The 72,089-nt window shown below is 37.0% G+C and overlaps 1 protein-coding gene across 6 annotated transcripts; it reads left to right on the top strand.

Moving 5' to 3' along the window:
• The first annotated feature begins 12,118 nt into the window (after positions 1-12,118).
• fgd (faciogenital dysplasia) lies at positions 12,119-70,004 on the top strand. 6 transcript variants are annotated; one of them, XM_055167975.2, is made up of 19 exons: positions 12,119-12,143; positions 32,404-32,565; positions 33,208-33,352; positions 35,575-36,211; positions 47,086-47,181; positions 48,588-48,724; positions 48,985-49,141; positions 49,230-49,368; positions 53,314-53,372; positions 53,744-53,890; positions 58,014-58,106; positions 58,405-58,484; positions 59,706-59,736; positions 61,090-61,197; positions 66,901-66,957; positions 67,034-67,135; positions 67,966-68,094; positions 68,462-68,561; positions 69,132-70,004. In XM_055167975.2, exons 4-18 carry the CDS (start codon positions 35,615-35,617, stop codon positions 68,522-68,524), a joined length of 1,995 nt encoding a protein of 664 aa, XP_055023950.2. In that variant the 5' UTR covers positions 12,119-12,143; positions 32,404-32,565; positions 33,208-33,352; positions 35,575-35,614; the 3' UTR covers positions 68,525-68,561; positions 69,132-70,004. The 6 variants fall into 6 exon arrangements, with proteins under 6 accessions (XP_055023950.2, XP_055023952.2, XP_055023947.2 ...); XM_055167977.2 differs by lacking the exon at positions 12,119-12,143 and adding an exon at positions 20,094-20,316 and having other exon boundaries at positions 33,208-33,363; XM_055167972.2 differs by lacking the exon at positions 12,119-12,143 and adding an exon at positions 20,095-20,316.
• Positions 70,005-72,089: the final 2,085 nt, after the last annotated feature.

Here is a 72,089-nt window from a genome sequence, read left to right as displayed (position 1 = left end):
ATAACTGTTAAACTGGCAAATGGAGGTTTAAAAAAATATTTAATAAAAGGGTTCCAATAATTGCGGCCAATGTGTATTAGAGAAAAACATTTTTCATAATTATTTTCCACCCATTTTAAAGGACAAGTTCTGTATTTTACACTTAAAGCCCTGTTTTCAGATGTTTATGATGAAATAGAACAGTTTTGACTGAAATTTGGACATATGATGCTGGCCCGAGAATTTTCGGGTGTTTATTTTATCACCTCCCACCTCTACTCAACTCACCGAGTGGTCAGGGGTGTTCACTGATATGCTCACACAAAAATCGCTGCAAAAGATGCTTTCCAACAGCTGTTTTACCATTCGTTGTAAACTTCCAAATGCCTCACAACCGTATATTCTTCCGTTGAGAGCTTGATTAATAGACACTCCAGCCCAGTTGGTGGCGATAAGCCACCTTTGCCAATTGCAAGAATAAAAACAACGTTCCTGGCGCGGAGTAATACCGTACCTCACAGCACATCTAATACAAGTCAATGGAGTTGGACAAAAACTACGACAAAACCTGATGGAAAGCATCTTTTGCAGCGATTTTTGTGTGAGCATATCAGTGAACACCCATGACCAATCGGTGAGTTTCATGTCTTTGTAAACGAAAGTTTTATGCATTTTAGAAAGGATTGTTCCAGTGCACTTATCCACCCATTGTAGTGGGAGGTGATACAATGTCCAAATTTCAGTCAAAACCATTCTATTTCATCATAAACAATCTGAAAACAGGGTTTTACGTGTAAAATACCGAACTTGTTCTTTAAATTCTTATTATCCACTGAAAGTTAACATTTTGGTGATTTTTTTAAATAAAAGATCAAAAGGACTAACAATCCAGATGAATTTTCACAGCCTTATTTGGCCATATTTACCAAGGGTGCCAATATTCTTGGGCAGGACTATAGTTGTTCTAAAGTAATATTATTTTACTTAATTAGCAACTTATTAAAGGGGACAGAGAATGAAAAATCATTTTTACCTTGTCTTTGTTGAATAATGGTAGTCTACCCGCATTCACAAACATACAAAAAGTTCTAGACATTCTAAACATCTCAGTCTCATAGAAATTCCTCTTTTATAAATGTCAGCCAGAAAACAGCCCAATCTGAAAAACTGATGCTTATGACATCACAGGCATCTCCCTGCCCCTTCACTTTAAAATAATTGGCTACATTTTTAAAGTGGCAGCAAAGTCAGCCAATCAGTAATGAGATTGCAAGTTAAGCCAGTAGGGGGAGACAAATAGGTCCAAAACCACTTGTTTAAATTCCCCCACCCTAATAGAGCTATTTGGGGGAGGTTTTTAGGAAGCTTCTAAGGCATTACAGACCCAAACAAAAACATTTTTGTCTACATGTCACATCATAGAACAAGGATAAATACCCGTTCAATCATTCTATGTCACCTTTAAGTCCAGGGAACTGTAAAGGTTTTTGTCTTGTGTTCTGTTTATTTTTGTTATCAGGACTTTTATTTTGATATCCTGTTCTGTTTTCAGTCTTTTATTTTGTAATCTGGTCATGTCATGCTTCACATTCCACTTTCTGTTTATTTGTATAAAGCCACTTCCTACTCATCATGTCTGGGCGAAGTATTGTTTGTATGTATGTTAGTCTCTGCTGCATTACCGAGCATTTATCCTGCTTTCCTGTTCTGTATCTGTTCCTGTTTTGACCTGTTGCCTGTTAATTAGGATTTTGATTGTTTGCTGCCTGCCTTGACCTCTTGCCTGTATTTTGGATTACGCTATTGGATTTCACATTGGATTTGATTGCCTGGCAATTTGGGCTTTACTTTATAATAAGCTTGTTTTTCATATGGATTGTACTCTCCCTTGCTTTGTGTTAACAGCCCACGTTACAACCGTTACAGGAACGTCTCGATTATGAATGTAACCCTCGTTGGGAATGGAGACGTCACGTTGTGACCGATGTATTGGGAACGCACTTTGCAGAACCAATCTGCTTTGAGAAAGTATAAAACGGCAATGAACATTGGCACACAGTATTTGCATCTGCTGGTGCCGCCAGCTATGTGCGTATTAACGAGAGGCAGGTGCAATTCCAAATCAGTTATTTTCACTGAGAAAGCCAAGCATCTAGTGCCCGGCCAACTTCAGCAGTGGTACATCAGGCCGTGGCGACGGGATGTGACGTCTCCTTCCCTTCCTTCAGTGAACGAGGGTTACATACGTAAGTGAGACGTTCCCTTTCAGTCGGTCACCACGACATCACGCTGTGACAGAGGTATTGGATATCCCTTACAAAGTGCCACGAGTGCTGCCCCTTTCAGTGCCCTGCATAAACCTTCTGCCTCTAGATCTTAAGTGGCAGAACCTGGGTTTAATGAAGAGAGGTCAGTCACAACTTGTTCCTTAACCCACTATAGTAATTTAGGCAAACTGGGAAGCAAACCCACCTGGGCGGTATCAGAGAAAACCCCTAGGTTTCACTAGGTGCCATAATAATATGGAATAACCACAGAGGTTTTCACATATTAAGGTCTCTGAGGCAGTATCATGACACACATACACAGAAAAGCAGAGCGGCCTCTGCTAAGGGAAAATGTGGGCTAGTAGTATTATTCCCACGAAATATACACATATGGGAAGCCCGCGTAGGGGACGCTCATACGGATACCAGGCCTTAACACAGGTTACAATAAATACAGCTGATGAAAAGGCTGACAGCCATTGCTCCACAACATCTGACTGCCAAGGGTGGTGGAGGAATACCAAATTCTACTTTTCGTATAAAGAAATTAAAGCACTAAGTTAGTGCCATACAGTGCTGCAGACCAACACATGAGCCGATTCTCAGTGTTTCACTGGTTTGAGAAGGGAACATGAGAGAAAACTGGTCCGACACAAACACTATAGAATCTAGCAAACGTGTTGGGTGTTGTCCAAACTGCAGCTCTACAAATGAAAGGAACAGCGAGCCAATGCCCAAGAGGATGCTACACTTTTTGTGGAGTGTGATCTCAAGTTAAATGGGCACATAATACCCTGCATCTGATAAGCAAGGGCGATGGTGTCTACTATCCAGTGAGACAGTGAGCTAAGATTTAATCTCCTCGCTCCTCTCAGAAACCTAATGACCAGGTTGTGCTGTCCCACTGACCTGCCATTTATTGGGTCATGGTGAGGGGAAATAGCAGCAATGTATACTTTAATCAGTTAAAAAATAGAACAGGTGGCAGTGGGTCATTTCTAGGGAGGCAAACAGATCTATCTAATATTATATATATTAGGGGTGGGAATCGCTTGGACCCTCATGAATCGATTCAGAATCGATTCTTAGGGTCCCGATTCGATTCAGAATCGATTCTTGACGTACTAATTTGCATATCTGTGACGTCATTACGTCACATTTGCTCTCAAAGCCAGGTTAATGTTTGCGCTTTTGCTACTAGTCTCTGAACTGTCATATACTGTACTTTAATGCAACTAAGAGATAAATAATGTACATATATGTCCTGTTTCTGTTGTAAGACATTAAAACTAGTAATTAAACGTGACATATTAATTCTATATCAGGGAGCTACACTGCGACCAAAATGGTCGCATATGCGACCTTTTGAACTGTCGTTGCGACCCTAATTTTTAATGGGTCGCAAATGTGCTACCTAATGTTTTAGACAATATGCTATGATTTACTATGAGCATTTATTAAAACAGAAATGTGGATTTTAGGAATACGTTTTATAACGTGCTCTGAGCCATCAACACGTTGGCTTCATTTTGTGTGAAAGCACGTCGTGTCTCTCCCTATCAGTGTGCGTTTGCGTGCTCAGCTGTTTCTCAATGAATAGGTGCAACGCAAGCGCAGTGTCTTCCATGTTTCTGAACTTGAGCAGAGGTCTTTCTTCACAAGCCCATTGCACTGAACGAGCAAAGCAATGTAAAGTCTGTCACCGGGACAGCAAGTAGACTTTTAAATCTGAAAAAATGAGGGGATTAAGCTTTTTAAATCGGCAAGAGAGAAATAGAAAGATAGAGCAGAAGCAGTAAAAAGTGCCTATCTAATAGAAATTATTACCATTATAACATCAGTAATAACATCAGTCACATTTATAATCTATAGACCTGCGCTGTCTATTAATATACTATAGGCTACATAGTATTGTATTATATTGAGTTTGATAAAAGGGGTCTAATTGCTTCATATATCAGTGCAAAAACAGTAAGTGTTTTCGTGGTGCTTTGACAAACAGTGTCAGCTTTGTTAATGGCAAAGAAAGTTTGGGGTGGTTAGATTGATGAAATATAATGTGAAATGAATATTAATTTTCAATAAATCAAAGTATTGTGTTGTGTCACACATTATTAGTTCCTCGTCACATGCATAGTAGACCATTATTTGTCAGTGGGTAATAATTGCCCTTTTCACCGGCTACCACCACCAAGTAAATTTCAGATCTGTGGGAAGGAAACACTGCAACGTTTAAGAAAACAAGAAGGCATGTGGTTTAAAAGATGGCAAGTAAAATAAAAAGCATATCTGTATGCAATACAGTTTCATTATTGTTCATTATTATCCAGAGCGCCTTAATATAACTTGAAAAAAATATGTGCGACCAAATCATATTTTGCGCCAGTAACTGAAAAGGTTGGTAGCGCAAGTGCCACCAGTGGAAAAGGTTAGTGTAGTTCCCTGTATATGTTAACCGGAATTAACTTCCACGAACTGACTAACGTTAAGCGTCTAATCATCATCATTATACACAGTGATTGGCAGTATAACTGTATTTATATAATGCAGCGCACCCAGCGACTGAATAACAAACTATGTGCATATTACAGAAGTATATTCATGTTATATCTAAACAGTCAGCGGATGGTTTAGGGCAGGGGTGTCCAATACGTTGATCGCAAAGGCAATGCCGGTAGATCGCACAAAACTGCTGCTCCACGCGTGAAATTGTCATTATGGTCTTTTAGAGTAATTGTGAAACACACAGGTCTTTTTGAGTTGCTGCGCCTTATGTCTCAAATGTGTTTTGCCAGGCCATTGCAGCTCAGTCGTTTTTAACTTCCACAATTAACAAGGATGCGCATTCTTGTCTCACGTAGGAGTTGATCCACGCGCACGGTGTCTGTGTGTGAGCGAGCAAACGAGAGAGGGAGAGAGGCAGCGTAGTGCTGATTTGTATGCTTCTGATACTGTTGTAATTTTTTAGTTTGTTTCACTAAACCGCATCTCCGCTATTTTAAGGAGTAATCGACATGTACTCAAGGATTTTTTAAAAAACTCCTCAAAAAGAATAGAGATATATGCAGTATAGTCATACAAGCATTTAAAGTGTTCTTTCTCTTCTGCTCTTGTAAGCTCCGCTTGGTGCTCGTGCAGTGCGCGCTCTCTCAAGTTGTCTGTGTGTAGCACCGCTCCCCCACTTGAGTTCCGCCTTTTGTTTCTGATAACGTCACGTTATTATTTTGTAAAATAACATATAAGAATCGATTCTTGCCATTTGTGAATCGATTCAGAATCGGCCCACGTCCGAATCGCGATTCATCTAAGAATCGATTTTTTTGTCCCACCCCTAATATATATATATATATATATATATATATATATATATATATATATATATATATATATATAATAGCGTTATTACATTATGCATTTTCGGTCGCCATTGAGACTAAAGGATGCAGAATCATTATCGTGTTTTGGTGATTGTTATTGGCGTTTTAATCAGACTAGGCTACTTATCCGGTCAGGCAAGTAAAATTCTCTTTCACTTGGCCTTTTAAAAAATCCACTGGTCCCTGATTAGCAGACAAGCATTGATGTCGGGCCCTGCAACGTGTGTTTTTAGACTCCTCCGTTGTATTGCGTATGTCAGTTCTTCGTAGTTTTTGTCCATTTAATGCATAATTAATGATATTATGCATTGCATAATATCATTAATGATATTATGCATTGATCTCATTTATGCCCCCCCTGAAAAATGAAATGCCCATCCGTGAATTTGTGTCTGGCGCCGGGTCTGTGTGCCAGTGCAGCTGGGGTGCCGTTCAAACACCTGAGACTGCACGCCCGTTGTACCTGGCCCCCCACCCCATGGTGGAGGCATCTGTGGATACGACAGCACCCCTGGCGACCTGTTTCAGAGGTACACCAGCCCCGGAGAAACCAGGGGTCTGACCACGGAGTGAAAGTGCGATGGCACACTGGTATGATGGTCAAGCCTCTGAAAGGAGAGGGACATGAATGGTAAGACTTTGTACTGATATGCCTGGCCCTTGAACGCAAAGCAGAGAAACGGCCCGTGTCAAGGAAAAATCCACCAAACCAATCTTGGGGAAGGATGCATTGAAAAATACTTTTCTGCATCTGCATCTTGAACGGCATTTTGTCAAGTGCACAGTTTTAACAAGCACAAATCCATGATTGGTAACCCACTGCCTTTCTTGGGAACTATGAAGTAGGGGCTGTAAAACCCCAACCTCATCTCGGCTAGAGGGACCGCTCTATCGGGTCCTTCACCAGTAGGACCACAATCTCTGCACGTAGTACATAATGCGTCTGCATCATTCACCGAAAGTGGGTGCCCTGTGGCCACAAAACCGCCCGGGTTTCTCTGGAGCCTGGAGAATGAAGAGAAAATGCTCTTTTTGTAGGTTTGTGGGTGCTGGCTGAAAAGTCTGTAACTTGAACCATTTTTCCCTGACATTGAGGTTCATAATTCTACACTTGACTGGATAAGGAACCCTTTGTGGCTACCTGCACCCAGGCCGCTCCTGTTACTTTCCAAGAAAGACTTATTGATTTGTCCTCAGATAGGGGGTTGAAAATAATGTTTTCAGAAACATCACTGACACAGTTTTGGGGCAATGTTGATAAAGAGTGACCTGATGTTGGAAAGCATGCTCTGTATGAACTGCTACCTTTTGAATCAACTTATTTGTGTGAGGTCACAATTTCAGTCATGGCACACATGAAGACAAAACAGAGACACCGACTCAGCTTGAAGAGGAACATAATTACTGCTGCTGCTACTCTTCACCCCAGGATGCTAAAGCTTATGTGTGCAAACAAGTGCAAATTTGACATTAACCCTCAATTGGTCCTTGGGGTCTATATGACCCCAATCAACATTTCATTAGTTAAAAAAGTATTTCCCCTCTCTCCTACATTATCTATCTATACATACACAAAAAACTGGGCTTGATTCGGTTGTTCTGAAGGGTGAATATGACCCCATATCACAGTTCTGGATGTGCACGTTTGTTCCCACTGATGTTTCTTTTGTGTCCCAGCAACTTATTTTAAGGACTACAAAACAATAAATTGTATTACGTTTTGGTATTGCTTCACCAGATCCTTGCATATGAGACAGCAGGTGTGCCAATCAGGTTTCACAAGGCCTTTTCATGTGTGTATTGTCAAGAAAATAATGCATTATAACTTACCATTAAACTTAGTTGAGATAATGGTTTTATGTGTACTCAGAAGATGTGATTCACTTGTCACAGGTTGGAGCGGACCACAGGGGTCGTAAGTCACGCCCCTTCCTAGTTTCCACCTCGAGGAGGTCCCAAGACCACCCCAATGACCAGACACACAGAGCGCGTAAGTATAATTAAAACAAACTTTATTAAATTACTTAAAAATATGGGGAAGGGGAAGGCTAAAATCAATCCTCCAACTGGGAAGGCACAGTCTGGAGTCTCTCCGACTCTGTCGCAGGTAAGTCTTAGGTGGGTCCTTCCTTTCCTTATCTCCTGACTACGCGGCGACAATCAGCTTATTCACTAGGCTCCTTTGTGTTCTGCTCACAGGGGACTTGTCCGGAGCTCTCTCCCTTTCCTGAGCACAAGGAGGACAGAGGGTGAATATTTAAGAGTTGGAATGTCGTATCAGTTCCTGTGTGCGTGCTTGTTCAACTCCAAGATGGTCCAACGGGGCTCCGTCCGTCCAGGTGGGTATATGAGGGGTTGCTGTTGTGGGTGTTCCACCGATCCCTGGATCGCGGCAAAGGTAAGCGATACGGGAAGGAGACCGCTAGATCTGTGATGGAACAACAGGTAAGTATGCAGCACAATGGGTGTGAGGGACCGACACAGGGTTTCCTTCGGCTTGCACTTCAGGCGGGCGTACAACACAATATGCTGGCTCTTAGCTGTTAGCATAAAGTAAGTACATCACAGGGGACTGGGACTTGACCTCAACTTTAAGCGGCGTACTACACACTATGCTGGCTCTTAGCTGTTTGCATAAGGTAGGTACTTCACAAGTGACTGGGGCTTTACTTTCACTTTAGGCAGACGTACAACATAGTATGCCGGCTTTTAGCTGTTAGCAGTAGGTAAGTACATTATCGGTGCCTGGGGCTTTACTTTCACTTTAGGCGGACGTACAACACAGTAGGCTGGCTTTTAGCTGTTAGCATAAGGTAAGTACATTACAGGTGACTGGGGCTTTACTTTCACTTTAGGCGGGCGTACAACACAGTATGCTGGCTTTTAGCTATTAGCATAAGGTAAGTACATTACAGGTGACTGGGGCTTGACTTGGCAACTTTTTAACAGCAGGTAAGTACTTCACATAACAAAACTATCCTGGGCGGTGGACTTATGGTGAGTATACTGAGGAACAGTAAGTAGATGAAATTCACAGACCTTAGGAGGTAAAGGACGTCCTGGCGTTGACCTGCTTTGAGGCTTTAACGGAAGGCTGTTAAAGATGGGGGCTGCTGCGCTTGGGCGAACACAGCCTCCGCTGGTGTCAACACACCGATAGATTCAGGTAAGAGGTTTCACCTTGAGTCTACTGCACTGGGTCAAGAGGGTCTGGCTGCAGACCATGGACGAGTGAAGCTCCACTCTCAAACAGGAAATACGTCACCTCCACTAGCGGGCAAGCGGAAATACGTCACCTCCAATTGAATTTATGAGATGAAGATGGCGTCGCCGGGAGCTCTTAGTTCGAACTTTAATTCAGGTAATTTACCATATTACACTGGGAAACTGACGTTATTGTAACATGAAATGTAAGCAGCGTGTAATCAAACACAGAAGAATTAATAAACAATTTATATATTTATTTTTTTCTGACGAACAACATTTATGTCTCGCGAATGTTAACGGTAGCTGATCATGACAACATATTCGTAACCTAAACTAAATGTTTTGATGGCTTATTGTGTTAAAAAAAGTAATAATTAAAGTACACTATCGTTTTGTGTGTGTTGCGTTTGTAGTATAACGTAAAAAGTATTACGAGGAGTCTGTTTTTACATTTAATTTCTCACTCCTTTATAGGTAACGTTATGTGAAAAGCATGATGCAGATATTTGAAGGTACCTACACTCCCAGCAAAAATGACGATGTTGCAGTGGCTACTGACATTTTGCAGGCATGTGTTCATAATCACTTTAATGTTGATGAAAATTGCTTGTAATGTCTCTATAATAAATCATGTTTCATATCTGCAGTTGCCAGATGATATTCTCCAGAGGATCCTCATCTGTGTTGTTCTAGAAGACGGCTTTTCAGCAGGAGGAACACTTCAGCTGGCCTTATAGTGAGTTCAATAAGTGTGGTTGCTCCATCTTGTTTTTTGTGGGTTTAACAATTAGGTTATGTTAATCACACTTCCTTTCATTTCCATAACATGACATTTGACTGTTAAAGATGTGTTAATTCATTGTCTGAATTGTGTGACTTAATGTGCTGTTATGATTGTGTTTTGATACTAAACAAGTGTAGTGAATTGAAATAGACTGTCAGACACCGGAGAATGTACAGAAAACTGTAAATAATCTCTAGGTGCAGCCGCCTACAGTGCAGCAAGTTTTCAAAGACTATGGGGGTGGTCGAACCAATCAAATTGTCAGGGCGGGCTTTATACGATGATGGACAGATAATCAACAGTAACGTAATGAACCACGTCACCAAAGAGCGCGTGTGTTGAATGGCTGCCGCTGTAGAGTTCAGATGTGTGGATTCTGACATTGAGTCTGTTCTAAAAGATATCGACAGAGCATTGATTTTAAAAGAGGAACAGAGAAACGCGAGCAGGGCATTTGTTGATGTTTTTGCCGTCCTTCCTATTCGGCAAAAGTTGGTCGCAACTGAAATGGCTAACGTTATCACGGCGATGCAACTCAGCGTGCACGACGAGATGGATATAATTAGCGGCCGTTGCCAGCTTCTTTTCGGAAGCCCGGAATCATGGTTGCTGAATAAGTGGAGGGACATGCTAGGCTCCAATATTTTCAAGCCAACGTAATGGGTATTGTCGTGGATGAAGTTCACCTAACGTACAAATGGTAAGAGATAGTCTTACTCTATGACTTAGTAAATACTTCATGTTGTGATATAAACGAAATGTTGTAAACATAATAGGTGTTGATGTACATTCGCTAACTCAGTATAATCACAATGTTGTGTCATTGTAGCATTGTGTCAATAACTAGCAGTTCGGTCAGGCTGCAAATACGTTATTTCAACATACATCACACACTCGTTGCTCTGATTGGTCGTAGGTCTATCCAATTGAGTGCAGAGGCATTTTTCGGTTGAGACACGCCTCATAATTATAGCTCAATGGAGCGGTATCAGACTCAAATTCTGACTAGAATTGAATATGGCAACGTCAGGCTATCTCTTCCCCATTTTTGGGGGTATAATTGCTCCTGAGTTATGCCTTATAATTTCATAGAATTCCTACAGGATATTGTCTCCCAAAACCAGTGTCCTTTTTTGTCACAACCAAAATGCATGTTTCCCTCTTTTAAAATAGAAAATTTGAGTATAGACTGTTAGCGGTTGTCTGGACTCTTAATATTAGATGTTTAGAAAAAGGTTGTTAAATTCATTGGTAATGACTGCATTCTATTGAGTTTTCACTGCAAATGTCACATCCATAACTCTGGGATGACTCATGTTGTTATTTAGCTTTAAATGCAAAATTATGATTTAGTTCTAAATTATATTTGTTTATAGTTTTCGTTTTAATATAAATGTATTTAATGTTTCATTTGAATAAAGAGGACATTCTTGTGGAGTTGTAGCAGCAGACAGTCTGCTTGTCCTCTAGCTGCTATCATGACTGCAGCAGAAAGGATGCTGCATGGAAGCAGATAGCAGAGGAATAGTAAACCCAAGGTGAAAAACAAGTCATTGGCTTAATTTTGGGTGATTTGGGGAATTTTGTCAAGGCTTATTCTTTATGTCTAATGTAACCTATCGCTGGGCTAACTATGGTAGCAATGTGGATTATTATTTTTTATTCAAAGGATGGCACACACATCTATCGCTGTATGTTTGTTTAACATTTAAGCTAAACAATATCTTGGTTGGCGACTTTTCACCTATAAAACAGAACACAAACACACACACACACACACACACACATTCTGGTTTCCATGTTTTGTGGGGACATTCCATAGACGTGATGCATTTTATACTGTACAAACTGTATATTCTATTCCCCTAACCTACCCCATTCCCTAACCCCAACCATCACAGAAACCCTTCTGCTACTTCACATTTTCAAGATACATCATTCTGTTTGATTTATAAGCTTGTTTCCTCATGGGGACATCAAAATGTCCCCACGAGGTCACAAAAATACTGGTATTCCTATCTTTGTGGGGACAATTGGTCAACAAGGTGATAATTACCAGGTACACACACACACACACACACACACACACACACACACACACACACACACACACACACACACACACACACACACACACACACACACACACACACACACACAGATGTACAGTATAGAAGAATGTTTATTAGATCAGCCACAATCCTTTTACAAAACTCCCACTTCCTTTCATATTACAATTCTTGGTTTTGTTTTTGGCCACCATCAGTTCCTTATTCCACTTTCTCAAACATTACACCACAAAACCACCATCATTGTTTCTTGTATTTTCCCAGAGCATGTTTTTGAAGGAAATACTATGTACTATGTAGTAGGAAGTACTATGTACTCTGTCAGTCTGGTTTAGAGATGAACATGGACTAAACCCTTATATATTTACAACAACCATTATGCTGGATCTCAACACTGTATGGAAAGCTGTTGATCACTCGATTCTTTTAGGCCATCCCCAGCATGTTGTTGCAATTGAAGGTAATGCATTAACCTTTGATTTATATGATATGTCTATGATAGAACCTTTTCTGTGAATATTGTAATTGTAATTCCTCATCCTTCACCATAAATATTGTCTTCCTCAAGGATCTATTTTGGGTCCCATTCTGTTTTTAATATATATTTAGGGACTATTTGCCACAATTATTATTGCCATTTTTATTATCATAGTTATCTTCTTTTGAAAAAATCTCCTTGAAAAATTACCTGATGGATTGTATGGAAGATGTTAAAAGTTCACTGTCGAATAACTTTCTCTTTCTAGCTTAATGAAATAAAAAGATCTGTGAAAGATCAAAGATTTAGTCTAGCAAAAGTAAATTTTTTGGCACAACCAGAAAAAATGTACAGGAAAGTACAAAAGTGGTCACTGGGGCATTACCTTTTTAAAAGGTACTCTTATGTAGCTAAAAGTTGCCTATTGGTGCCTCAAAGGTATAACTTAAAAGTACATACTGGTACCTCAAAGGTACAGGGCCCGGTTACCCGATAACGCTCACTCTTAGCGCGCTAAGAAGACTCAAAAGATACATCTTACCAAAGTTGTTTAAGTTCCTAAGTGTGTTCCCCGAAGTGTCCCTTAGGAAGCTTCTTAACACCCTGCCCCTAAGTTTAACGTAACAATGGCGCTGTCCCAAGTGAAGGTGCTGAATTATTAAAGTAATGCTTACCATTAATGTTTTCAATAAAAAGCAACCTAGTTAGAGAATATGGTCTGAAAAGATCTAGCAGCTCCATAATGAGTTGTCTTGGGAGGCAAATTTTTTATTTAGCCACGGCAGGCAAAATGTCAAAAGATTTAAGGGTTGCCGAATAAATAAATTGGCATGGACTAAACAGTTACACGGCCGGTGTTGTGTGGAAGTCTGTACCCCCTATGTTTCCCTTTGTAGTGTTTTTATAGCGTTTTTATCACATTATACGTTTATTCTTTATATACATTGAAAGTTTTAATGGCTGCTGAGATGTACTGTATGTGTGTGCATTTATGTACTGTATCTTTATTGTTCTTAATGGTAAGTCAATTATTTTAACAGTATAAATCATATTATATATATATATATTTATTATGTAACATAACTTTTTTAAACAAACTGTATAATGTAATAATATGTTAAAATACATACCCTAATATAAAACTGTCAAATGTATGAAATATTTAATAAATTGTATTATAGAATACATGATATTATTGCTTTAATCTTTCTAAATAAATTATAAATGTAACGTGATGAAAACGCTAAAAGAAACATAGAGGGAACAGACTTCAAAGGGGAACAAACACAACACCAGCGTCGTCTTTGATTCATTAGTTCTGATACCAAATGAAGTCAACTGCATAAATAGTCCTGTATCCAATGCAAACATATTTTATTATAAGTCTTAAAATGTCCATAACATAAAATCATTGGCAGCATACCATAGTTTGACTTGTACTGCGCTGCGCTGATTTCTAAAGACTGCGGCGATAGCGTTTTGCGCTAAGAGAGAGCTTACAAATGATCCAGACCAACCTTATGAAACTGTGACTTACAGACAGTGGTGGACAGTAACGAAGTAAATGTAATTTGTTACTGTACTTAAGTAGTTTTTTCGCGTATCTGTACTTTACTCAAGTACTTTTATTTTGGGAGACTTTTACTTTTACTTTACTACATTTTAAAGTCAAATATCTTACTTTTTACTCCACTACATTTTAAAAAATCGGTCGTTCCTTTTTATTTATCAGTGGATAAAAAACGCAACTGGGCAAACTAAAGCTGCACAAAAAAACTAAGATGCACACGTGATGCGTCAAACCACCAATCAGGTTACAGCATGCGCTTAGTTTCGAACTTGTTTTGGATGCCGCGCTGTTTCACGTAAGCTACGCGAGTCACGCGAGTGCAGCAGCCAGCCAATGCATCGTTTGGAGAATGAAACTGCATTCAAAAACAACGGAGGAGATAATTGACCCGTCACAACAACAATGGCCTTATTTACGCGCGTTTTTTTAAGTCCTTGAATAAAAGAACGAGTCCTTCGTGTCTTCTCTGCCTCCCTTGAAACTGTGCTATTTCGTTTTAAAAGAATACTCTTTTAAATCTAAGGAAACGCGTAGAGGTAAGCCATTTTTATTCTGGTTATATTTTGAAATGAGCAATCTTAACAGTAGCTTGCAGAAAACTGTTAATTGTGTTGCTAAAATATATACGACGTTATCATGAATGAACTTTAAGCTATGCAGACTAAAGCTATTTTTAGCCGTATAGTTAGCTGTTTCACTTAAGTTCATTGTATTTGAAGCTCAGTGTTCTGTTATTTTAAAATGACAATTAATCACTATCAACACTGTTGTAAAATATAAATGACATTTTGACTAGCCATGCAGTATATGATGCTTAAACAGGCAGGTGGATTGGAGTGCTCCCTATTAACTGAGATTGTTATTAATATTTTCATATAATAGTTTTGCTTCCAAAATATATAAATACATTTAATTATGCATTACAATATACATATGACATGCTTAAGCACATGAAACGTTTCTGAAATTATATTCTGTAAGGCTTGTTTTATTTGTCAAACAAAGGGAGACTGATTTCTAGATAACGTTATGTATTTAATGTTTTGAAAACTATCGTGAACCTGTGCTTAAGTCAAGTTTTTATTACACTTAAACTGTTAAATTATTTAACAAATAAATATTGAAATGAGACTTACTGCTCTCAAATCCTGTTATTTCATTTGATGCTAAAGGAAATTTTTTGTTTTTAAGGTTTTAGGCTTATGATAATTTTAATAGACATCAGTGTCTGATTTATTAATGTCCTTCTATTAATTGATTGGTTAGCCAAGAGAGTTATTTCACATAATTTGAGTTTTGTGACAAAAATGATACGGCCATAATAAATCACAGTACTTTTGTACTTAAGTACATTTTGAGGCAGATACTTTTGTACTTTTACTCAAGTAAAAATTTTAAGCAAGTACTTCTACTTTCACTTGAGTAATATTTTACCCTGGGTATCTTTACTTTTACTCAAGTACACGATTTGTGTAATTCGTCCACCACTGCTTACAGAAGATATACTTATCGTACGAACGTTTTGGGAATCGTGCCATAGAGTTAAGAGAGTGGTTAAGGAATAGGTTAAGAACTACTTAGCAATAAGAACGTTTTGGGGAACCGGGCCCATATCTGTAGCAAAATGGTATAGATGGGTTCAGGGCATCAATTTTTTTTAGGGGGCACAGTGTGCACAGCTCACAGAAATTTGTGCATACACAGACATCAAACGAAATATTATAGAGCTTTCAGTCTTGTCCATGGCACTTACATTTCTAACAATCAGGGCTGCGTTCCCTGAAACCTTCTTAGCTCTACGTCGTTCTTAAGTTGTAACTTAAGCTGTACCTTATCGTTAATACGTGTTTCTCGAAACGTTCTTAGTTACGTATACCTTCTGTAAGTCATTTGTTCGGAAGGTTGGTCTGAAGCACTCTTAGCTTTACCTTATCCCACTTGACTCCGTTAGGGGCCATCACTGTGATAAAAGTTTACATTGCAGTCTATAAAACTAAATATTTGTAAAAAAAAAAAAAAAAAAAAGTTGCAATACACTCCGTGTTCAATTAGGCAAATATTTTTATATTTAAAGAATAAAACACTCACACAATTAGACATCATTACACTGATGGTTGTTAGATTTTTTTTATTTTCTTTCCCAAAGGAACATCAGCTTCGAACTATTAAATGCTACAGACTTAAAAAAACTAAAAATATTGTGGGTGGAGCAGTTGGTACAAATATGGCAGCTATACAGCGAATCTCACTATTTCATTTGTGCATTTCATATCCGTTAAATCTTTAGTCTACCGGCTAGTATTTTAGCTGCAAATAAATAAATCTGGTAAAAAAATCGAATACCACAGGAGCCTTTTTTTCTTTTTAGATTTAAGAGTATTCCTGGTCCGAAAATAAAACAAGTTATTTAAAAATTTCCTGTGTGACGCTGTAGCCATCACACCCAGATACTATGCACAGCTACTTCATGCACTTTTGAGGCTTTTGATCCGTAAGTCCATATCAATCTGAAATCACAGTTGGTTTGAGTCGTTTAAAACATGCATTTGAAAAAGCAACACTCATCAAACATAATCACTAAACATATTCTTTATAATCATGAAAATACCTGAAAAGGTTTGAAGAACAGCAATATAAATATATCCTTAAGAGATTTCCTGGAGCTGCGTGTGTCTGGTTCTTCGTCTGCAGCGCATATTAAGTTTCTGCCCGAGAGCGCCCCCTGGCTTATGGATGTGGCATCATTTCACCGTAATTCATTGAGACATTGAGAAGCATAGTAAGCATTATTTCTTGTGTTTATGTTTAAAAAAATTATTTTTAGTTTAAATGCAAAATACACTTATTTTTTCCCTAAACTATTTGTGTTGATTTGTTATATAAACAAATGATTTACATAAAGTTTTTCCGGACCTATGTAAATGATGAGAATTCAGATTTGGACCTTTGAATGTAAACTTTGAGAACCCCTGGTTTATACAATTGTCACTTATTTAAGTAGATTTTTAATGCACTTGCGAAACTGTGATATCAGTTCTTGCCTTTCTGTTTTAATAACATAAAAATGGATCGGTTGGCTAAACCAAATAGAAGTCAAAATAAAAGATCAAGCATCAACTGAAAGCAGCTAAAATCCACAGATCTATTAGTTTTGTAATTTATTAGTTTTTGTTCATGTGTAAAATCCCTGTAATTTCAGTGATTTTGGACATTAAGGGGAACATTTTTTTCCAGTATTTTATTGTTACCATAGTTACAACCATAGACTTCATATACCCACCACTTCAGTTTTAGTATGTTTAATTGCATTTTTTTCACACGTGCAGTTTGTTGTTCATATTAATCTGCAACTCATTTCACATTTACTTTTTCAAATAAAATAAAATTCATATAATAATTTCTGAACATAGCATTGCATTTGTTTTTTAAAAATTAGTTTTTGACTTGAAACAGTTGCATATTAAACTTAAATTTAGCTTATCCTTCCTATTTTGTTGTTTTTTGGGGGAGTGTTAAAGTGAGATTCTGTTAGGTGGTCCTCAGAAAAAAATTGGAAGATAAAGTGGTCCTTGGGCTGAAAAAGTTTGAGAAACACTGTTTTATAACTTTGAGGCAACTGCATTCAAAATAAACTGCTCCACTTGATTACTGCTTGTATAGTTGTAAGGTCAACAAATTTTTCACATTAAAACTAATCAAAGCATAAATCTAAAGCAATCATAATATATATTCATATATTATATGATATATATTTGTATATGTTATATTTGAGGTAGACAGACAGGCTCCAGACATGCCTCCATATGCTTTATCCGCATTGTAACTGCGTTGCTTTCGCATCCAGTGTCCAAGCACAATAAACGCGTGAACTAATGAACACCAACAGTTTGTTTTTATATATTTTAAGTATAATATGCACAGCCAAGCCAGGTGACTTGCATGACCCACTTTATTCCCCTGTGCAATGCACTTATTGGGAACCCTTGATATAAATTATCCTTTAAAGTGAAGGCATGCATTGGAGCAGTTTATGCATGATACGTTTGGAAATGAAGTTGCGGGTTTTGCACAGGTTTGATATAAAATAAAATATACAAGGTTGAATTGAATTGTTTGCAATTTGAAATATTTTTACAAGATATTCCTAATAAATTTAACTTGAACTATTTCTGAAATGTTTCTTTAAAAAAGAACGCTATCTCATAACACAGCGAAACCGCGAAACCTATTACATGAAGTGAATAATTGATTGTTGAGCAATCGATATCAACCTATTCAGCACTATCGCCATGGACAGCACCGTCGTACGTAAGAAAGTATACCTTAAGAAACCCGCTAATGTACAGTTCGGGAAACACGCCTAGAAAAGGTATTCCTGTTGTTAAGGTTTAACTTAAGAGTCTTCGTAGCGCGCTAAGAGACAACGTTATTGGGAAACGCAGCCCTGAACACCCCTGCTTTCATGCAAAAACCTCCAAAATAAAAGTGTTGACTAACTTTTATATCAAATACTATTCAATCGGAATAATGACATATTGGTATCATATTCTAAAACGGCATGTTTTGTTTATTTACATTTTGTTTAATGACTTGTTTAAATGTTAAACAACTGCATTATCCTATAAAATTAAGTAATTTTAAATTTTAAGTAATTATATAAATGAAAATGACATAAGCTATAGCCACATGGTTGATTTTAATGTTCAATAATGATTTAAAAAATTTGTGTAAACGTGTGATTCCGCACCCCCGTGAACTCTGGTGAACTTTGGCGTTGTACCAAGAAGATGAATCTAGAAATCTCTACTAATATAACGTTGAGACGGTCACATTTTAAACCATAAATTTTTTACACAAAGGAGGTTAACTGCACATTACCTTACTGGGGTTTGGAAATGTTGTGAGCGTTTCTTACATGTTTTAATTCCTCAGTTAGCAAAATGCAGCAGCAACAGCAACAGCAAAGTGCCCGTGAGCGCGCTCAGACGCGAATGACGTCTGCGACTGCGATGTCTGCAGCGCCTGCCGCCAGAATAAAGTAACACGACCAAAACGGCGAAAATCTCCTAAAAGTGACAAGGATGCAGCACAGAATTGATAATATTGTGCATATTAAACAGATTAAAAGACAAATAACAAATTAATAGACGCCTCTTTTATTTTGAGGTTGCATGCAAAATCCATTTGGCTCAAAAAAAAAAAAAAAACAAGGGGGCAGGTGCCCCCTCAGTTTGAATGGGCATGACGCCTCTGGATGGGTTGCTCTGCAAAGTCATCACTGCTTTGCGCGCGCAACCGAGAGGAAGAAAGAAGAGACGTGCCTTGTGTTGTAGGCTAGTAGCGGTGTCTGTAAGTCAAAATGCCAAGGAGTTGTTGCGTGGAAAATAGTACCAACATAGCCAGTGCTGGGTGCCTGATGTTAACATACCAGTAGATGCGACTATTACATTACTAGCCTAACATTATAATTCATACATGTATCACAGTAACACTGCAAAAATAAAGACCGAAAAACAGATCCAACTCAAATCAAGTTTTATTTATATACAATCAATAAAGAAAGCTTCAATAGTTAAGGTTTTTGCAGTAGCGGACCAGATCACCAATCGGGCTTTCTGCCTCCTGGATGCGCGCGCACCCTGTAATGTCTGTAAACTGGCAACCCGTCTATAAGGACCTTTTTAAAAGGTACCGTCCTAGTGACAAGTTTTGAGAGTACATACAGCTTTTTCTTATTTTAAGCAAAAACAATAACATTTCATCTTGTATTATCCAAAATCAAGAAACAAATACTTATTTTGTGTGTGTGTGTGTGTGTTTCAGGGGAAAAATGTAAGTATGTTGTCATAATTGAGTTGGAAAATGCTGAGTAAGAAAATATCGACAACTCACTTTAACTACCAAACTACCTATCAGAAAACGAACACAACTAAAATATCGAAATTATGTTAAATTAAATTTTAAAGTTTAATTTGTTTATGTATTTATAAGATTAATGGTTTTTAAAGATCATGATAAACAATAATTCAGTGTGTGCATATATAATTTTTATAACAAATAAAACCTTAAATAAAACACATTATTATTATTATTATTATTATTATCTTCTGCTAATCAGTCAGAGGAACACAGTTGCCGATACTCTCTATCAGTAGTTATTTATTATACGTTTGCTATCACTGTCGCTATTTATCTTCTCACACTCCTCTGTCCTAATTTTCCCCTTTCATTTGTTCTCTCTTCCTCTACCTCCCTTTATTTCCCTCCTCTCCCGCTGTCATCGGTTTCCATGGAGACGTCTCCATGGCATTATTGTCACTCTTCTGTGTGTGTTGGGGGGTGGTTATATTGTTCATTTCCATGAAAAGACTGAGGAGGGGATTTCAGGAGGAGATTGGAGGACTGGAGGAGGGGTGTTGGAGTGTCAGCGGATGAGAGCCGTTGCCAGATATCATGTTGCTAGTTTTGCCTTGGACTTATCAGACGTGTTTTATTATGTGGATGGGGCTGTGCGTGTATGAACGTGTTGTTCTTTAACTGTTGAAAAAAGAAAAGCTGAAGTATGTTGTACGGAGAGCGCAGCTGGTGAGTTTTATTGATTTCTAAGGTTGGTGTATAAATGCTATGTGATTTTGATGGGCAGCATGTCATATTATGTTCATAGTATCTGCTGTACTTTGTATATTGCTTTACAAACAGTGGTGGTGTGTCTCTGATGAATGTAATGTTTCATTACTCAAGCCTGTTGAAATATGCATGCTCACCTTCACTCTAAAAGTGCTGTTTTTTACCCATGGTTTGGTCACAAAGGGACAAACCCAACTGTTGGGTTCAATTAACCCAGAAATTGTTTATATTTGACCCAACCTTAAATTGAATTTTGGGTTGAAACAACTTAGCATAGGTAAACTTACAATCTGTTGGGTTTGTCCCTTTCTGACTCAACTATGGGTAGAAAATAACCCAGCATTCATTTTTTAGTGTTTCGTGTTTTAATGAGTAATACTGATTTTGAGTATTTCTGACCCATTTTCATGAGTTACTTTGTAAGTGTCTTTCTATGTGGTTTATTCTATATTAAACTAATGGGATGATAACTGTTTTTTTTTTTTAATTAAATAGAATTAAGTTAATCATTCTTTGAGATCTTTGATCTTAACAAACCTCTAACCCTATTAAACTATTTAATATTAAACTGAAGCATGAAATTTGTCCAACATTGTTTGTGTTCCACGTGAAGAAAGTTTGAAATTATATAGCTTTTTGAAGATTGGTATGCTGTTACCTTTCTCTGTAAGCAGACTTATTTTCGCAGATGATAAAGCAGTTGGACAAACATCCCATAGGCTGACACCTGAAGACATATACCTACAGTATATTTTAAGATATCTATAGATCAGAACATCATCAAGAGTGGGCTTTTATAGTTTGGTCTGTAAGCAACCATCTATCAACAACAAATCAGTACACCCTTTTTTGAACCTTATAATATCTTAGCAACCACATTGCCACGCCCTGGCAACCAACCACAACATGCTAGAATTTTACAGGCATGTTTTGCAGCTTGATGCATCCACCACATTTCTTCTGAAAACGTAAACATTTCTTACAGCACATTCGTGTGTTCAGTTCTAATGAGTAATGAGTTATCGTCACCTTTAAAATGACATTACGTTTTTTATTTTTTTCTGTTCAGAGGAAACACAGGTTCAGTTTAAGAAGAACTTACCTTTTGGAAAAAAAAAATTCTCAATGTTCTTCAACATAGTATACTCTATATGAGAATTCACTTTTATATGTCACATCCACGGTGGAAAGAGAGTGAAACGTGAATAATTGTTGACAGAATTCTTGAAACTATTACAGTTTAACAATTAATTTCAGAATTCTCAACATCAACATGAATTATCTGGCCAAACACGGCCCGACAATTTTCTTCTCATATATATGTATTATCATGACCAGGAGACGGGAATTCAAATCATCCTCTAATGTTCACGCTTTTTAACAATACAAACAACTGAAACAATAAACTTTTACCCAGCCAGCGTCTACCCCTCCTGTAGTAGTGACGGTGAATTCACCTGCTGCAAGTTCACTTTTTCTCCAACTCCATCTTCTTCTCCAGACAACAGGCATGCACACAGCGGTGTCAGGTCTGCCCTCGCCCCTCTCCGTGATGCGTGATGCACGTTGCACGCAGCCAGACTTTCTTTACAGTGAACAGCAGTGATGATTAATAAAAAAATATTTCACTGAGCGGAAAAGATTAAGGTCCGACCAGACCCAAGTCATTTGCTTATATTTTTGACCCGACCCGATCCGACTGTCATACAGATTTCTACGAAAGCAAGTGTGTACATAACCAGTTGAAGTGTTTGATTTCTATCTGTCTGAAAGCACACCAGACACATTCTCAATTACTGCGTGTCTTTTACAATATAATGTAAAGTAATTTTAATCTAGTCATTTTAATACAACTTTTTATTCAATGCTATAAGATGATGCAGGCATTTAGCAATGATGTGGGCCTGCTGCAGCTCTGTGATTGATTCAATCAAATTCCCCCGAGAGTAGTCCTGCTGATCCTACATCATCTAATGCCCCACAAGGATAAGATCGTTACTCATATATTTGAGTTAATGTATGAATTTAGCTATTTAAAACAGAATAAACTCAAGTTTCAGCCCATATAAGACCAGAGATTTGCCAGTTGCCAAAGATTCTGACAGCAAAGATGGCATTATTTCTTGCTCATTACCCAAATAAGCATAATATTGAGGCACTGACCATTAATTTATTTGTACAAAAGATTTTTTGCATGAATGCAGAGATGTTGTCCAACTTACTGTAAAACATTTGCTATAGTTATGCAGCAGTTTGCCAGTAACTTAGGCTACTGTAGATTTATACAGTATTTATCTAATTTATTGGCAACTGTTTTTCTTCAAAGAAAAATGAAGTTTTTGTCTTTACAGAATAAAATTATAAAAAACAGCATCATGCAAAGCATTCTGGGAACCAGAAATCTAAGAAACTCTTTACATACCGGTAATGCTGTACTTTTTATAGCTTTGTTCTGTAAAGATAAAATCTTGTTAATGTTTAATGTTTATTTATCTTTAAACAAACTGTTGCCAGTAAATAACAACCAGCTTGCCAGTACAACCCAATATCACAAAATTACGTACCTATAGGCCCGGATGGACCAACGTGAAAATGTCACGTTTTGCCGTGTTTGAGCGTGAAGCATGTCACGCTTTTCTGTTTGTGTCACTGACCGCGTTTACATGCACCCTAATAATGCGATTATAATGGGATTTTGTCAATACTGCGATTATACTTTACCTCATGTAAACGCAATAATTCGATAAAAATAATGCGATTAAGCTCATAATAAAAGAGGTGGTGTACGCCGTTTATAATCGCAGTATGCGTCCATGTAAACGCTTTAATCGCATTTATACCGCACTAACTGAAGTGCGCGTGTGTTTTAATCACGCACCTTAACCACAAATTCGTTTTAAACTGGACATAGGAAGTTTTACATTAACTCCGCAAACACGACTCGCTGTCAGCAGTCTGCCTTCATTCAGAAACAGCTCAAATAACACGACAGCAGTGTATAAAAGCTTTAAGGGACATTATAACGATAATTATAATGATAAATATATTAGTGACCACATCATAATGATAACTTCATGCTAATTCGCTCAACGAGCGCGGCATTACCTAATATTGAATATTTCTTGTAATAAAAACTTTTTTGAAATTGTTTACATGTCACTGAATGTATGCTGTTCTTGCATTTACACAGCGGGAAACCAGCAGATGTCCTCAACTCGCTGCGTTTCGCGTAACTGAACAATGAATGTAGTAGGTTAATATCTTACCTTTTGGCGTAGTCAGTGTGGTAGAAAAATTTCACAGCAACAACTGCATCAGCTCTGGATACCTGAGGTAATTTTATGTTATAACCTCAGCAATGAATGAGCTTTCTACTGCACTTTAAGTGCGCGTGCACTTCAAGTTCAAATAGATTTGATTGGCTGTCAATGGTTTATCGTTCATCATGTGCCAAAATCGCTATCGTTATAGTTGTTGTGTGAGCTCTGCTATTATAAAATGATTTTTAAAACTATATTTTTATATCACGTGAACGCCCTTTACAGGCACTGTCATATTTATATCTTCATCACGGCACCGGATAATGAAATACATCCATAACAACGTGTTTGTCATTTAACGTAAGTAAATTAAAACAGTGGACCATATATGTGAGTTCATCATTTGTGCTCTGCATTGGGCTATGTGTGAATAATCCGAAAATAAAAACTGCATGTAAACCGGAGTGAAGAGGTTAGCTCCAGTCATGTAAACATCTTACTGCGATTAAGACCTTACTCGCATTATTGGAAATAATTGCATTATTGGTGTGCATGTAAACGTGGTCACTGTCACGTATTGGTTACTCAACTTTTTTGTCCTAATTTCTTACCATTGTCGCTTCGGTTTAGGGTTAGATTTACATAAAATGACATCCCTACCCAAACCCAACTCTAACCCCAACGTCAGGTGACAATTTTTTTAAAGTTTAGAAAATATAAAAGTATAAGTCTTGTATCTTATTTTTATAAACCAATACTTTAAGTGACAAATAACGCAAGCACCAAATCTAACCCTAAACCGAAGCAACAATGTTTTGAAAATATGACAAAAAGTTGAGTAACCATTACGTGACAGTGACACAAACAGAAAAGCGTGACATGCTCATGCTGAAACACGGCAAAATGTGACATTTTCACGTTGGTCCATACGTGCCTATAGGTACGTAATTTTGTGATATAGGGTTGGCCAGTAATACTGTAATTTCTACAGTCATTTTTTAACAGTGTATGTAATTATGATCTGCAGTTTTATGCTTTGACAGCTGGAGGGCAAAAAAATGTAAGTAATTTTAATGAATTTCCAGCCAAGTGGTTGGGTTACTTTTCAGTTTCTTTGTTGCAAATCTTAAGTGTAACACAAGGTGTCAACGAGAAATATTCTACTATTCTACCAGTACTATTAGTACTGGTTCTATATAGTACACATGGTAAATGTACACTGCTTGTTTTTATGAGTACCACCAAACCTGGCGATACCTATATACACACACCAGCATTGTACATTTAACACTAGTGATTTTTCTGTGTATGTACAAGTTAAATCTTTTTGGTTGTTTTATTTAACACGGACGGAGACATATTATATGACGTCATGTCTGCACTGTTGGATATAATTTCATTCAAACATGGCATTTTAAAGATTTTTAAATTTTATGTAAGATTCTTGGGTGTTTTGCAGTAAAGCCCAGTGGGCAAATCTTTATTTTAACACACTTTAGGTGCAGTCAGGAAATACCTCAACACACACACACACACACACACACACACACACACACACACACACACACACTTGCTGTAGTAGAGAGACAGAAGGCTGACAGATGGGAGGTGCTGGTGTTACATCTCTCATCATTTCATTGCTGAACCATTTCCTATTCTGGTCACCTGGGTTGTGTGTGTGCAACTGATGGATTCTGATTAAGAAACACACACACACACACACACACACAGTTATGGCATGCCTCATGTAGAATGCCTAGAAATATTGCTGGGAGATTGTGTTGTTATCAGCTTAATTCTTTATTTAATTTTCTATAAGGCGATTATACTCTGATATACATACAGTAATGATTGGAAGATTTGACAACAGAGAGGATAAAAAGTGGGTGATATTTTACACACTGAAGAAGAAGAGCTGAAACGTGTATTTTCTCAATATGTAATAAATAAAAGCAATAAAAAAAAGTTAGGATCTAGTAAAAATAGGATTTTTGATTGTGAATCATTATCAAAGTCTTTAGGATTACTTTCATGTGGGTCTGTGTTTGATTAGGATTAGAGCTGAACTCTGCAGGACAGAAGACCCTCCAGAGCAGGGGTCTCCAACCTTTTTATGAGCAAGGGCTACCACAATGGATAAAACAATCTGGAGGGATACTTTTTGATATAGTCTACTTAAAACTTTTTTGTTTTACTTGTTTATTTTATTTTATTTGACTTGTTTATATGTTTTAGTATTGTTTAAAATTTTAACATACGTAAACCAAGCCAAGCTAATATAAAAAAATATGTAATGAATAAATATTACAGTTGAGACTATTAATAGAATGTGCTTTGGCGGGCACCTCACAGACTCTGTGGGGGCTACCTGGTGCCCGCGGGCACCACGTTGGTGACCCCTGCTCCAGAGTAACCCACCCCAGTTATAAAAGACAGAAAATAATGGACAATTTCTTCCCTTTCAACCCCTTTTTAAGATGCGTTTCCATTAAAGATTTGTGCAAAACATCCAGCGTTATTTTCTTAATGTCGGCAAAAAAAGCTACAGCTTTTTCATTAATCAATTACTAATACTTAACTTTGTCATTACAAAAACCATGGCGAACAGTGTGTTTGACTTCATACATTTTGATGTCATAGGTTTGTCGGTTCTTGTGACGCCACAATAAGTCAAACACACCTCTTCTGTTTGGTACTTCAACCGAACATACTGTACCATATTTAAAGAATAACCATGTGACTTTTACACCTGTCAAGCAACCTATTAATGTGGAAAACGGTTTCCATTGCAATGTCACCTGACTCCTGAAAAACACTCATTGCAAGTGTCATAGTGGACTGATTGTGGATTTAAAAAACAACAACATGGTAAATCCATTCTAATGCACATAGGGTCTTAAGGAATTCAATGCATAGAAATAGTTTGTTTAGCTGGAACGATTGAACAATTTAATGATACAATCTTGAGCATATAAATGGCTTAATTTTATAATGGGTGTTGTTAGTAATAAAGGTAAACAGAGTACTCTTATACTCATTTAAAAAGGTGGCTAAATAATGACATTCCCCTTGGGAACTTTAGGAATGCAGCATTTCAACAACTCAAAATGGTTCACCAAAAAATATAAGATCATTTATTGTCATCATTTACTCAATGTCATGTTCTTGTAAACCTATATGAGTTTCTTTATTCTGTTGAACACAAAAGGAGATATTTTGAGCAATTATAGCTAAACAGTTGACGCTACACCCTGACTTCCATAGTAGGATAAACAAATACTATGGAAGTCAATGGGTACTGTCAACTGTGTGCTTACCATCATTTATCAAAATAACTCCTTTTGTGTTCAACAGAATAAAGAAACTCATACAGGCTTACAGCAACATGATGGTGAGTAAATTATTACAGAATTTACATTTTTGTATGGACTATCCCTTTAACAACTTTAAGAATCAGTTAATCATTTTTATTAAACATCAATAATGCTTTTTGTTAATTAACTTAATTAACTTCTTAAATCTAATTAATTTCCAAAAGCCTTTTTTAAATCACTCATGATCATATGAGCTTATGTTTAGAGCGGCATGTCTGGATGTTTTATTTCTCTTAAACTGTAGTGTTGGATTGCATTTGCGTGAGTTGATTGTGAGTTTACCTCTGAGTATCTAGCAAATGTGAGCATCTCTTTTATCATATACCACTTCGAAGCGTATGCTGCAGGCATGTTTTCTTGACCTAAAGGGTGATGCACATTCACATGACACGGCAAAATTTTTTTTAACCTATACTGGGTTGTTTTAACCCATTGTTGGGTCAAACTCTAGTTCGTTTTTCATTGCTTGAACACAGTTTTCAAAACTCTACACACTTATCCCATGACTTTAACCACAACCTGCACAACACTTTGTTCAAATGCTAACACACTGCTGCCAAAACTGTGAAGCACACATTCAAAACAGAATTGATTGCAGCATTGTGTCTTTCAAACACTGCTGATTGCAATTTCATATAAATATAAATTCCAATAAATTACTCCAGACTATTGAAGCAAACTGCTAATTTTCATTTACCTTAAAGAATGATGATGTTCTAAAAAAATTAATAAATCATGTGATAAATCAATAAATAAATCATTCTTTGAAGAAAACATTACTTTGTGTGACGTCACTGAAATTGTTAAAACTGTAAAGATAAAAAGTTCGTATTTTGTGTTTTGGTGTTTGATGTTAGTGTTTTTCCTCTCAGTGTGTTGTGAGTGACAGTGTGTGTTATCTCAGTGAGGGTTGTGTTTAGTGTTTGGCTGCACTAAAGTCATGTGTTTAGAGTTGTGTTGCTTGAAGTGAGTTTTGCAGGTGATATGTACAGTTTAGCTCAGGTGACTTTTGGTATTGCAGGTTGTAGTTAGAGTTTTGCACATGTAGCTCCAGCTGTGCTCACTGTCGTTTAGCAATCGAAACAAACTGTAATAAAAGTTGAACTGAATATGACAAAACAAATTTTGTCTTTAGACGTTTCATCGGATACATGCGCATTATCGCGGTTAAATGTCTGGAAGAAACATAACTTCTGGTCTCTGTTTTGTTTAATTTATTTAGCTTGTTATAAGAAATTAACTACTCTAAAAGGACTCTGTTGTTATTGATTATTTGCGTAAGTTTACCGGAAGTTACGTATGTTCCACGAAAGTCGTTTATTTATGTTGTTATTGCTGAAACAGTCTACAGTCTGAGTTAGTCACACTTTATCAACGTACCTAACACACATATACACACATAATTGCAAGTAAAGTGGGTTTGACAAGGAGCAGGTGCAGTCAGTGCCAGGTCCATATTATTCTCACCTGTGACAGGTGTGTGTGTGTGTTGTTGTGTGTGTGTGTGTGTGTGTGTGTGTGTGTGTGTGTGTGTGTGTGTGTGTGATTATATATACTGTACAAGAGGTAACAGGGAGGGTGCTAAAAACACTCATACACATACCCAAGCTTTTTCAGTCAGTTAAGAAGAAAGACACAAATGAACAGCACAACAAAAACACTTGATGTAAGGTCAGCAGTTATATTGGTGTTCTGCTTTTCAATCGCTGTATTGTAAACCAGTTGTTTGCTAACCCAGAGGCAAAAACAAACCTGCCTACTCTTTAAAAGTCCTCCTGGAGTTATGTAAGTATAACTTTGTCTTCATTGTTTCTTGTAAAATTACTAGCAGGAAATAAAAGTAGATGAAAAGTATATTTTTTAATCAAACAAGTTCATATTGAGATTTTTTGAATTTAGGTGTCTTGGCAAATCGAAGCACCATTTCAGACATTTCTATATTTTGTTTCAAAAGATATGTTTTGGCAATCTAGAAGAGACACATAGAATTTTGAGAAGTAGATTTGCTCTCCATTTAATCTTATTACTGTTCAGGAGAAACTACGGAGATAAAATATATTACACGAGATTGTTCAGTCTTAGTTCAGCATTGCAAAATGCTTAAATACTGTATTTTTAGCAGTTAAAACAATCTTTATACTTAAAAAGCTAATTTTATGATAATGACGTTTTCAGGATTTTTGTTTTCGATTACCAATAGTTTTTCTACCCTATTTACTATATATATATATATATATATATATATATATATATATATATATATATATATATATATATATATATATATATATATATATATATATATATATATATATATATATATAAGACTGTTCAGACGCTTCTCAAAATATTTGAGAATTACAAATAATTCATAGCAGTTCAGTGATCTGTATTGTGAAGGACCGCTCATATTTCAGGTTGAGACATAGTTGTCTATTTATTGGTTGTCTAGTCGATGGCTGTTTTCTCTCTGTTTGTGATGAATAAATTGTAATTCAATAGAGGAATAGAGGGTTTTATGCTGTAAGTAAGATGATTAATACTTGCTGTATTGTCAATTTATGTGTTTTGCTTTTGTTTTGTTTTTGTTTTGTGATGTGTCGATATGTCGAAACAAACAAACAATAAATAAATAAATATGAATGCTAAGTCCTTCTTGGATTTTCTGCTGTTAAAGTGAAAGAATGCGTATAATATAATAAAGTATTAGATTAAGTAGGATTAAATTAACTAGACTGAAAACACATAAGATTTTATCACCTTATATATTGGTTAATTGCAGATGTTTCAATGGCTGATACAGTATAAATGCCAATGTATTAATTAAGCAATATCGCTCGAGTAGGAGTGTGATATAGCTCTATATCATCACGGCTGTGATTAGGCCAGAGGCAATCACAGCCGTGATGATATAGAGCTATATCACACGACTCTGAGAGCGATATTGCTTTTATACAACAGTTCGACGGCACACGTTTGAAAAACGAAAACTAGAAAACAACAACTGAGTTATTTTAAAAGCCTCTTTGTTTGAGAACTACTTTTTTCGCCACGGATTTGAGGGCGGCCAGAATGACAGGTAACACTTTCGGCTGCTTTGAATCTCATAATAACTCAATGGACGGAATAGCCGTTTCTTTATATTAACGTTTCTTGGTCACAAAGTGTAGTTTTAAGATTAGTTCCGTCAAGAATATATATGTATTATATTTAAATCTGCAGTCGATTAGTAAAGATAGCGCCTGTTTGAACGTTTGCTTAGTGAGATTCGGTACGTATGAGAACCAAAGCATGAGCGGACGTCAGTGTTCACTCCCCCCGCTGACCACCGCCCTCTCTGGGCTACATCTCTGACAAGGATTCCCTGGCTCTGATATTCGCCGTGTTTGATGGTCAAAATGAGATCAAATCAGCAGTATTTGGTGTCATGATCAAACTATTACTTGTTTTCTTATTCATATTTAGTGTCTTTCCAGAAAAAAATAGTGTTTACATTCCTCTTTCCAAGTGTTAATCGTCCACACAATGTGACAAGACATTACTCCCATTAACTTTAACGTAACATCCAAGAGCGCTGATCTTTGACGGAATAATAACTACCGATTGGGATTTACATACTGATTTACGAGCTAGTGAACTAATCAGACACACGGAGAGTGATTAAAAACAGTGCGTTTGTGTGTGTCCGTGTGTGCATGCAGTTTTTCCATTCAGAGATGAGCCTGTTTAAAGGACCTCCATTCACTAGGTGGCGGAATGATACGAAAGGTGAAGCAGTTACTGTGCCGTTATCAGTACAATATCGCATAGCTCTTAGCCAATCAGATTTGAGAACCAGAAAGAACTGTTGTATATTATTATATATTAAACAAATATAAAACATGCTGATACTGTATACAGAGGTGGAAAGTAACGAATTTAATTTACTCACGTTACTGTAATTGAGTAGTTTTTTGTGTACTTTTTACTTTTTTGAGTAGTTTTTAAAATCTGTACTTTTACTTTTACTTAAGTATGTTTTGTTTAAAGTATTGTACTTCGCTACATTTTAAATCATATCCGTTACTGAGTAAAAAATATTTTAAAAAAGCAAGGTGATAAAGACACGCAACGGATGATTGATGGGCGGGGGAACGCATAAAAAGAACCATGGAGACGGACGAGACAGGCGCGCGCTAATGCAAAGAGAAAGAGAGAGAGAGAGAGAGAGAGAAAGAGAGAGAATAAAGGTCTGACATCAGGTACCCAGGTCAGGGAAGCTAAGAGACAATAAACGTGTCAAAAGTATATAGCCATGGCACTCATCACATTATACGCTCATTTAAACTAGATATATAGTTTAATAAAATAATGTATGTTACCAGCAATACGTCAATTACAACCTTACTATAGTGATTGTATTTAGCTGCTGACCACCTTCAAAAGTGCATAACTCACACGTAAAATCATTAAACAATTCCATAAATGTTTCTTAGTTTAAAAAAGCTTTTTATTTTATTAACTTTTTGTTATTGCACTTTAATTGTAAAGATGTTCATACAATTAAAAACAACTAGTTTGAGATTTATATTCCCTTGTCGTTTTTGAACTATACTAGAATCCTCCACCTCTCCCCGCTGTAAAAAAAAACTAGAGTAACTTTTACTCTGTCTCTGAGTAAAGTTAAAATGATTTACTTTTTACTTTTACTTGAGTTGATTTTTAGACCAGTAACTTTACTTTTACTTAAGTCAAATATTATTAAAGTAACTTTACTTTTACTTGAGTACAATATTTTATTACTCTTTCCACCTCTGACTGTATATGAAGTAGCCTACTTTGTTTTATGACCAAAGAACAATGTTGATTTTTAAGTGTAATATTGGTTACAGCCAAGTAGGTATGGTAATAAATAAGGAAAAGCCAAACAACATTCTAGTTATGTAAAGCTTTTCCTCACATATTCAACATCTGATGCTATAGTTCAAAAGATGCATTTGTACCTATGTGCAAATTTGTGAATGTCAAGTTAAAACTAACAACAAGAAAAGAAGCTCTCTCTATAAAGATAAAAGAGTAAGAAATTGTGAAGACGTACAGTATGTGAGATAGATTACTGGTGTCTGTCATGACACGTTTGCTGAGGAAATCAATAAACAGTGGTTATTGAAACCTTGTTCCTGCACCAGCCAACTTAGAAAGCCTCTCTTCCAATAAGATTTGAGGTGAGATAAATAGAGCACACTGTATGTGTGTGTGTTTTATTTGTAAGATTTAAAAACACACATTGTAAATTCTCAGCTGACGACATAGTTGGTAGATTTAAGTGACACAAATGTGAGTCCAAACTCAGCTGTGTGGGTACAGCTATATCAAGACGAAAAATGTAATTGAGATTTGTAATTCTGGGGTTTTGTTTATTTTTTCTATAGATTCATCTACACCTGTACTGCAGTACTCTCGTAAACCCATAGACCAGCAGAGAAAAGGAAAACCATACCTTCACCCAAAACCATGTCCCAAGCAACTCACAGAGAGGCCCCGCCCTCTCCCTTCAACCACGCCCAAGAAGCTCACTGCACAGAAACCCCACAGTATTAATTCTTCCATTATAAATGATGCTTGCATAAACATGTTCACAAAGTTCATGAATGAAACATTTTTGTCCTGATGGTTCACGTTTTGTGCTTTCTGCATTCATGTATGCTTGTGATGAGCGTGCACTAGATATTTGTGTGGGTTTTATATGGGGAAGGCAGACAGAGGAAGGAAGTGCAAAGAGCTCAGACTATCTTTCTTCTGAATTTAGACATTAAATTGCATCATAAACATCATATCTTTTATTTAGTTATAATATATTTATGCAACTGTTTCCAACATGTGCTCTTCAAACGAAATCTTCTTTGAGGCATATTAACTGCTCACTTACATATTTAATTTATTTTTTGTCTTTGTTGTATGTGTGTAGCTGTGTGTGTCTGTGTATTTGTAACACTTGTCTGGGTAACCGCAACACATCTATACTTCCTGTTCTCACATCAGGAAGCTGTCAGTTGCACGGACAGCTAAACTGTCTCCATCTTAATTATATGCTTTGCTAGTTTGCTTTGCGCCAGTGGATTTGGATTTATCCTTATGGAAGCTGCATCTTTTGGGTGTGAATGAATGACATGGGATCTGACCTTTGTGATGGTGATGAAGATTGTGTGATTGTTTTCTGTTTGTCTCTGTATCAGTGCCCCCTAAGCCTCAGCATTTGCTGCCGTGGGGTCACATCTCCCCAGCACCCTTTCGTCCTGTGCCAAGCCCTCCTCCAAAATCCAGAGGCCCATCTGCAGGACTAAAAGAAGAGCGGCTGTTCGACAACCTCCACAACTCCGGGTAAAGTTAAAGTGTGTGCGTTAAAACAACAACAAGCTATAATTGTGATGCCGTTTTTTGTTCTGGGTAAAGTCTGCATGACAGAAAAAGTATTTGACAAAATATTTGAATTATAGTGTGCCTTTTTAAACTGTGCTATTTGCAATAATAAACTAAAATAGGGTTAGGAGTTTCTTAAACAGGTCTGGCTTGGGATACGCTTTTTACTTCGGCAACTTCATACGTTTACATTGATGCGTTTGGTAGATGCTTTTATCCAGAGCAACTTACAGTGCATTACAAGGTACACCTCCACAGCAATGTGGCAGAAACAACTTTAGCAACCACATAGCAATATCAATGGAACTGCCCAGACAGCTCTGACAAACTGAAAGTGATGCACTAAAACCCATTAGCAACTATAGCAATATGCTAAAAGATGGAACACCCTAGCAACTACATAGCAACATGCTACAAGTCAACATCCTAGCAACCTAAGAGGCTGTTTACACTTGACATTAACATGCGTTTTCATCGATCAGATCACAAGTGGACGTCGTTAATGCCAGGTGTAAACAGTCAAAACGTTTTGAACGTGTCCACTTTCAACCACATTCAGAGCTAGTCGAAACCCCTTTCGATCGGATTGCTTTTGTAGTGTAAACGCACATGTGGTTGAATGTGTTCGAACAGTCACACGCGACCGCCTTCTTTCCGCCCATTTATCTAATCTGAGGTACTGAAAACAATGTTTTACATCTTTTCTGACTTCTGGAGCAAACATACGGCTTACAGCGCTATTTTTAGCCTTTCATTAATAAAACTAAAGCGACTGATCTCCGCAGTTTAATTTTGCAAGCGTGTGAAAGTTGTGCGATCCTATTTCATCAATTGCGCTGAAAATTCAGGGAAAGCTCTAACATATACATGTAAAAACACTGTGCAGCATGTTTAATTGCTACACAAGCAGCGGACTCCGACATAATATTAGTTCACGTCCATATAAACTCGTCAATACTCCCGCTCGCGTTTAAATGACAGCGGAGAATCTCGCCCACCGTCTTGACAGACCACCACTCAAAGTATTCAGGACAGAAGCGGTCGGAAGTGGACAAAAGAGACGGATTTAAATACCAGGTGTAAACGTGATGTGTCTCTCTCGTCCACTCTCGATCCGATCGATGAAAACACATCTTAATACCAAGTGTAAACAGCCCCATATAGCAACTTGCTACAACGCATCAAACTCAAAACACACTAGCGTAGCGACCTTCTGTACTCAAAAAAATGCTGGATTATTTTTAACTCATCGGGTCAAATACAAACATATTCTTGGTTAATTTAACCCAACGGCTAAAAAACATTTTTTAGAATGCAGTGATCCTATCATCCACAACACCCTAACATCAAATTTTTATGGGTAAATTATGTTTTGTTCAGAAAATTACTTTCTTTAACTCTTTCGCCGCCAGCATTTTTTTAAAAAGTTGCCAGCCAGCGCCAGCGTCATGATTATCACAAAAGTTTAATGCCTTCCAGAAAATGTTCTTCTTTAAATATATAAACATACAAATGAAAGAACAGACCCTCTGCTTTCAAACAAAACAAAACAAAAAAAACGTTTCATCCTACCTTCAGTCGTTCTTTTGTAATCAGCTTTTGAATATGAGTAGGTTTCTGCAAAAACACCACATTTTGAGCAAAAAGCAGAGATAATTCAATTTTTCATAGAGATCCCATTGAGAGCGATCTTTAAAACAGACATGGACATGCAGCCGCTTGCCTTAGGGCAATACGTCCAGGTTTAAAAAGTTGCGGAAGGGCACCACCTGGTGGATAATAGCTGTATTCCGGAAAGACGGAAATACTCGTCATTGGCAGGGAAGCGTTTTCTCTTGATTAACTAGATATCTCGTCAATGGCGGCGAACTGTAGTCTACCACATTTGTAAAACACTGAGGGGCAGTTTCCCGGGTAGGGTTTAGATTAAACCAGGACTAGGCCTTAGTTATATTATGACATTGAAGTAGTTTGTTTACAAACATCTCTTTAAAAACATGACTGGTTTTCATCATGAGACAAAACAATTGCACTTTTAATATTTTAAGATATATAAGTGCAAGCTGTTTTTAGTTAGGGCAGCTCAAACAAGCATTTCAGTCTTGGACTAAACTTAAGCCCTGTCTGAAAAACCCCCCATGAGAGTTCTAGTAAGATACTAAAGTTTGCCTTATTTTCTTAAGGTTTCCGATTCTGGGTCTCCAGTGAAGGAAAAACCTCAGCATGGAGTCTTCGTCAACTCAACGGGACCTCAACGATCAGCCTCAGGTTACAGAGTCAAATGCAATAAATGATTCTGCGGATGTATGCTCTATGGATGGTCTTCCATTTAAACCCTCGGAAATCTCAGAAGGTTTGGAATTAAGCAGATTGGACTCTTTTGAGATTGACTCTTCCAATAATGAAGAAATGAAAGATAAACTTCTAAAAGAGCACACAAATCTCTGCAGTAGTGGTTTAGAGAACAAACATAGTGACTTACATGGTGATCAAAATAATGGGAGGAATAACCATAAAGATATGAATCAGAAGGGCCCTTTACCAGAGGGCCCCTGTGACTCTCAGGGACATGAAGGGATGGAGTCAAATGGAAAGGTACCAAATCGTGACAGCGGCATCGATAGCCCCTCTTGTGGGACAGAAGGAGAGGTATTTCCAAATGAGGACCCTATTGAGGAAGAGGACAGGAATGATAGCATCGCAACAGTAACAGAGAGTATGTCGTGCATCAGCGTTAGCAACAAACACGACTCATCACAGGATGAAGATAGTGACTTGGATGAAGGGAGCTGTGAAGATCCCGAGAGCCTGGACCTGAAAGTAAGACTATGTGTAGATTAACACACTTTTGCCAATACAATATTGAAATTATGAATCTATAGCTCTGTTACAAAACCTTACTTATTCATTTAGCTGACGCTTTTATCCAAAGCGAATTACAATTGCTATATATGTCAGAGGTCGCACGCCTCTGGAGCAACTATGGGTTAAGTGTCTGGCTCAGGGACACAATGGTGTGTCACAGTGGATTCAAACCCTGGTCTCTCACACCAAAGGTGTGTGTCTTATCCACTGCGCCATCACCACCCCAATTCCTAAACTCAACTGGCTATCGATTCCTATAGAGTTTCACAATAGCATGTTTCTAATTAGGGATGTTAACAATTATTCGATCTTCGATTCATTGTGCGCAAAGCACATACACAGCTGGTGAAAAAACTAACCAAGCGCGAAGAAGTTAAACTAGCCATGATCACAATGATGCCAAACACACACTTGGGCTTTTTGTCCTCATTCAAGACGAGGCTGGCTGCTAACGTAACAAAATTGCATCCGCAGAGGATCTGAGAGGGTCCGATGCCAAAAATCTAAACACAGGTAGGATACTGAAAGCAAAGACCCTCTTCAGGGAAGCCTGCAAGATTAGCATAGCAGCGCAGCTAACGCTGCTTTACACAGGGAAGGCGTCTAGAAGCCGTTTTTAATAAACAGATTAAAATGAAAAACTTAAATTCTGGCAAGAAACTGTTAAATGTAAACTGTTACTGACTGTCATTACACTCTGAACGCCCGCAACATACAGTATATCATTGATCATCATCATGACTGGCTGAGGCGCTACACGCTAAACACTGTTGCGGGTTTTCTAACGGAAGGTTGAAGTCTTCATAACATAAGCATCTTTGCTGAAAGTACGCCGCAGGTCTAAAGCTGAGGTAACGACTGGAAAAGTGCCCTTTCGTGTGCTTCTTGGATATAATTACAACAAGCGGTGTATCGACGACTCAGAAAGCGAGGTGAACAACTAGAAAAATAACACTTGATGATAATGAAACTTTTATTTTGTCATGGATGCATGCGACTGTGCGGAGTGCCCGTTATGAGGCGGAGTTTACTGTGTCTATTAGTCATTATATTTCGTTACGAGATTAAATTGATGATTTTTATCAAAACAGCAACTACATTGACTCATTTTACAATCCCACTAGCATATTATTTAGACAAAATAAAATCTTTTATTTCGCGTGAGGAACCTGGCGTTTTTATGCACACTTTTATGTCATTGGCTATATGCCACTGCTGTAATGGCTTATTGCACTATTACTGTTAACGATTATTCGATTGATTGATCGTTAATTTAAATGATCATCAAATATGGGAAAATGCATAATTTGACATCCCTATTTCTAATACACAGTTTAAGCCCTGACTTTTGCCCTGACATGCCCCAGGACAGGTCAGTTCCAGTTCTCGTGAATCAGTGCAAGTCTGCAAATTCTGGGCATGTCCAGTTGGCAGGGTTAACACTAAACACCTTTAACCACATTGTGTGGTACTCAATGTTGGGTGTGACTAGTTACTTAGTAATTAGTTACTGTAATTTAATTACTTAAGTAAAAAGTAAGTGATTACTCTTATTTTTCCTGTAATTTAATTACAGTTACTTCTGACGCAATTGAATTTAATACAGTGTATGGACTGTCAATCAATTATATATAATACAATAGTGGATTTAACTTTCAAATTTAAAGTCCAAGGTTAAACCGCACGCTTTTATCTATCCTTATCACTTTAAATGCTTTGGTGAGTAAATAAGAATAATTGTAACACTCTAGTGTAGTTTACAATTCTCACCATTAACTGGCTGGTTATTAGCATTAAAATTAGATATTGACTGTTTATTGATTCTTAAAAAGCCATATTGAGGCAAAAGTAGTTAATAGAATCTGAGTGTGACCAGAATAATATATACTTTTATTTGATTTATTTCAAGTCTATCTTTGTATCATTTACTAAATAGGATTTAGAAAGTAATTAGTAATAAGTATTTAAATACTAGTAATTTGTACAGTAATCTAACAAAATGATTGAAGATGTAATTAGTAACAAGTGATTCATTACTTTTTTTTTTGAGTAACTTACCCACTTACACACTGGCGGTACTGCGTGATACTCAACGACACCACAAACCTGAAGTCATGTGCTAAGCAGCCAATTGAAATCACGCATGAGGGGTCATGAAACACAAGAATAATTGGACATAGCAAAGGGGCAATATTTTCCTATGAGTACTCATACAACACGCATACATATGGTCAAAGTTGGCTCAATATACAAAGTTCCCTCAGCAAGATAGAAAACTGGACAGCTATCAGTGCATTCGCTTCCTGCCAATCATGGGAATCAAACCGTCAGCCTCTGGGTTACAAGCCTGACTCTTTAATGGCTATGCCACACTGTTTGGATGATGCAATGTTGTAAATCTCTTGTAAACCTTTATTTCTTTGGGCTACTTAAAACCATAAGCATGTCTTGACAGTTTATATGGTATATACACACCACACACATATAGGCTTCATGTATAAAATACAATGTAGAAAGTGCTAAATTTAATAAGTTTCATATAACGTATGCGCATGGGAAAAAGTACATACATCGCTCTTTGTGATGTGAAATCTATAAGTCGCAAGTAATCTTAAAATCATCCAACCACATACAGATAAGCGCCCCATCGGCCTTCGGAAATTGGCCGACCCAAAGCCAATGTAACAGAGACGTTGATTGACTGAAGATATTCGCATGTGCCTGTCCGATACTTCTTAGATGTTGTTGGTACAGAGGGCAACGTTTCGGATATGGGCCGACATAGGTCAAATTTACGTGCTATGTGCAGGTATGCGGTTACAAACACCGTAACAGTTGGGTGGTGTGTGTGATGCAAACTTAAAAATGTACCTATTTCATGTGGTGCTGATTAAGTTTGAATTCGTACAAAACAACCAATTATCTAAAATAAACAAGTGCGTACCGATCCGGGGCGAAAGCCGATCATACAAAAATGTACAGATAAGATTCCCAGTACATAAAAATAAGTATATTTTCCCATTAGGTTGTGTTCGTGATGCCTGATGTTTCCATAACTTCTCAAATCAGAACAGATTTCAATGTAGTCCAGCCTCGACCTATCAAGAAATCGTGGTAATATGCATAAACATGGTACACACATATTAGGTAAAACAGAATAAATTAATTTGAATAAAATGTTATTTTACTGCAGTATACGTATCGACTCAATCTGTCCAGAAACTGTTCATACAGACTAAACGTGTGAACTGATACTGAGAGACATCTTACGTTTCATATATCTGAGGAAGTGTACATGTAAGGATCGTGTGCTACAGTTTTGTTGTGTGAGTTACTGTATGTGGACATTTACAATTTCCCCTCTGTGTTCTGTGCTTATGGCAACTTAATTTTGTTGTTGTTGGCATTATGTCTAGGAGTTAGATTTACTTTGGCAATACACTTTATTTTACAATACACAATATTAAGGACAACATTAACCTTAGAATTTGCCAGCTTTTGGTTTTGTAGAGTGTAGAAACGGTCATGCCCTTAAGAAAAATGCACTTGATTGTTCTCATTTATTCATCAGTCTTTCTGTCTGAGTGCCACTTACACTACTATTCAAAATTACGGCCCATCCCATACGGCAAAAAGTAAAATGTAGTATGTATAAAATATAACATTATAAGTTGAAAATATATTTAATTTTAACCTTTTTCAAACCTGTTATGTTTACAAGTTTGTAACATACAAAGTTTTTCTTTCAATGTGACGTGAATATAAATGTTTTAAATTAATGGCCAAGAAATAAATTGGTTTATTGAAAAATATTTTTGTAAACATATTTTAAAATATATTTAAGTAGATACATCTATGGCCCTTTCTTAATATTTTGAAATATAGTTAAAATTATAATAAAAAAAAAAAAATATATATATATATATATATATATATTGCCGTTACTCGTTCTTTATTTATTTATTTTTAACATACAGTATTAAACTCATCAAAACTATGCAAAAACACAATCCATATTAGGTCTAAGTCATACATTTCAAAAACATGTTTTTGAATACAGTTTTTGTAATGAATGATGTGATTTCTCCGCATTACTAATTTAAAACATTCAGACATACGCCTTCAGATCACAATCATGAAAAACATTTTAGTGACTCAAGTGACTTTTGCTGACTAAAGGCATTCATGCATCTGTTAATGACAGCATGCAAGTTCACATCCCAGCTGAGGGTGAGGCAGGCAAATGTCTGATAATTACAGTAGACAGGGACGACCTCATCTCACTCGACAGGTTCACCCACTTCCTGCGTCATCAATGTGCAGTTAGGTCTGTTTTTGTTATTACATTATCACACAAACATACACACACACACACACACATTGGGATTATTCACCTTTACTCCTAAGACCTGCAGAATATGTCATGGACAGAAACACTGGCGGATGTTTAACTAGCACACGGGGTGTGAGAGAATCTGGCCCGTTCAGCCCGTCGCACGGTATGACGAAGCGGTTTGTTGTGGTGTTAAATGCGTTTTGTTCTGTGCCTTTAGGGTGTGACAGGAACAAGCTTTGTGTCCACTCAGTAGGAGTCTCCTAACACACCTAGATATATGAGCACAAAACACACACACACACACCTTGTTACCACGGTATTAAACACAAACTGTCATTACATTTTCTTTCAATGAAAGAATGTTCATCTATATATATATATACACACACACACACACACACACACAGTCTGGTTTCCATGTTTTGTGGGGAAATTCCATAGACGTAATGCATTTTATACTGTACAAACTGTATATTCTATTCCCCTTACCTACCCCATTCCCTAACCCCAACCATCACAGAAACCCTTCTACTAATTCACATTTTCAAGAAACATAATTCTGTTTAATTTATACGCTTGTTTCCTCATGGGGACATCAAAATGTCCCCACGAGGTCACAAAAACACTGGTATTCCTATCTTTGTGGGGACAATTGGTCCCCAGAACGTGATAATTACCAGGTACACACACACACACACACACAGTAACACCTTTGGTTTCCTGTCTTTCCTGACTGTGCCCAGCACATCTGCTCATAGGGAGGCAGCATGTGTGTGTACGATATTGTGTGTGCGTTTGTCAATGCTGACGTGTTGATGTGTTTTTAATAGCCGTACTGTCACACAGGATGTGGAATGTGCTGCTCATCACAAGCGACAACAGATTAGACCCAGTGTTTGTGCTCGGTTGTGTGTACATGTGGAAGTGATAGATGTTTTTTGTTCTTGTTTGTATGAGTGTTGGTATTTACTGTAAGTACGAGGGGTTAGCAAGATATGCAAAGAACAAATATGAGATGTTATATTGTTGTCTTTTCAGATCAGCATACTTGCTCAGTTCTTACAAAAAGTACATGATTTAGAGTTAGATACACTGGAGCATTCTAGTTTAACTGTAGTTTATTTATCAAAAATGTAATACATGACCTACATGACATAACAAAACCTGAGAACATAAAGAAGAACAGCAAGTAACATCTACAAAAACCAACAAAGGACAGATGCAATATGAAGGCTACCCTTTTCAAAAAGAAGTAAACCTCAAGTATAACTTAAGTAAAGTACACATTATGCAGCAAGAATAGTAAAATTAAAGTACTAGTAGTATACTTGTAAGTGTACTGTAGTGTAACACACATTTAACATTAGCAAACTATGAGATATATGGATGTTGTACTAGTTCAATACTTCTAGCTATTTTTTGTTCTCTCTCAGTAAACTGTTAGTTAGTAGTTTTAGTACTGTAAGTGCACATTAAAGTAAATTGAAGTAAACTTATGTATATACAGTATGGAGAGTTTACTAATAACATTTTGTTTTTGTTTTTTGTATATGAAAATACACTTTAATTCTGCAAATGCACATTAAAGTACAATAAAGTGAACTTATGGATATATGGGTAGTGTATTAGTTTAATACTTATAGTACATTTTTAGTATATGAAAGTACATTTTGAAGTATACTCTCAGTTAACTATTAGTTTAGTTGTTTTTATACTGCAGGTATACATTAAAGTGTACTTTGTTTAACAGAAGTACAATACTTCTGGTGTAGTCTTGATGTTTTATGAGATAATGCTTCAGTTGTAAAAACACAGTACTTACTATGTATACTGCCACTGCTTTATACCAACTTCTGTAAATAAAGAAAAACAAATCATTACCTACATACTGTAATCCTGAACTCTGGATCAATACGATGTAATGCTAAACAAATAGGTTTTATTTTCTTCAACAGTACACAGCTCTAATCTTATATTCCAATGCAGATCATTAGTTGTGGAGTTGATATTTTTCATCCCTTTAGTAGTCTATATTTAACAATAATGTTCCTTAATTAAAAACAAAGCTAAAGATTAGCACTAAATAGACTAAAATGTTACTACTGTATGTAAGGCTACTCACTTAATATGATTATTATACTGTTGAACAAGTAAAATTAATCAATTAAACAGTCAATGTATAAACAAACACTGACTCACCTCAACAAGCCAAATATACTTTTCTGTCAGTAAAAGTCAAGTATACTTTTTAGGCCATAGGCCAAATATACCAATACAGTTTTTTTCGATTGCTAAACGACAGTGGGCACAACTGGAGTCACATGTGCAAAACTCTAACTACAGTCTGCACAGCAGCAGTTCATGTGGACCAAACTCTAGTTCATTTTTCATTGCTTGAACACAGTTTTCAAAACTATACACACTTATCCCATGACTTTAAACACAACCTGCACAACACTGTGGATTTACAACACTTTGTTCAAATGGTAACACACTGCTGTCAAAACTGTGAACCACACATTCAAAACAGAATTGATTTCAGCCTTGTGCCTTTCAAACACTGCTGATTGCAATTTTATATAAATATAAATATAAATTCCAATGTCATATATATGTCCAATGTCATATATATATATATATATATATATATATATATATATATATATATATATATATATATATATATATTTCATATATATATATATATATAAAATATTACTTTTTATATAAATATGATAGGTAGAGCTCCAGAAAGACTGGAATTTTGGAAATGAAACAAAGAAGACGGGATCGTGGAGGGAGAAGGGTGGCATGTAGTGGCCTGATGCTAGAGAGAGGCAGGATTAGCTCCTAAATTATTTGTTTGAATTACAGTATGTACTTTTAGTTTCTACCTTTTTTCTCATTACTGTAATTCCATAAATTACTACAAACTATTGAAGCAAACTGCTAATTTTCATTTACCTTAAAGAATTATGATGTTCTAAAAAAAAAACATGCGATAAATCAATCAATCAATAAATAATTATTTAAAGAAAACATTACTTGTATGAAGTCACTGAAATTGTTGAAACTGTAAAGATAAAAAGTTAGTATTTTGTGTATTGGTGTTTGATGTTAGTTTTTTTCCTCTCATTGTGTTGTGAGTGACAGTGTGTGTTATCTCAGTGAGGGTTGTGTTTAGTGTTTGGCTGCACTGAGCTGTTTTGAGTCATGTGTTTAGAGTTATGTTGCTTGAAGTGAGTTTTGCAGGTGATATGTACAGTTTAGCTTAGGTGACTTTTGGTATTGCAGACTGTAGCTAGAGTCCCGCACATGTAGCTCCAGCCGTGCCCACTGTCGTTTAGCAATCGAAAAAAACTGTAATAATACTCTTCGCAGGTCACATTAGGATTTGAATTGAGAAACTTTACTATACTGCACCTGCCCTCTTTGGTTTCTTTATGTAAACACTTTTTACTACACAATGTTACTATACTGCACTTGTCCTCTTTGATAATAGGAGGTAAAACATTTCACTACACAGTCATTTATTACATTGTTGCACAAAACAAAATGTGCTACTTTTCCTTGTAAAAACAATGTGGCTGTGTTTTTGGCATGTTTGCATGACATGTGTCCTCCCATATCCTTAGTGTGTGTGTGTGTTTGTGTGTGTTGTGTGTGTGTGTGTGTGTGTGTGTGTGTGTGTGTGTGTGTGTGTGTGTGTGCGCGTGCGTGTGTGTGTGCATTGGACATTCTGATAAAGTAGAAACGCCTAATTTGAGTTGTTTATAGGGCATAGAGTAAAGATGGCACATTTATAGTAGCGGCGGCTGGTGCTAAAACAATTTGTGTGTGGGGGGGGCATAGAAACTTGAAATTAAACTTTTACTGTAGTAATGCAGGACTGTAAATAGCCGTATATCAGGTGATGAATATCATTACTGCTTAGCTAAAATGCAGAAAATGTTACTGTTAAAGTCAACTAAAACCTGAAATAAATGTACTATTACAGTTTTTATCGATTGCTAAACGACAATGGGCACAACTGGAGTCACATGTGCAAAACTCTGACCACACTCCGCACAGCAGCAGTTCAAGTGGACCAAACTCTAGTTCATTTTTCATTGCTTGAACACAGTTTTCAAAACTCTACACACTTATCCCATGACTTTAAACACAACCTGCACAACACTGTGGATTTACAGCACTTTGTTCAAATGCTAACACACTGCTGTCAAAACTGTGAACCCTACATTCAAAACAGAATTGATTCAGCCTTGTGCCTTTCAAACACTGCTGATTGCAATTTCATAAATATAAATTCCAATGTCATATATATATATCATATATATATATATATATAATATTACTTTTTATATAAATATGATAGGTAGAGCTTAGAAAGACAAATTTTGGAAATGGAACAAGGAAGACGGGTTCATGGAGGGAGAAGGGTGGCATGTAGTGGCCTGATGCTAGAGAGAGGCAGGATTAGCCCCTCATTTATTTGTTTGAATTACAGTATGTACTTTTAGTTTCTACCTTTTTTTTCTCATTACTGTAATTCCATAAATTACTCCAGACTACTGAGGCAAACTGCTAATTTTCATTTACCTTAAAGAATTTTTCTGCTCTAAAATTTCAATAAATCATGTGATAAATCAATCAATAAATAAATCATTATTTGAAGAAAATATTTGTATGAAGTCACTGAAATTGTTGAAACTGTAAAGATAAAAAGTTAGCATTTTGTGTATTGGTGTTTGATGTTAGTGTTTTTAGTGACAGTGTGTGTGTTATCTCATTGAGGGTTGTGTTTAGTGTTTGGCTGCACTAAGCTGTTTTGAGTCATGTGTTAAGAGTTGTGTTGCTTGGAGTGAGTTTTGCAGGTGATATGTACAGTTTAGCTCAGGTGACTTTTGGTAGTGCAGACTGTAGTTAGAGTTTTGCACATGTAGCTTTAGTTGTGCTCACTGTTGTTTAGCAATCGAAAAAAACTGTAATCTGTAAATCTGAGTATATGTGGGTTTATTATCAGTAGTGAACTAATCAAGGTACAGTAATCATTCACACACACACACACGCACGCACGCACGCACGCACGCACGCACGCACACACACACACACACACACACACACACACACACACACACACAAACAGTTAAGTTGCCTAATTACAGACCACTATGTTGCAACAAAGTTGACCAAGCCATGGAAAATACCAGATTATCTGAGCATCATGTCCACGCAAAGCCAGCTCAAATGCGGCACAAAATATCATGCAGTATATCATGCAGACTTTCAAACGGCAAACAGGGAAACTAAAAATATGTCTTACATGGCATCCAGTTAACGTTAGCCAACTCCGTTTGTCATAAGTTCTGGAACCACACACCGTGTAAGCTCGTCCGCGATCACTTCTTGCTGCTTAATCTGGTCCAAGCTCCTAAATCCTTTATTTATTCTTCAACTAAACATCTTGTAAAGGGTGATTTTGTAAGCATAAAATCATATTTTCTTTCATCTCAAGGTATCACTATGCTTTCACTGATCAGTACTGTAGCGAGCAGTTACATGACAATCTGCAACGTGGTTATGAGACTCTGAGAATGATTTAATCACATGAGGTCAAAGACATAAAAAACAATATTGATTCGCTTACAGGTCACATGTTTTTACCCTTTTTTCTGACGTACATAGACACTCATTAGGGGTGCGCCCCAGACACACAAACATGACATACACACAGCAACTCAGTTTTGATTTTTAATTTTTTTAAATAAACGATAACATGACTAACAGTGAAATAGTACAACTAAACGATTTTATTTTGTATTAATTTGCTGTCAGGATCCCGACTGTTATTAAGTGTATTTAGTCTTGTTTGGTGCCGGGATCCTGACACCCCCGTATACGTGTTCTGTGTTTGTGTGAAGAGTCACATGACCTGTGTTATGTGTGGCACGTGCTCTCCTGTCTTTAGTCTTAACCCTACCCTCCTGTTTCCTAATTATGTATGATTAGTTTCCTCACCTGTTTGTTATTAGTTTCCCTATTTATATGCCATTGTGTCTCTTGTCTTTGCCAGATCATTGTGTTTGTACGTCGTAGGAGTTCGTCTAGTTTTGTCATGCCTGTTATTATTTCTTTTTTTGCCCTGTTTACCCCCTCGAGGGAGTTTTTGTTCAATAATAAAAGTCTTTTGAGTTGAGAGCTGTCTGCACTTAGGTTCATCCTCCACCATCCCTGACATTTGCATTATATATTTAACTTTTTGGTAAGATGTTAAAGTAGCTTTCCTCTCTGGCCAACTTTAGGGGGGTGGCCCCCTAGCGCCCCCTATTGACCAGCCGCCACTTTAAAAGTAAAGTAAATGTAAAAGTTTTCAAACACTGAAATGATGGTTGTTTGTCCTATGGTAAAGAAAATGGTTTACTATATTAATGATAAATGTAATGAGTGCTATTCATTAAATTGTTTGTGTTTTCTCATTGGCTGTGTCTCTCAGGGTTTACAGTCTGAGTCTCAGAAGTTGTTGAACATTGCTAAGGAGTTGCTTCAGACAGAAGAAGCTTATGTCAAAAGACTCAACCTACTAGACCAGGTAACACAAGCATTCAGAATTTGTCCCTAATTTAAATTTTTGGCTAGATATTGGACAGAATATCCAGTTATTTACATTTATCGTTTGAATTATTTGCTGGATTACAGTTAGCATACTTTGCTTGTGTTCATTTTGTTTCCTGTTGGGTTCTTACATTTAAGCTTACAACATTGAACCCCGGGTCACAATAAAAACAAGCTTTTGGCAAGATGAGACAAAAACTATCCCATTACAATAAACACTGCAGATGAGTTTATTCATACAATATGTAAGCTACTGTTGGGCTCTATGATTTGCAATTTGGAAAACAAAGGTGGAATCACAGGATCCAGGCATTAGGCTGCCTTTACTTGATATACTAGGAATTATCATGAATACGAGATTCCTATATAAAAATTGCACACGAACTTCGTGTTTACCTCCAGAAAGGTTTTGATACCCAAATTCTCAAGAAGAGCGGGCCTCAAACTTCAAAAATGAGGAATGGGAGAAGGATTTCTGCCTTTTAGTTTAGTTTTTATACACAACAGCTTTATTTCCATGTCTTGTCATTAAAGTAGTACATACTTTTTCAATAACAAGACATAAACAAGTATACCTGCCGTCCTACCCTGTACCCTGCCTAGTGTGGAATATCACAGAAAATTTGGATTATGATTTTTAAAACCCCCTTATTTATAACTCATTATGCTAATGGGGTCATGTAAGTGTGCACAAGATGGACTGGTCGCAAAGTAAGGAGATATGCAGTAATGTCCATGCTGTTTTTAAATTTCTGAAGATTATAGCCTCGATGATAAAAAATTGAGGTGATTACTGCATGTCTTAAAACTAGGGGTGCACAATAAATCAGCCGATGATGCTTACTATGTTTCTCAATGAATTACGGTGAAATGCCGTTACATTCAAAAGCCAGAGGACGCTCTTATGCAGAAACTCAATATGGGCCGCAGAAGAACAACCATTTACACGCGCATCTCCAGGAAATGGCTTAGGCATATTATTTATATTGCTGTTCTTCAAACCTTTTCAAGTATTTACATGATAATAAAGAATATGTATAATGATTATGTTTGATGAGTCAAATGCATGTTATAAACGACTCAAACTAACAGTGATTTCAGATTGATAAGGAATTTCTACTGATCAAACGCCATCATACAAGAAATAGCTGTGCATACTATCGGCTATGCGATTCAAAATAGTTATCGGCCAGGTATTATTAGTCTATATCAGCATTTATTGTTGCATCCCTTAAAACCAAATAAAAATCTCCCCATGGTAGACTTTTAAAAAGTGTTCCATGAGATGCAGCATTTGAATGTTTCTGCCCTCATCCTTAACAGCGATGATCTCTGAACTCTTTACATTAACTCTTTTGTGTGTGTGTGTGTGTGTGCATGCAGGTGTTCTGTGCCCGTCTTACGGAAGCGGGCATCCCTATTGATGTCATCACTGGAATCTTCTCCAACATCTCCTGTATTTACAGATTTCACCACCAGTTTTTACTGCCTGAATTACAAACACGCATCACAAAGGAGTGGTGAGATCCCACAAGCACACTTGCTTAACAAAAGTAACTTTATTAGGTCTGAGATAATAAGTCAATAGGTATAGAAGTCAAAATGAAAACAAACCATGCATATCAAATCATTTTGAGTCACTGTGATGAACTACAGTACACCTGTGGTTAAACTTCTACATGACTTGTGTATCTTAGAAAGTATCAACATGTAAAACCATGCAATGTAGCTGGTTTTATATCAAGAACAGAAAATAATAAAACATGTATGTGTATGTCAGGAGTCATAATCCACGCATAGGAGACATCTTGCAGAAATTAGCCCCTTTTCTGAAGATGTATGGCGAGTATGTAAAGAACTTTGATCGTGCCATGGAGCTGGTCAGCACATGGACACAGCGGTCCACTCAGTTCAAAAGTATTGTGCATAATATCCAGGTTAGTGCCAGACTACATATTACAGTAACGTATGTACTTTTTTATAACATACTATTATGATTTACTGCAAAGTCCTCTGTGTGTACAGAAGCAGGATGTGTGTGGTAACTTGACCCTGCAGCATCATATGTTGGAGCCAGTGCAGCGTATTCCACGTTATGAGCTTTTACTGAAAGATTATCTGAAGAAACTTCCTGATGGAGCTCCAGACAGGAAAGATGCTGAGAGTGAGTTCATTTTTTGATATTGGTCTATGACTTTCTCTTGCTATCAATATAGAATTGCTTTTATAGCTATGCACTTATAAAAGTGCAAATGTGATTTTGTTAACCTCATTTAATCCTGCCAGGTACTTTTGTGAGCAAATTCAATTTAAACGTTATTCTATAGCGCTTTTCACAAATTTGCATTGATGCAAAGGAGCTTGACTAAATATACACAGTTTCCATTGCAGCCTAATACTACAATCAAGTAAATTGAATAGAATTCTAATTAATCTACTATGCCTCTATAATTTTAGAAATGTCTGTAAATTTATTTAAAAGAAAAATTTCGCATTTACATAAGTATTCAAACCCGTTACTCAGTACTTTGAAGCACTTTAGTTAAGTCTTTTTGGGTATGATGCAACAAGCTTTGCACAACTGGGGAACTGTCTGCCATTCTTCCTTGCAAATCCTCTTAAGCTCGGACAGGTTGGATGGGGACCGTCGGTGGACAGACATTTTCTGGTCTCACGGCTGGGTTTTTATTCTGTTATGCATAGATGGTATGCATGTGACGTCACCTTTGGCGAAAGTTACTGCGGTTACGCCCACTGAGCAGCAAAAGACAGAGCGGCAGAATTTGTGTACAGTGTGTAATCAGTGAAAACACTGGAAAACACATCTAAATTGGAAAAAGCTGCTAACAGTTTTAGCAAGAATTCGGAGCTATTATTTTTCAGACCTGAAATGCAGTGTAGGTGTATGCAGGTTATACCAACTGCAAAAACATACTGTGTATAAGGGCTATTCATCACAGACTAATAAAGGAAACAAGGAACATGAGCCACATCCAAAATCATGTACTGTTAATTATGTTTAATTCTGGTTTCCTTTACTGAAAGCAACTTTAATCTCTTTAAGTCTTAAAGCTCAACAAAAAGAAACATGTAAAATATATAAAATATCAATATAACAGATGATATAAACAAATAGTGCCAGATTTACAAAACGGGACAAATTAGAGTGAAAGCGCAATTCCAAAAAAGTGCCAATGGGAATGGTAATATCTGTGGGTTATTTACTAAAAAGGTGCAAATTAAATAACACAGGCGCAACAGCTAATTTCCATAATGACCAACACAATCTACTTAGACCTTGTTCAGAATGTCAGTCCATATCCAATTTCATCAGAAATGGGCTGTTCCAAAGTTCGTTGCGTTTACGTGACGTGACAGCATGGCGTAACCAAAAAGCTACACAAATGCAATCAAAGTGGTCAGACTGAAATGGATTTCTGGAAATGTGTTTTGAAACAAATTTCAAACCACCTCTGGATGTAGCCTGGATTAGGAAAAAAAACAGATTTCATGCGCTTTTTGGCAGTTCACACATTTTAAATGTGATTGGGTTCCAATCGGATATACACCAAAATCGGATTTGAACTGACAGTGTGAACAAGGTATAAGAGCAGCGCAAATTAGTTCAGGGTTGCAAATAAGCAAAGCAGATGAGGTGCCGGTAATCTAGTAACGCCTGATGTGCTTGAGTTCAGCACCGGATATCTCACCGACATTTTTTATTTCCTCCACCAAATAAAAAATAACATGGTTTGGCAAAAAATATTTTTAAATAATATGTTCATCTGGCATTCCAAATAAACTTGAATGTGTTAAAAAAATCCGCTGCATTGTACCACACCCTCTCTGATATCTGTGATGCCTCTTCGCAGCCATTTCAAGCACAATTTTTTTTGGCATTACAGTTTTTTCCAATTGCTAACACACAATTTTGCAAACTAGTCTGGTTTCATCAAAAAACTGAACACAATTTACAAAACCACACACCCAAATAGCAAAATACCACATATATCCTGCAAAATGAAGCACTCCAACCTAAACTACATATAACATTATCAAAATCAAACTTTGACACAAATTGGAACACACTTCATTCATGTTACCAGATTTTTGTCTAACCAACTACACACAGTTGGGCATAATGAAAAGTGCACTTTTCTTTAGTATGCTTTGCCATAATACTAAAATATGTATTAGATTGTGCACATTCACAGAAATATTTGCAGATACACACACATGCTGTTGAATTTTTTTACTTTTTCACCAAACAAGTCATAACGCCTCGTCCACATCACAGGCAATATATTCCCTTGCCAGACATCGATGGAAGAAGTGCCTTGAGCACCTTATCCATCCCTAAATTGCACCAACATCAATCTCATCACATGCATCTTCCATAGCCTGCAAAAGAGGCATGTGCCCAAAGGGCTGCTGGTCATATACCTTCCATATAACTCTTCTATGGGGTTAAAAAATGGCAAGTATGGGGGGAGGTATTGCATGATAAATGTTTGGTAGTCAGCAAACCAGTTTTGGACTGGGGCTGCACAATGAAAGCTCACGTTGTGCCATACTACAACATACCGGTTTCTTTGGTCTGCATCATTCATACACTCTGATGGCATGAGAATGTTGTGGAGTCTTTCTAGAAATGTGAGAATATGGGCTGTGTTGTATCAAGGTTGGCATGACGGTGGAGGACACTATCCATATTGGAGATGGCAGCACACATTGTGATGTTCCCACCACGTTAGCCAGGAACATCTATAATGGCTCTGTGGCCAATGACGTACCTGTGGTCTTTTCTAGTGCTTACATCCTGATTGAAGTGTTAACAATTAACCATTCAGGTGTTTGGGCAAGTGGCACATATATTGGCCATTTAGCTCGTGTAGTGTCATTTTGAATGGTAGTGTTTTGAAAAGGCAAACATGTGACTTTATGTCAGATTGTTGTGTCTTGTGCAGAGAACCGTGTTCAGTGCATTTAAAAAGTGCCATTGTGAATTGCAAAATGTGTGTAAAGCAGGAAATGTGTTTAGACTTTTGGAAACTTGAGAAGAGGTGTTGCTCTCTGTGTGTCAGTTTAAATAGTTGTGCTGTTCATGTCATTTTAGTGTGTTAACAATTGGAAAAAACTGTAACAGTTTTTTTCGATTGCTAAACTACAGTGGGCACAACTGGAGTCACATGTGCTAAACTCTAACTACAGTCTGCACAGCAGCAGTTCATGTGGACCAAACTCTAGTTCATTTTTCATTGGTTAAACACATGTTTTCAAACCTCTACACACTATCCCATGACTTTAACCACAACCTGCACAACACTGTGGATTTACAGCACTTTGTTCAAATGCTAACACACTGCTGTCAAGACTGTGAACCACACATTCAAAACAGAATTGATTTCAGCCTTGTGCCTTGTGTTCTGAGTGACAGTGTGTGTTATCTCAGTGAGGGTTGTGTTTAGTGTTTGGCTGCACTGAGCTGTTTTGAGCCATGTGTTAAGAGTTGTGCACAGGTGACTTTTGGTAGTGCAGACTGTAGTTAGAGTTTTGCACATGTAGCTCCAGTTGTGCTCACTGTCATTTAGCAATCGAAAAAAACTGTAAGTAATGGCGCAAATATCACACGCACAAACATTAGTAAATCACGTTGCGTGAACCATTTAAATATTTAAACTCCTAGACATGCATATGCAATAAGGTAACAATAACTACACCACAGCTTTTCAGCGCTAATTATCCACTGCCCGTCTTTAGTAAATCATGTCAATATTTAACACCAAAATGATGGTTTGCGCTGGTGCAAGCTGTTAGTAAATTTGGCACTTAATGTGTAATGGGTCTAAAATGTATAAATAAGCGTGCTGTTGCATATTAGAGTTTGAAAAGAAACATTTATAGATATCTAACTCTATTTTGTGTCTTGACCCTTGAAAAAACAATCAATTTTGTCACACAGGCTGTTTCACAACATTTAACAGCACATATTATGTGAAATAAAATCAACCCTTTAAGTGGACGATTATTTGTCTGCCTCATAGTAGGAAACTGCATTAACTCTTATGCATGTGAATGTATTTTTTTTAACTCTTTCTTTGTCTCACAGAAGCTCTGGAATTGATCTCCACTGCAGCAAACCACTCCAATGCTGCTATCAGGAAAATGGTAAGAGCACAATTTAACTGTATTTTAAATGTCTCTTAGTCTATTTCATCAGACAGAAAGGATGTACTCTTGACATTTCCTGTCTGACTAAAAATGTCTGCTGGGTAAAAGTGTACTATATCAATTTCACTTCTCTCTCTCTTCCTTTCTGTCTTTCTTTTGTTGTCATGTTGACAATCATAGAATAATCACTAACTGTCTGGTTGTGTGTGCGTGCATGCGTGCGTGTGTGCACGTGTGTGCACGTGTGTGTGTGTGTGTGTGTGTGTGTGTGTGTGTGTGTCTGTCTGTGTGTGTGTGTGTGTCTGTGTGTGTGTGTGTGTGTGTGTGTGTGTGTGTGTGTCTGTGTGTGCGTCCGTGCATGTGTGCAGGAGAAGATGAACAAGCTCTTGGAGGTGTATGAGAGGTTGGGTGGAGAAGAGGACATTGTTAATCCAGCTAATGAACTTATTAAGGAAGGTCTCCTAAAGAAGATGTCAGCTAAGAACGGCACTGCTCAGGACCGATACCTTTACGTGGTGCAAATTTTTTTTTTATAAATTATTTTAAGTTAAATTTCACCAAAACTGTCATAAACATTCTGGTCATATTTCATCTCAAAAAAAGAAAGAAGGAAATATGCACAAATAAAATGAAACCTATTCTCAGAACCATTAGGACTTTTTGTATTTTGAATTTAGTTCAAAATACAGTAGAAAAACGTAGAAAATAGGCCATTCCTTACTACAGTTTTTTGCAGACGCTAGGACACATTTCTCAGTACTTAGGTCACTGTTGCAAAACTCTTCACACAGTTCTCCTAACCAGTGGTGTAGTCTAGATTTTTGTAGTGAGTATACTGTGATTTTTCCCTCTCACCCTTATGCTCACTCGTCCCACCACCACACTCACAGATGCATACAGTATGGATCTTCATGTAACAGAGCATTCTGAAAGTGTACTCATAAACACATAAACTGAATGTGTTATCAACATGTCAGTTTATTATAAGAAAAAAAAGAGTTTAACAGCCAATGGGTTTACAGCTGGGGAAACTGGACTGATTTTTAGACTGGTTTAGTGTTAATCAACATCTAACTCGGGGCCAAAACTTACTCAACTGTTAATTAAAATTAAATAAACTGTTTACAATCTTCAATCTGTGGCTAACACATGCATTGAAGAAGAAAAATATCCACTATTTCAATAGCTATTATCTGACAACTATTGATAACATTACCATGTGTAATTTAATGGTGTAAATGTTTTTAATTAATACACATTTAAGATGACCATGAATTAACTCTAATTTGCATAGTCATTGATATAAAAAGCTTATTTTTTGCATATAATACAAGCATTGTCTAAAAATGAAAATAGGCTTTTACTTTTATTATTACAAGACCATCATGTAGCCTTATATTAGAGACCAAAACCAAAGTGAAGAAAATTATCTTTAATTTGCAAGTCTGAACTGAACATCAACGCAGACATGAATTTCCTCACAGAAGTTTAAGATCATATACATCTTGAAAGTAGATATATAAATGAACACAGAGAAGGGAAGTTTAACACTGTGAAGCACAAGCAAACATGCTGAAGGCAACTAAAAACCATCAGGATATAATCACGGGCTTATTTTATTGCACTTGAAACCTTACCTCCAGAAAAAGTATTAAACTGGACTGATGCTTTAAATGTTGTTTACTCACATGTGCGTTGTTAACTCTCGGATTTCATGTTGAAGCACTGCTCCACTCGTTCACTTCTCCACATGGACAATTCCTGTTTGTTTACAGTGTCGCGTGAGCAGCTACACTGCAGGTTCGAGTTAATTTTGCGCTAAGCAGACCTGTTGGTGATGTCAAAGTACCGCGAGAGCGATTCAAAGCAGATTTCTCCATGTGATAACTGAAATCGCTCTTGCGGTACCTTGTTGTCACTCGCCTGTGGGTTCTTGTGGCGCCACAGCAGTCTGCTGCCCAGTCACTCTAGCGCCGCTATAGTATTAATTTGATTTCATACGCCGATCGGATCCAGGAAGTCAAACACGCCAAATATATAGCCTATGTATATCCATTTCAACCCGCTAAAGTAGCAAGTGTAGCATGCTAATGGTTAGTGCTTCACATCTAAATTATGACTAAAAGTTTGAAATGTCACAAAACCATGCTGTTACGCATCCTGACGCTATTTTTAGTGGGTATACGGAAATCCTTGACAATTCCTAGTGGGTATACGGCGTAGTCCTGCGTATCACGTAGACCAGTGGTTCCCAAACTTTTTCAGCCTGTGGCCCCCCTTGTGTACGGTGCATTCCTTCACGGCCCCCCCAAAGAAAATTTGTGACAAAAAACTGTTCTAAAACTCAACATTTTAATAAAAAAAATAGTGCTTTTGGTTAGTAGCCTTATTTTTTAGATTTAATTACACAAAACTCACGATAGATTAATGTATTTCATAAAACTGGGGCCCCCCTGGCACCATCTCGCGGCCCCCAGTTTGAAAACCACTGACGTAGACTACACCACTGCTCCTAACTAACTTTCAGCTTGTCAAAGCAGTTCATTTTACATTCAAAATGCACTACAACTACCAAAACACTTTATTCAGGTTTCAGATCAACTAATTCTTCCAGAACACTAGCAAAGTTTAACAGCCGACAAACACAGTTTGTCACCCACAAAACAAAGACCTAAAAAACTCTAACAACATGTAGCATTATACAATGTTTTCTTGTGTAAAACAAGGACACATCTCTGTTTATAATTCACTGCAATATATGTTACTGGAATGAATCAGACATGATGCAGAATTCTTCAATATTTTATGTTGTTTATTTCTTTTCACTTTTTTGCATTGCGTAATTCCAAAATACAAGCATTTGTATACACACCATCCACTGATACGGATAGATACAATAGTAATGCTAATCTACTTGGCTGTGGACAGCTGAGGCTGGTCCAATTGTCCAATTGTGTTATAGCATTTCATTTTAAGATTTAAAATATATTTCATTAAAATATTACTGTAGAAATGTAGCAAATTGCTTATTCGGTTTTGTATTATGTTATTGTTTTGAACATAAGTTTACAGTTTTTTCCAATTGCTAACACACTAAAATGACATGAACAGCACAACTATTTAAACTGACACACAGAGAGAAACACCTCTTCTCAAGTCTCCAAAAGTCTAAACACATTTTCTGCTTTACACATATTTTGCAATTCACAATGGCACATTGGCACTTTTTAAATGCACTGAACACGGTTCTCTCCACAAGACATAACAATCTGACATAAAGTCACATGTTTGCCTTTTCAAAACACTATCATTCAAAATGACACTACACGAGCTAAATGGCCAATATATGTGCCACCTGCCCAAACACCTGAATGGTTAATTGTTAACACTTCAATCAGGATGTAAGCACTAGAAAAGACCACAGGAACGTCATTGGCCACAGAGCCATTATAGATCATTATAGACATCACAATGTGTGCTGCCATTTCCAATATGAATGGTGTCCTCCACCGTCATGCCAACCTTGGACCATACAACACCCATATTCTCACATTTCTAGAAAGACAACATTTTCATACCATCAGAGTGTAGGAATGATGCAGACCAAAGAAACCGGTATGTTGTAGTATGGCACAACGTGAGCTTTCTTTGTGCAGCCCCAGTCCAAAACTGGTTTGCTGACTACCAAACATTTATCGTGCAATACCTCCCCCCATACTTGCCATTTTTGAACCCCATAGAAGAGTTATATGGAAGTTATTTGACCAGCAGCCCTTTGTGCGCTTGCCTCTTTTGCTGGCTATGGATGAGGCATGTTTTGAGATTGATGTTGGTGCAATTTAGGGATGGATAAGGTGCTCAAGGCACTTCTTCCATCGATGTCTGGCAAGGGAATATATTGCCTGTGATGTGGACGAGGCGTTGTGACTTGTTTGGTGAAAAATAAAAAAAATTCAACAGCATGTGTGTGTATCTGCAAATATTTTTGTGCATGTGAACAATCTAATACATACAGTATGTTAGTATTATGGCAAAGCATACTAAAGAAAAGTGCACTTTTCATTATGCCCAACTGTGTGTAGTTGGTTAGACAAAAATCTGGTAATATGAATGAAGTGTGTTCCAATTTGTGTCAAAGTTTGATTTTGATAATATTATATGTAGTTTAGGTTGGAGTGCTTCATTTTACAGGATATATGTGGTATTTTGCTATTTGGGTGTGTGGTTTTGTAAATTCTGTTAAGGTTTTTGATAAAACCAGACTAGTTTGCAAAATTGTGTGTTAGCAATTGGAAAAAACTGTAAATTTTTTTGAAAATAGTATGTAAGCATGTGCAAATTTGCCTGTATGTGTAAAGAGTTTTGGCAGTTGTTGTGTCTGAGTAAGAAAATAATTCATGAAATGAAATGAGAGATGTATTGCTTTTGTGCCAAAGCAATGATAATTAATCCTCAGTTTAGCCCACATAGATTTTTGTTGTGCTCACTGTGTGAAGAGTGACCTGGGTATTGAGAAATGTGTCCTAGCGTCTGTAAAAAAACTGTAATATCTTAATCACTGTAATTTAATTTACCAAATTTTGACTGAAGATAATATTATTAATTATATGTGTGTGTGTGTGTGTGTGTGTTTTACAGATCAACAATATGGTGCTGTATTGTGTGCCCAAGCTGAGGCTCATGGGACAGAAGTTTAGTGTCAGAGAGCGTATTGACATCGCAGGGATGGAGGTAGATCTTCAACTATATATATATGTGTGTTTGTTTGTGTGTGTGTGTGTGTGTGTGTGTGTGTACCTGGTAATTATCACGTTGTGGGGACCAAATGTCTTATTTGATGTCCCCATGAGGAAAAAACGTATAAATCAAACAAAATGATGTTTTTTGAAATCTATGGAATGTCCCCACAAAACATGAAAACCAGAATGTGTGTGTGTGTGTGTGTGTGTGTGTGTGTGTGTGTGTGTGCGTGCGTGCGTGCGTGTGTGTGCATTGTAGTAATGTGTTTCATTTCGTTAATTGTTTTAAGGTTCAGGAAAATGCCAAGCAGAACATTCCTCACACTTTCACCATCATTGGTAAACAGCGTTCTCTGGAACTACAGGCCAGGTGTGTATTTTAAAATCTGTAAATGAATCGTAAAAATACTGCAGAGAGTTAACTTTGTCCAGTAAAACCATATGCATTTATGTTAAAAATAAATAATTATTATATTTGTGCATAAAAAACATCAGTACATGTGCTTCCTGGGGGCGTATTACAGAAAAGTCCTAACTTTAAAATATTATCTTAACTGTTTGGTAACCATGGTAATTTCAGTTAGGACCTCATTTAAGACAAAAGCTATTACAGAATGATGTTCCTAAATGCATTATCTTATCTTAACTGCAGATAGGAAAGTGGTATTACAGAAGCATCTTAACTTGACAAGACATCCTAAAAACGGTCTTAACTTTAGGGTAACCTAACAGGTGTCCTAACTTAAAACTTTAATGAGAGCCAGCTGAAACAATCACATTATGATAGAGCTGCGGGAGAATGACATTACATTTTTAACCAAGTGGAGGATGAAAAACATCAATGTTTTTGGATTACTCTTTGAATGTTTTTTACCTTCACACATTCACATAATCACAATGTTTCTCACTAGTGGAGCGATCTTTCAATCTCTTTCATCCCTCATTATTAAAAAACAGTTATCTTATCCGTGAACACTTGATGGAATCATAATGAATACAGTACACACTTGACTCAGCATCTATTTCTTGTCATGTCTCTATCAAATGTTGAAATGTACAGTAGTATCCTAGCACTTTTTATTTTTATTTTTGTAAGTCACATTTGCTAAATGTTTAAACTGAATGGTAACTGATAGATGATGTGCTAAAACACTAATACAAAAAACACAGACTATGATTACTATGAATTTAATAAAATCTATTTTTCTGGCCCATTGAAATTAAAAGGACAATTCTTTTGTTTACTGTAGCAGCAGCTCACGCATTGCTGGTTGCTTGGTAACAGACATGACAGTTGATAGCCGAACATGATTAAGCGATTTGGGATTTCCTAACTAGAGATGAGATAAGATTTAATGAGATAACATGAGAATCCTAAATCAATTTAAGATTTGCTTCTGTAATATGAATTTGTGAAAAATCTTAAATTAACACATCATATCTTAAGACCTAAGATAGAAAGTTTCTGTAATACGCCCCCTGGAATTCAAACCTGTGACCTATAGCGTTGCTAGCACCATGCTAACTGAGCTATGACAAAGCATGAATAGTTGTTATGGAGTCACACACTGAATGTGTGTTTTTCTTTCAGGACAGCCGAGGAGAAAGAGGGCTGGATAAAAGTGAGTTTTTAGTTTTACACAAATACAAAGTGGACCCCAGAATGTCCCAGACACTTAAAGGGATAGTTCACCCAAAAATGAAAAATCTGTCATAATTTACTCACTCTCATGTTTTTACAAGCCTGTACCAATTTCTTTGTTCTGATGACCACTAAGGAAGATATTTTGAGGAATGTTTGTAATCAAACCATTAGTGGACCATAATTACTTCCATAGTAGGAAATAAGATACAATAATAGGAACAAAGCTTTAATAACGTCAACGTAGAATGGCCGGTCGTGTGTGCTGGGTGCCCGAGACCCCATTTCGCTTGGAGGTGTGCAAGGCAATTTTTGTAACTGCGCACGTGGCTCTGTATCCGAATATGACCAACCTCAAGGTGATTCATACATTAATTATCTGACACTCTTAAAGTAAAGTATGGAAACCTTACTATTTAAAACAAAAATTATTTTCATATGATTAAGAATTATTGGCTTATATTTGTAGTAAATGTACCACTGGATGAGGAATAAAGTAAGATGTCTGTACTGTTTGTTTAGTAAAAATAATAAAATGATAATGTTTAATAAAGACATATTTAAGAGATTGACATTTTATTCATATTTATATATCAAGCTCTGATGTTACAAGCACCAGGGTTGTTCCAGCGAACGATGACTTCTATCCTCTTCTTTCTGGTTGTTTTTGACTCAATTGCCCACGTCGCCCCTTGTTGTTTCAAAGAATAGTGCAACAGCCAGCGTGTCAACTATAAACACCTCATCCACTTGTTGAGACATGCACGCGAACAACGGAGTCTCGTGCTGCGGACCAAAGCGCGAGTATAAACAAAGGTTTAAGATAGTGCTGTATACTGTGTGTTCATGCCAGAAGTCAGAAACTATGTAAAACATTGTGCTCAGTACCTCAGATTAGATGAATAGATGGAAAGTAGGCAGTCTCGTGTGGCTGCTCAAACACATTCATTCAACCACATACGCGTTTACACCACAAAAGTAATCCGGTCGCAAATGTAAAAGACTGAGAGCATGACAAGACCCATAAAAGTTGTGACCATGTTCTCCTCATTTCAGTAAATAAATGCAAGTAAAAACAGAAATGTTGTCGGTAGTTGACAGAATGAAAAATAATAATTTTACTTAAACACATACCTAAAAATAGTAAATCTAGAAAAACTGAAAAGAACCATTGAAATGATCTTTAATTTTTTTCACGGTTGTACTTCTGTGATGAAATGAGGGTGAGCAAATAATGAGAGAACTTTTGATGAAAATTTTGATGAACTTTTACTTTAAGATCCTTCATTACAGATTGTAACATCAGAAATAAAGTTTCTGTCTGTCTCACTAGGTGATCTCGGCTACAATTGAGAAGCACAAGCAGAACAGCGAGACTTTTAAAGCTTTCAATAATTCATTCTGCCGTGATGAAGAATCCTCACCATCAACTGAAACACAGGTCTTCAGTCAACACTCAATACATTTACAGCTTTGACAAACTACCATTACTTTTAAAATCATTAGGGCCAGAGCACCGAGGAGCAGGCCACAATAGCCTGCACCGGAAGTTGCGAAGCCCAATTGTTTTCCTTAGAATTTTTTTCAACACTTTGGCTTTTTTGGATCCCTTAACATGCTCGAAAACCCTTGAGATTTGGCACAGAGAGATATGTGCCACCAGGCGTGGGCAAAGGCTAGAACAAGGGCATGGCAGGGGGGCTCGGTAGCGCCCACTGTAATCCAAAAACAAATATTTGGGCATAGATTGTTCAAACATGTATGAAAGTTTGTACGCATATCTCTCATAAGCCTGAACAACTTTCACACTTCAACCTATAAGCATACAAATTTATGGTGAAATCAGAGAAACAGGAAGCGTCTTATATCTAAGGCAAAAATGTCTTATTGTAAAGACACACGGGGTGTATGTTCGGCCAAGGATTCCTATTGCATCGATGTTCCTATTGTGAGTCCCGGGCATAGCGCCACCAACAGGCGCCAGGAAGTGTCTCAGTCACAAAGGTGGATTTTTTGAGAGCTGCATGCGGTGAACTTTTAAATACTCCTCCAAGGGAATTCATGCGATTGACACCAAAAGTGGTCAACATGTTTCCAAGACATTGGTAGATGCTAAATTGCAAAGCGATTTTTGATATCTCAAACGCTATTCCATGGCAATGCGTCAAACTTTTTCATTCATTTTCAGGCATATTTAAGCCTTAAAATTCCATGCGGTGAACTTTTAAATACTCCTAGGGAATTTATGCGATTGACACCAAAGGTGGTCAGCATGATGTTAAGACATGGGAGGTGATAAAAAGCAAATGGATTTTTGATATCTTGAACACTGTTTACATGGCAACGCGTCAAACTTTACTTTTATTTTCAGCTATATACTTAAAGCAATAGTTCACTTTAAAATTAAATTCTGATATGTTTTAGCTTACCTCAAGGGCATCCAAGATGTAGGTGTCTTGGTTTCCGCGGTAGTTTCACTTTTGATGTTGTTAGGTCAAACCGTTGTTGTCTGTCAGTCATATAATGCAGGTCTATGGTCACTTACTAAACGTTACCTCAAAGAGCATGCACAGTGAAGTCCAAATTAAATAACTGTCCATCGTAAGTACACATTGATAGCCTAAGACACGAAACGAGCGGTTTGTGTGAGAAAACGAACACTATTTATATTGTTATTGCCTCTTGTACACAACTACGTCTGTGCTTGGTCTGCGCATGCGCCGGAAGTGATCGCTCGCGCATGTACGTCACTTATTGTTTACACAGAACAGAGATTGTAGGTAAGACAGCTAATAGACATTGTACTAATTTGCGCTTATCCAGGATGTAAACCGACGTAAAAGAAAACAATTACGTATGCTTGCGCGAACTCATCCAGGAGATCACTTCCGGCGCATGCACAGACGAGTAAATCCCGGGCAAAGATGAGCCTCTGGATGCCGAAACCCAGACCTGGGGTAACTAGAGAGAAAGCACAGAGACTTCCGACAAGACAAGCCAAGGCAGCAAGACTGTGACCTAAACAATGAGCGCGCAACAAGAGACAGGACGGCGTGCAATATAAAAGGAAATGTAAACAAGACACCACCGGTGAACAATTACCGAAATGAGCGGGCGGGGCTAGTGAACACATGAGGAACCGTCACCACAGGTAAATAAACAAACATATACCCCACACACAACCATCGATCACCCAGAAGTCATGACAATTCTGACTGCAAGTAAAATACTGAACCATTAGATTTCCCAATCTGCTTCAGCAGAAAAAATATAACACATTATACTTATTCAATAGCATCGCAAAAACGCAAACAAAAAAATTGCTAACTACTGTAGTTAAAAAGCAGGCAAAAACATGCACATCAATCTTGGGTTTCTCAAAGTTGGGTGCTCAGTAAGTAAATAAGAAATGTAGGTAACGTTTCGAGCATGCAGGCTCTTCATCAGGTCATTAAAGCATATCCTTTTGGAGCTTTGTGGTTGCTGACTTTGCATTGTTATACTTACTACTGTAGTTAGCAATTATTTTATTGTTTGTGCGTTCTTTTATTTTGAGCGGTCTGTTTAAACTACAGCTCAGTGTGCTCTATACAAGTTTGCAACTCTTCGGGTTAATATGGAATTGCCATGAAAAACACTTGCTTTTTTCTTTACTCACTTACCAGTAGCGTGCCTGCATAATTATGCACATTGGCCCTCATTTATCATTCTTGCGTAGAAACAGGCGTATATGTTGGCGTAAGATCATGCTAACACTCCTCTCACCGCCTGATTTATGAAACTGTGCGTACCTCTGAAATTCAGGTGTAAGCAATACCTGCCCTTCATAAATGCTGCGGCTGAAAACGATCGTCATTAGAATAACACGCCCATATAAATTCAAGTCTCCGCCTCCCCCATGCCCTCATTTTACGCCATGGACACACGGAAGACGGCAAAGAAGAGAAGCCGGGGAAGTAGAAAGAAACAAAATTGTTTTATTTGGGAGTTTAAAGAGTGGGATTAAAGACACATTAATAATTGCATGACAATTTGTTATATTCTTATTATTCATATTATTATTTTTTATTATTAATGGCGCTTATTGATATTTAGAATTATTATTATTATTATTTACTGTTGCCTACATCTAAATTCTATGTCTGCTTAATGGTTCGGTTAAGTTTTTTTAAAATAATATTTTTAAATGCTGTAGTAGCTTCTGTGGTGTGTTGTTCTGTATTTACATACAGTTGTTTGTTAGCTATATCTTAGATCCAGTTTGATACGGAGCTCCGGATATAATTTAAATTAACAATTTGTTTCCATGACATCCACATGTTTTACTAGGCTAATTCATATTTTGAAGTAATAATAATTGTAATTACGAAATATTATAATAATTAATTCCAAGAAACAAACTGTTGAATATTGGGAACAAATTCTAAATTTATTGCCATACTTTAGACTAAATAAGAAAAAGAATTGTTAATTTGTGTCCATAATGTAGCATAAAAGATAATTCATGGCCATGATTTTTTCCGCATGTCATCATGATCGGATTCTCGGCTCAATTCAACACAAGCATCTTACCTTAATGTCTTTATTTATCATCGAATATTTGCTAACTCTTACAGTCTCTCCGCACTCCTTTTCAATTTCTTCTCCCTGCTTAATCTTAACTTTGATTTTTACTTTACATTTATGTATAAGGCTTGAATTCCATAACTTATTGCTAGACGTTTTCACAGATTCTCGAACTAGCAAATTATCAAAGTGTGTTCAGGGTTGAGCGAGCAGTGCTGATCGTAATGAGCGAGCAGAGTGGAATTTTCGGAAAGGCGCTCTGATGGTAATATTACCGCACCGCTCAACGCTCCTCTCCCGCTAAGCTCCGCTTACATGCTCTGTAAAACGTCAGGTAAAGCCCACAGGCTCGCAACTGAAGGAATACATATGCCTACAAATCAAATGCTTTGGTAAAGTCTCACAAATTAAACATTGAAGTCCATGTTGCATTTTCCTTACTATGTTTTTTTTTACAGTGGGTCATAATATATCACACATTTTAGTTTGTCAGTGAGTTTTGTTGTGTTAGGAATTGTGTTTCTGCGCATTTTCGCACTAACTTAAAATGTGCGTACACCACATCCTGAGCTGGCGAAGGATTTGAGTCTGCCGTACGCCAACGTCTATATTGATAAATCTCAAAGTACCGTGGTTTTGGGTGTACGCCAGGTGTATGCTGGAAATTTGGTGTACGGACTTTTGATAAATGAGGGCCATTGTGCCTTGTTCAGACTACAATGCAGCCTAAATAACACTTTAAGCTAATAAAGACAAAACCAATCATAAAGTGACATAGGTTAGAGAGGCGGGACTCAAGAAAGGAAAGCCAATCCTATTAGCAATGTGAATTACGGAGGCGGGACTATGTTAACTGTTGGTGTACCACAAATAGCGCTATTTTTACAGAACGCGATTCTAAAAGAGTTTTAATCTCATTTAAATAATTCCTGAATAAATGAAATAAGTAATAAGTAAAAAACACAAGAAACATATAGACCTCAGTTGTTATATAAATAAAGATCAATTGTTCGGTTGAAATTATTGCAAAGGACAATTCAGTGTTCCCTGAATATTGGTAGGGACATGTCCCTAGCGTCCCTACCCAAATCGATGCCCCTGCTGAGATGAGATGATAGTGGACAGATGCCTTTGTTTTGTGTCCCAAGTTCCCAACAACTTAATAGAAGGACTACAAAACAATAAATTGAAATGCATTATGACATTGCTTTACCCCGGTTTTTGGCATTTATGTGAGAAAGCAGGTGCGGCACACATGTTTTACACTGACCTTACACGTATATATATCCTCATGAAAATAATGCATTATACTAGCTTACAATTAAACATTGATGATTAAAGAAGATACTGTATGTGCTAAGGAAATTGCTTTTGCTATTATTTTGGCATGAAATAACAAATAATGCAGGATCGCAAAAGACCACCTCTTCTGCTGGGTCTCGGTACGGTTGTTTGGTCCGCACCCGAGTTCGATTGCTGTATTCACACCTTCCCAAAAGGTGCACACCAAGGGGGGAAACGAACTTGAGTTTGATTCAATTCAACCAAACAAGACAGGTGTGAATACACCCTTAGTTTTGGCAAACCATTCTCTGCAAGCATGTAAAAAATATGTCATTGAAATTTTCCTCCACTTGTGATGTCAAAAGGGGATAATACCTCCGCTTAATCTGCAGTATCTAACCACGCCACTGCCATTTAGTGCAGAGATCAGCTCATTTGCATTTACAAAAACATTTTTGCTTACATCTACAAAGTGGCAATTTTAACATATAATAAATTATTTATATGGTATTTTAAGCTAAAACTTTATATACGTACTCTGGGGACACCAAAGATTTCCTTTGACATCTTAAAAAAGTCTTTTGAAATGTCCCCTCTGAAGAAAATGTATCACTTGGCATTGAACTTTGAGCTTTATAATTTTGCAGGCATTATTTAGGATCTAACAGCAACCTTACACACTAACCAAAGTTTGAGAAATGGGATCACGAAAACGTCCGCTTTAATAATTAGAAATTTGAACAAACCCCAAATTTTACTGTATTAAACTCCAGTGTAAAGAGCTGTTCAACCAGGATACAGTCTATTTTTGTACATATGCAGCAGACAGACATCTTCACAAAGTTTTTTCAGCATTTCACACTGTGTCAAGTTTTAAAAGTAGTTCAAATTGCTACAGCATATCACAGATACTTAGGCTATTTTGCTATTTAGACCTTGCAACAACACAAGCGCTAGTAACACTAGTAAAACACTCACAAAGTGTTTTTTATAAAATGTAAAACTCAAATTTGTGAGGATATTTTCTACCCTTACAAGTCCAGCCACACACATAGAGTCTAGACTTTAGATGTCTAAATATATCCATGGTCACAAAAGCGGTCCTGTGTGTCACCACACAAGCTTGCTGACACAGTGTCACACACATGAACTACAAAGCGCTTTCTTTACACAGACATACTGAAATCATTTATTACACATCCTGCAGATAAAGCTTTTTAAAGATAAATTGAAGTTTGTTTGTGTCAGGTTGTTATGCATCAAACTTACGTTTCATTTTCTGTTTCAAACATAGGGTTCATTCAGCAACAACACAAACACATGTGAGACAGACGGAGCACAGCATGAGAGGGTGAGACACACACTTGACATATCACAGGTCTTATTGTCGCTATGCCACTGTGTTAACCTGTCTGTGTTTTCTGTAGAAGAGTTCAAAGAAAAGAGAGAAGGAAAGAGAAACGTGCAAAGGCTGCAATGAAACTTTCCACTTCACCAAACGCAAACACCACTGCAAGAGCTGCAATGCTGTACGTGTCTTTTATACATGTTTGTGTCTATTCAAACATATGCTCATTGTAACATTTACTTAAAATTTTACTCAAATGTCTACAACATTTCCTTACTAAAAGTATGAACTTATTTGCATTTGTTCTATTCAATTCAATTTTATTTATATAGCGCCTTTCACAATAGGTAATTATATCAAAGCAGCTTTACATTAATAGAAGCAGGGGAAAATACAGAAAAGACAGACAACATAAGTAGCAAGATACAGCGACTATGAATAAACTTTACAAGCAAGCGTATATTAATAATGTAACGTATAGAAGAGGGTGCTAAGTTAAGCCAATGTTGACTGACTCCCCGGGGTTGTGTGTGTGATAATTATCACGTTGTGGGGACCAATTGTCCCCACAAAGATAGGAATACCAGTGTTCCTGTGACCTTGTGGGGACATTTTGATGTCCCCATGAGGAAACAAGCTTATAAATCAAACGGAATTATGTTTCTTGAAAATGTGAAGTAGTAGAAGGGTTTCTGTGATGGTTGGGGTTAGGGAATGGGGTAGGTTAGGGGAATAGAATATACAGTTTTTACAGTATAAAATGCATTACGTCTATGGAATGTCCCCACAAAACATGCAAACCTGTGTGTGTGTGTGTGTGTGTGTGTGTGTGTGTGTGTGTGTGTGTGTGTGTGTGTGTGTGTGTGTGTGTGTGTGTGTGCGTGCGTCCGTGCGTGTGTATAAACGGATGAGGAGATTAAACGGGTTTCGTCGGATGGTCAGGCATCGGCTAATTGTTTTCCATGTATGATGGTTTGATGTGCATACTGGTATCTAATATGTTGTCTCTAGGCCATCTGTGGAAAGTGTTCAAAGCTGTCAGAGAGCAAAAACACTCGCATGTGTAAACAGTGTTTTGAAACCATGCATGGAGCAGAAGGCACAGCAGGGGGGAGCACTGAGCCAAAGAAAAAAATTGAGGTAACATTCATACAGTGCTTAATCAATACTTTAATAGGGTTTACAAGACAGTGTTGTCAATGTGCTTGCATCCAAATAATTTACACATAATAGTTTTAGTAATAACACTAACTTTTTTTAAGTACTGTAATGTACTGGACTATTTTTATCCAGTGTAATAAAGTATAACACCTTCTCATTCTAATATTGAAATACTTAGGGCGGATCAAGTGTGCACACACAAATGTTTGTTTCTTTGTATTTATGAGAACAACAATTGGGCACCTCATTCACACCAGAATGATAATATTTTATATATATGTCATTAGAACATTAAAATATCTACATTTCAATGTTAAACAGAGGTGTGTGTGTGTTTGTGTTTCAGAAGCAGCTGTCACTTGCTCCGTCCTGTGAAGAGTTGGACCAGGAACAGGGCAGCCATCGTTGAAGCAGAACTTCTGGTTGTTGTTTATACCAGCACACAGGTGTGTGTGTGTGTGTGTGTGTGTGTGTGTGTGTGTGTGTGTGCGTGTGTGTGTGTGTGTGTGTGTGTGTGTGTGTGTGTGTGTGTGTGCGCGCGTGTGTGTGTGCGTGTGTGTTTGTTTGTGAAACCTGTGAGATTAGGGTCAGATGGATTTACATTACTCTGTCCTGACCTCAGATAAATCCTCTACACATGGGATAGATCTTTTCCCGAGTTCTGGTTGTCTGTCTTTGGTTTAACAGTTTCATATGATTGCCCTTATAAGTAAATTTAATTTTTCCATAATAAGTTGATAAGCCCATTACAGTATATTCACACATTTCATTTTATCTCTTCTTTATGCGAGATAAGGCATTACAGTACATTGATAATACAAGGGAGAATAATGTCACAATGCAAAATGTTTTCTTTTTGTTTCAATTTCTTCAAGCCAAATACAATTCTCATTTTGATTTCTTGACAGTTTGTGAGATTTACACTTTTTGCTGTGTTTTGAGATATTTAGAACTTGAACAATGAATTACCGTATGATTATAGTGATTGTAACTGTAAATATGATTTTTATTTCTAGCTACTGTCTATGACATCACATCAGTGACATCATCAGGAGAAGTAGAGGCCAATCACTGGTTCAGGCTGATTTATGACTCATGAGACAAAAGAGATTGAATTAACAGCTATGTGTGAATATAACAGCTTCTGTCATGATAAAGTAAGGAGCATGAATGACATATCGAGACTAAAGAAAACTTTCTCTGCCTCTGACCCCACCCCTTTTTTTTATAAAGATCATATCTTACTTGAAATGAATTTATTCTAAGCACTTTTGTTCTTTTAATTTAAAAATACATTTTAAGACATATTTTCTATAATTGTCAGTGCTTTCACATGAGCACAGAGTGCCTGTTTTCTCAATGAACTGTTATATGTAAGAACAATTTGAAATATACTGAATGAAGATATACTGAATGTTTATGAAATATGATGATTGTTTAATGTTTCCCTTTTCTATGTGTTAAGAGTTTGTTACTGAAAGCATTATCTCGCTGTTCTTTTGCTGATCAATGGTCACTTTCAATATGTCCATCCATTTATTTTATTTTTTTTGCATGGATAATGCTCAGGAGAAATGTGCTTTCTGTTTTATGATGATTAAAATGAAGGGTTGAATGTAAGAGCCTGCGAAAAACTTGCATTTTGTTAAGCTTCATCTCTGTTAGCTCATTTACTTTATTATAAACTGTCCCGGTGTTGTGATTTCAACAGAAGTACTGTACGTCTGCAAAGTGCAGGTAAATCTGAGATCTGAGTGTGTGGAATACGGGCAAACAGACAGATGCTACCATTTAAATCTTGTTTTAACCCTTAAAACAGATACAGTATTATTAAAAGCATTTGATGTGTCCTATAGCATATCAGTGAATAAAAGATTGTTTGGTCATCACATCATGACTTGTTCTTTACGGTGAATGATGCTGTGCTATTGTGGGTAATGGCTGCCACAATGTTACATTTAAATTGATTAAATATCTAGCTCTTAAAAATAAAGGTGTTAGAATTTTTTGGCTAAATTGGCTAAAAAACATAACCTTAAACATAAAAAACACCTTTCTGTTTCACAAAGAGAGCTATTTGGAGTGTATTAATGAAGAGTTTCGTTGCAAAACGAGATAAATCCATTTTTTAACATTTTTGTCAAAACATGTTTATTATTATGTTATCATGTTATTATTTAGTTTTATGGTGCTACTTAGCTGTATTTTTTAAGTTATGAAGGTTTAAATCAAAACAAACCAACTGCGGTTGCTTTGAAATTAATTGGAATGCACAACCAAAAAACGAGATTTCTGAACAATTCAAAAAACGGTGGTTATCTCGTTTTGCAACGAAACTCTTCAAATATTCTTTAGATTATTAAAAGATTTTAAAAGAAATTATTCTTTTAACCAAAAATTTTTCTTCTATGATATCATTGTAAATACTCTTTTAAAGGTGTCAGGAATTGGCTATTTTGTGATCTACAAATATTGTTGGAAAGGTTTAAGTAGGCTAATAGGTTTAACTAGAAATGCAATTCCCAAGGAATTACCAGTGCATGAAAATGCAAAAACAATTGATTGACAGAAATCGAAAAGAAATGTAGTCTAGTAGTTTACCTGGCGTTCAGGGCCTGAAGTTAACTTTTTTGACCACCAGCCACTGTGGCAGGTGGATTTAGAAATCCACCTGCCACAGAGACTTTTTACCAGCCAGTTTTTTTTTTGCCTGAATAGTGAATGATAAAGCTGTCTTTATTGTATGAATTAAATATAATTTTTTTTCAGAGCTACAAAAGTGAATTTCTCTTTGTCTTAGGTTGTTTGATTAACATTAATGACACAGACTTAAGTAGGTTTATTGAGGTTACTGTCTCTTTAAGACCAGCACAGACTGGTTTTTGAATCTCTATACATACACTTAAGACATAAAGAAATGTTTTATTAGAAAATTAATACTGTTGAGATCATTTTGTTTATATGTGCCCTGTCAAGAGCAAAAAATTTTTATGTACGCATGCTTTTAGGAACGCGTCTCTCCGATGTGCCCTATTGAGTCCCCTTAAACCCGCGCACGCACACAGAGACAGAGGGGGCACAAACTGCGCACATAAACGCCGCACATACGTTGTTTTTCATTACTATATTCTATATACATTATACATTACTACATTACATCTGTGCAACTGCGATTGTACAGTAGCCTATGTCAGCATTGTATTATCATCCCATCTCACCAACAGTTTAATACTTACTCGCACATCCAAACGTAGTCAGAGAAGTGCCTCATCTTCTTTCCAATCGCATGAACGTTGCGAAACAGAAGGCGCATCCTTTCAATGAATCACACAATTTGCATCGGTGATATGCGCAGGTTGATAAGAAATGAGCGGGTGCCGGTTACGAGTCATCCAAAAATATTTTAATGATATTCAGGCCGCGGTCAGTCGGTCGAGTTTAAAAACTATTTTGAACAATTGCGGGCGGGTTATAGTGATGGGTCGTTTGGGAACGAGCCAGCTCTAAGAGCTGATTCTTTGTAGCGAACGAGCAGAGCCGAATCTTCAGATGCAGGCAGGGGTGGAACAGTAGAGGCCAGAAGAGCCGAATCTATGAAAAGAGCCGGACTGCCATCACTAAAATGTAGAGCCGGAGCTGGAGCCGAAAGAGCCGAATCTATGAAAGTTGAAAATGTCGGTCGGTAGTGGGTTGGTCATACAATGACCCGCGCATCACTGATTCGCATTGGCTACCCGCCAATGTGGCTAGTAGATTGAGAGTGTTACCCGCCAATTGCAAAATCCACCCGCATTTGGCGCGTGGTCGGGTGTTAATTTCATGCCCTGCTGGCATTGACATGATTTAATGTGAAGCTAGCATGATTTAACATGATGTTAGTTTAAAGCTAACATGATTTAGCTTGATTTAACATGAAACTAGCATGATTTAGCATAAAGCTAGCATGACTTAGCATGAAGCTAACATAATGCTAG

Source organism: Misgurnus anguillicaudatus, chromosome 5 (assembly GCF_027580225.2).
Source record: "Misgurnus anguillicaudatus chromosome 5, ASM2758022v2, whole genome shotgun sequence".
Classification (NCBI taxonomy): Eukaryota; Metazoa; Chordata; class Actinopteri; order Cypriniformes; family Cobitidae; genus Misgurnus; species Misgurnus anguillicaudatus.
Note: the sequence above shows the minus strand (reverse complement) of the source record. Positions and strands in the feature narration are given on the sequence as shown.

Coding starts and splice junctions, on each gene's coding strand:
- fgd (XM_055167975.2), top strand. CDS start 35,615: ATGGAGTCTTCGTCAACTCAACGGGACCTCAACGATCAGCCTCAGGTT. Junction 53,373..53,743: donor ATGCTGCTATCAGGAAAATG/GTAAGAGCACAA, acceptor GCATGTGTGCAG/GAGAAGATGAACAAGCTCTT. Junction 61,198..66,900: donor CACCATCAACTGAAACACAG/GTCTTCAGTCAA, acceptor TTTCAAACATAG/GGTTCATTCAGCAACAACAC.